This window comes from Pan troglodytes, chromosome 4 (assembly GCF_028858775.2).
Source record: "Pan troglodytes isolate AG18354 chromosome 4, NHGRI_mPanTro3-v2.0_pri, whole genome shotgun sequence".
In the NCBI taxonomy this organism is placed as follows: Eukaryota; Metazoa; Chordata; class Mammalia; order Primates; family Hominidae; genus Pan; species Pan troglodytes.
Genome location: NC_072402.2, coordinates 91863223 through 91935311, shown reverse-complemented (window position 1 = coordinate 91935311; position 72089 = coordinate 91863223). Strand labels below are relative to the sequence as shown.

Here is a 72089-nt window from a genome sequence, read left to right as displayed (position 1 = left end):
TATATGCCTCATATATGCCTCACATATATTTATATTCATTTCTCCCCTTCTCGTTCCTCTTTCTCTTCTTCCTTTTCCAGGGTGGCTCCTTCTTTTTTCTATTCTTCTTCATCCTCTTTTTTCAATTCTTTAGATATGTAAAAAATGTACTTAGCACATTGAGCATACAAAGAAAATTAGATACTGTTGAATTTGGCCCATTGATGATAGATTGCATAGTTTATTTACACCTGTATAAAGCAACAATCATTGTAATGCAGGATAGTTTTACAACATACATAACAATGTGTGGCACAGATAGAATAAAAGATGTATAGCAGTAATTGAATATATAATTTCCTAAGATTCTGACAGTATGAGTGAAGTAGTATAGTAAAAATGGAAGCTAGATTTATTAGCCAAAAATACATACATTGTAATCCCAAAAATATATGCTAATAATTTTTTAAAATAAGTTAAAAGAATGCAGAGAAGATAAATCAGAAAAATTACTTAGTTGACCCAACTGAAGAAAGAAAACAAAAAAAGTACAAGAAACAAAGTGAGAATAACAAAAAGAAAATAACTATCAAGATGGACTACTTAATCAAATCATATAAATAATGATATTAAATATAAATGACTTACAGGCAAATTTTTTTAAAGGAGCTTGTTACCTTGTCCTTTGCTGAAAGCTTTGAAGTATTGATTTCTTTCTTTAGTTAACAAAGGATTAGTCATGTTATATACTGTATATTGAATGAATTTTGGTCATTTATGTCTTTAACAAAAGGTATCCCTTTCAAATAGTTTCTATATTATACTTATGGGCATAAATGACATTCTTCATGACATTCTATTTTTCTCTCCTTCAAGGTCTGTAGGATATGTAGTAATGTGTCCCTTTATTACACATCCTTTTGGGGGCAGCATGATAGAAATTTGTCATTTTTATTGATATTTTCAAAGAAGCAGCATTGGTTGCATTGATTTTTTTTCTTGTTCTCTTTAATTTTTTAAATTAATTTAGTCTCTTAACTTTATTGTTTCTATCATTTTATTTGTTTTGGGCTTATTCTTTTTTTTTTTTTTACCTTTTCTATGGTGGTAACTTACATTTTTGAGACAGTTCTTTTTTTAATGCAAGCATTGAGTGATATTAAATTAGGTGGTTTAGCAACAAGATTATGTACACTGTGTTTTAATTGTCATTCAGTTCGTGATACATTCTAGTTATCCATTTAACATTCTTTTTGATGACTGAGACTCTTATAAGTATGTTGTCTGATTTTTATTTACTTGAGAAATTTTCATGAATTTTTCTGATATTAAGAACTAGTTACATGTGTTAATGGTAAGAGAATATACTTTGACCACCTGATACAAAATCAGAAAGACAAATGAAAACTGAAGATCATTATTTCTCCTTATTTAAATATTAAGTATTAAATATTATTAATATTAAACTTAATATTAATAAATTTCAATTAATAAATTAAATATTAAATAAATTTATTAGTTTAAATAAATTTAAATTATTAAAATTAAATATTAAAAATTATTGAATATTATTAAATATTAGTGATAAATAAATATTAAGTATTAATTGTTTCACAAAATATCAAATGGAATCTGGCAAATGTAAAAATACTTTTGATTATGGCCAAGTTTTTATTTTTTAAATCTTAGGAAGCTATTATTTTTGGTTTTTATAATCAAAACACATGAAGTATTTCAGTAGAAATCTTAAACATTTCTGCAAATATACATATTAAAGAGTAAAAAATATTGATGAAACAAATTAAGGTACACTTGAAATCAAGAGTTATACTGTGTTTATAACTCTAAAGATGTGTATTATTTCCAAATTTGACATAGATTCAATTTATTTTTATCAGATTTCTGTTCGGATTTTTTGTTCAAATATGCCAGCTAATTCTAAAATGCGTATGCAAAAGGAAAGCAACTAGACTTGTTGAAACAATTTTGAAAAAGAACAAAGTTGGATTACACACTTCACCTAATTTTAAGACTTATCATAAAGTGACAGTAGTCATAAGAGTGTGATGTTGGCAAAAGTTGTTTCAATATATGACTTGAATAGAATAGAGAATTCAGAAATAGCTCCAAACATATGTAGTCAAAAGAATTTTTACAAGGTGCAAAAGCAATTCATAAAATGAGGATAATTACTTTTAACAAATCATACTGAAACAAATAGTTATGCATATCTGCAAAAAAAAAAACCTTGACATATACCATTAATAATACATCAAAAATGTAAAGGAAAATGAATCAAAATAGATCTGTTAAATGTTAAACTTTAAAATTCTAGGAAATAAACATAGAAAACATGCACACGATGATGTATTGTGCCTTTAAAAATGAAAAACTTCTGCTCTTCAAAATATAGGGCTAAAAATATAAAGTATAACTCACAGAAAATATAAATTTTAATCCACAGATAGGGAGATAATATTCAAAAATAAATAGATATAAAAGGATTTGTATCTATAATGTATCGAGAACTCTCAAACTCATTAAAATTTTTAAAACACTATAAAAATGCCAAACATTTGAATAGGCACTTTGTCATATGCAAGATAATTAGACATTAGGGAAGTGGAAATTAAAACCACAATGAGATAGCATTAAACACCTATTAGAGTTACTTTAAAAATATAGCATCATGTGCTGGTGTATGTGGAGCAACTGAAAATCTCATATATTATTAATGGAAGTGCAAATGGTACAACTAGTTTGAAAAAAATACAGTTTAGCAGCTTCCTATATAAATAAAATCTTACCATATAATCCAATAATCCACATGACATATATGCACACAGAAACAAAAAGCTTTGTTCAAAAAAAACTTGCATATGATTGTTTGTGATGACTTTATTTATAAACACTCAAAACTGGAATCAATGAAAATTAATGGGTGTTTGAATAAACAGACAGTATAGTATCTACAACAAAATAGATCACTCTTCTGCAATAATATAGTATTTTGGAAAGAAAGAATTGATTCACACAACAGCATGGATGAATCTTATAAAATAAGAAGAGAGTAGATGTAAAGACTACATAATGTATGATCAATTAATATGATATTCTAGAAAAGGCAAATTTATCACTGCAGTAAATAGAATGTTCATTGGCAATCACTGGGCGAGATATATAAAATTGCCTAAAGGTTTGAGTTTGACGAAAGAACTATATAGCATGATTATGTTGGAGGCTTTATAAATGTATACATTTATCAAAATTTCTAGGATTGCAGATAAAACAATGAACTTTACTGTTTGTAAATAATACATCAATAAACCAAAAATAAATAGCTATACAAAATGATCTCAGGCAAGATATCAATGGGGGGGGAAGATAGATTATGAAAATAGTGAACAAAAACAAAAGTCAGAATGATTATATTAATATCAAATAAACTGCACTTTAAGCCAAAGTATTATTAATAAAAAATAAGTAGGGGTATATTATATTAAAAATGAAAAACACAGGGAAAATATGTGAAAGATTGTATAGCCTTAAAAGAGAGCTTGAAATATATGCAGAAAAACTTGACAGAATTGAATATAGAAATAGAAGTTTTTAATTTTTATTTGGAGAGCTTTATTCACTTCCATCAGGAAAAAATGAGAGAAGTTTGAAACAAAATCAGTAAAGATGTTTTATTAGCCATCCTACATGATTATGCCCAATGACCTCTGCCTCTTTGTATTTGAAACCTCTTTTAATCACTTTAACTATTTTACTAGAATTTGTCTGTCTGACAAGTAGCATATGTACAAATGATAGTATGTTACTTCAAACTGGAATCAACCCAAATGTTATTCAACTAGTGTATAATTATGAAAGACTGTAGTTTTGACATCTGTGTCTTTCCCTCTCCTCTGAAATCTTCCTCTGAGTGAAGCAAGCTGCCAAATGTTATTCAACTAGTGTATAATTATAAAAGACTGTAGTTTTGACATGTCTGTCTTTCTCTCTCTCCTCTTAAATCTCATGCTGTGGATGAAGCAAGTGGCTATACTGGATGCAACCTTACATAAAATCACAAAAAGCAATGACAATGACAATGTGTCAACAAGGATTTAAAAAGGAATAGAAAATTTGAATTAACCTAGATTAATTAAATAAATTGAGTTCATACTTAGATGTCCTTATATGATAAAATCTCTGAGTCCAGAGGTCTTCACTGGTGAATTTTATCAAACATTAAGATAGAAATGATACCATATCCGTACAAACTATATAAGCCAGTAGAGAAAAGAGAAGTACTCGCTAAAGGAATTATTACTATAAAGGAATTATTATTTTAGTAGCAAGACTAGACAAATATATTACAGGAAATGAAGACTGCTATGCAATACCACTTATAAACATATGTAACAAATACCTGCCTTGCCCCATTTCAGTGCTCAAGCACCCCTCCACATTGTCCCCCCACTGCCACCAGAGCATGTACACAGCATGAACCATGTTGCCCCTTCCCTGATTAAACACTTGTGTTAGAATGTCCACATTGGAGTGTTGTTGCCAACACGCTTGGAACACCTCAGCCCCTCCAGCAAACCAGGTGCTTAACCTGAAATGGTCAGAGAACAAAGTTGTAGGCCCGGTGCTATTCCCCCAGGGATTGAGCATGCAGCTCGGGAGCGCTGAGCTGAAACTGGGCCTTCTGAAATCATCCAGAAATAAAGGGGGTTGACTGAACTGTCAACTCTTTTGACTCAGCTGTGTTACATTACAGTGAAACCCTCAAGGACATCAAAGAATAAAAATATTAAAACTCAATCGAAAGCCCAGAAATTTCAAGATTAAGGAAACATCAGCCCACACAGATGAGAAAGAACCAGTGCAAGAACTATGGCAACTCAAAAAGCCAGAGTGCATTCTTAACTCCAAATGACTACACTAGATCCCCAGCCGTGGTTTTCAGCCAGGCTGAAATGGCTGAAATGATGGACATGGAATTCAGAATCTAGATAGCAATAAAGATCATCGAGATTCAGGAGAAAGTAAAAAACTAATCCAAGAAATCTAAGGAATCCAATACAATGATAGAAGAGCTCAAAAACGAAGTAACCATTTTAAGAAAGAACCAACTGATCCAATAGAGCTGAAAAACTCACTACAACTATTTTATAATGCAATCAAAAATATTAACAGCACAATAGATCAAGCTGGGGAAAGTATCTCTGAGCTCAAGGCTGATTCTTCAAATCTACTAAGTCAGACAAGAATAAGGAGAAAAGAATGAAAAACAATGAACAGAAACTCTGAAAAACATGGGATTGTGTAAAGAGACCAAACCTATGAATCATTGGTGTCTCTGAGAGGGAGAGCAAGCAAATGGGAAAACTTATTTGCAGATACTGTTCATGAAAATTTCCCCAACCTTGCTAGAGTGTTCATCATTCAAATTCAGAAAACTCTTGTGAAATACTGTACAAGACAACCATCCCCAAGATGTAGTCATCAGATTTTTCTTGATCATTTTGAAACAAAAAATACTAAAGGCAGCTTGAGAGAAGGGGCAGATCATGCACAGAGGAAACCCATAAGGCTACAGTGAACCTATCAGAAGAAATCTTACATGCCATAAGACATTGGGTGCCAATATTGAGCACTCTTAAAGAAGGAATTTCCAACAAGGAATTTCATATCCAGCCAAAGTAAGCTTCATAAGTGAAGGAGGAATACAATCCTTTTCAGACAAGCAAAATTCTAAGGGAATTTGTTACCACCAGACCTGCCTTACAAGAAACCCTTAAGTGAGTGCTAAACTGGAAACAAAAGACCATTACTGGCCACCACAAGAACACACTTAAGTACATAGACACTTAAAGCAACTACACAATCAAGGTTGCACAACAACCAGCTAAAAACATGCTGGCAGGATTAAATCCATGCATATCAATATTAAGTTTGAATGTAAACAGGCTACTTACCCCACCTAAAAGGCACAGAGTAGAAAATTGAATAAATAAGCAAGACCCAATTGTATGCTGTCTTCAAGAGAACGATCTCCCATTCAATGACACTGATAGGCTCAAAGTAAAGTGATGGAAAAAAATCTATCAAGCAAACAGAAAACGAAAAAGAGCAGAGGTTACTATTCTAATTTAAGACAAAATAGACTTTAAACCAACAATGATTAAAAAAGACAAAGAAGGGCATTACATAATGTTAAAGTGTTCAATTCAAAGGAAGGACTTAACTATCTTAAATATATATGCACCCAATACTGGAGCACCCAGATTCATAAAACGAGGTCTTAGAGACCTACAAAAACACTTAGATAATCACACAGTAAGAGTGGGAGACTTCAACATGCCACTGATAATATTAGATAGATCATTGAGGCGGAAAACTAGCAGATATATTTGGGACCTAAACTCAACACTTGACCCAATGGACCTAAAAGACATCTAGAGAATGCACCAAACAACAAAATATACATTTTTCTCATCTGCACATGGCACATACTCTAAAATTGACCACAAGTTGACCATAAAACAATTCTCAACAACTTTCAAAGAAGCAAAATCATACCAGCCACAATCTTGGATTAAAGAGCGATATAAATAGAAAGCATTGCTAACATGATCTCTCAAAACTATGCAATTACATAGAAATTAAACAACCTTCTTCTAAATGAGTTTTGGGTAAACAATGCAATTAAGGCAAAAATAATGAAATTTTTGAAACTAATGAAAATAAAGATACAACATACCAGAATCTCTGGGACATAGCTAAAGCAGATACAATTTCATTGTTTACCCAAAACTCATTTAGGTGAAGGTTTTTTAATTTCCATGTAATTGCATAGTTTTGAGAGGCCATGTTAGTAATGCTTTCTATGTATGTTGCTCTGTAGTCCAAGATTGTGGCTGGTATGATTTCTGTTTTTTGAAAGTTAAGAGAAAAGCTTATAGTGCTAAACACACACATTTTCTAACTATACATTTCTTTTTATATATTTCTATAATATATATTAAATATATATATTTCTAACATGTATATACATACATACATACAACAACCTCACATCACACCTAGAGAAACTAGAAATACAAGAGCAAGCCAACTCCAAAGCTAGCAAAACAGAAGAAAATAACCCAAAACATAGCTGAACTGAATGAAATTCAGTGAAACCAAAATTTGTTATTTGAAAGAATAAATAAGACTGATAGACTGCTAGCTAGAATAATAAGAAGAAGAAAAAAGAGGAAAGATCCAAATAATCACTATCAGAAATGACAAAGGAGACATTACCACCAACCCCACAGTAATATAAAACAACCCTCAGAGACTATTATGAACACTTCTATACACACAAACTAGAAAACTCAGAAGGGGATAAATTCCTTCAAACATATGATATCCCAAGTGTGAGCCAGGAAGAAATTGAAACCCCATGCTCATCAGTAATGAGTATGAAAATTGAATCAGTAATAAAAAGCCTACCAACCTGAAAAAAATTCCTGGACTAGACGATTCACAGCTAAATTCTACCCATTGTATAAAGAAGGGCTGGAACAATCCTACTGAAACAATTCCAAAAACAAATGAAGAGGAATAGGGACTTCTTTCTAACTTATTCTGAGGCCAGCATTATTCTTGTACCAAAATCTGGCAGAGACACAACAAAAAAGGAAAACTTCAGGCCAATATCTCTGATGAACACAGATGCAAAAAGCCTGAACAAAATACTTGCAAACCAAATGCAGCAGCACTACTAAAAACTAATCTATCATGATCAAATAGGCTTTATTCCTGGGATGCAAGTTTTGTTTAATATATGCAAATCAATAAATGTAATATATCACATAAAGAGAACTAAAAGCAAAAACCATAATATATCTTAATAGATGAGAAAAAGATTTTAGATAAATTCAAACATTTCTTCATGTTAAAACCCTCAGCAAACAAGACATTGAAGGGACATACCTCTAAAAAATAAGAATCACCTCTGACAAATCCACAACCAATATCATACTGAATAAGGAATCCAATAAAATGAACTGAAACCATTCCCCTTGAGAACTAAAACATGACAAGAATGCCCACTGTAACCACTCCTATGCAACATAGTACTGGAAGTTCTAGGCAGACCAATCAGACAAGAGAAAGAAATAGAAGATATCCAAATAGGAAGAAAGGAATTCAAACCATCTCTCTTCACAGATGATATGATGTTATGCCTAGAAAACCCCATAGTCTCTGCCCAAAAGCTCTTAGATCTGATAAACAACTTCAGAAAAAATTCAGGATACAAAATAATTACTCAAAAAACAGTATTATTACAATATACCAACAACATCCAAGCTGAAAACCTAATCAACAATACAATCCCATTTACAATAGCCATAGAAAAAAATTAAATACCTGGGAATGCAGCTAGTCAGGGAAGTTAAAGATCTCTACAAGAATTACAAAATATTGCTGAGAGAACTCAGACATGACACAATCAAATGAGAAAGCAGTCCATGATCGTGGACAAGAAGAATCAACATTGTTACAATGGTCATATTGCCCAAAGCAATTTGCAATTCAATGCTATTCCTATAAAACTACCAATGTCATTTTTCACAGAATTAGAAAAAACTACTCTAACGTTTACAAGGAACCAAAAAAAAATCTTGAATAGCCCAAGCAGTCCTAAGCAAAAAGAACAAAGCCAGAGGTAGCACACTGTCTGACTTCAAATTATACTGCAAGGTTACAGGAAAAAAAAAAAATATCATGGTACTGGTATAAAAACAGCTATGCAGATCAATGGAATAGGATAGAGAACACAGAGATAGAGCCTCACATCTACAACCATCTGAACTTTGACAAAGTTGAGAAAACAAGTAATGGAGAAAGGACTCCCTATTCAATAAACGGTTCTGGCTAGCCATATGCAGAAGACTGAAACGGGATCCCTACTTTTCAACATATATAAATACCAATTCATGATGGATTAAAAAAAATCTGACATGTAAAACCTCAAACTATAGGTATAGAGTTTATATAGTTTTATAGTTTATGTAAAACCATAAAAACCCCAGAAGGAAACCTAGGAGATACAATTCTGGACATAGGCTCTGATAAGGATTTCATAACAAAGACCCCAAAAGCAATTGCAACAAAATCAAAAAGTGACAAATGTGATCTAAATAAACTAAAGAGCTCTGCACAGCAAAAGAAACTATCAACAAAATACATAGAAAGCTTACAGAATGGTTGAAAATATTTGCGAACTATGGATCTGACAAAGGCCTAATATCCAGAGACTATAAAGGAATTTAAATGATTGAACAAGCAAAAAACAAATAACCCCATTAAAAAGTGGGCTGAGTATATGAGCAGAAAATTCTCAAAAGAAGACATGCATGTGGCCAAGAAGCATACAAAAAAGTGCTCAACATCACTGATTATTAGAGAAACACAAATCAAAATCACAATGAGCTACCATCTCACACCAAACAGAATGGCTATTATTAAAAAAACAAAACAAAACAAAACAAACAATAACAGATACTGGTGAGGTTGTGGAGAAAGGGAAATGCTTTTGCACTGCTAGTGGGATTGTAAGTTAGTTCAGCCACAGTGTGTGGGAAAGCAGTTTGGAGATTTCTCAAAGAACTTAACCCAGAACTACCATTCGACCCAGAAATTCCATTACTGGCTATATACCCAAGGGAATATGAATCATTTTACCATAAAGACACATACATGCACATGTTCATTGCAGCACTATTCACACTAGCAAAGACAAGGAATCTACCTAAATGCCCATTAATTGTAGACTGAATAAAGAAAATGTGGTACATATGCACCATGGAATACTATGCAGCCATAAAAAGATCAAGATCGTGTCCTTTGCAGCAACATGGATAGATCTGAAGGCTACTATCCTATGTGAACTAATGCAGGAACAGAAAACCAAACACCGCATGTTCTTACTTTTAAGTGGGAGCTAAACAGTGAGTACACATGGACATGAAGAAGGGAAACATAAACACAAAGGCCTACTTGAGGTTGGAGGGTGGGAGAAGAGTGAAGTTTGAGAAACGATCTAATGTGTACTACACTTGTTAACTGTGTGATGAAATAATCTGTACATCAAACCCCTGTTAACATGCAGTTTACCCATGTATCAAGGCTGCCATGTACCTCGATTCTATAATAAATGTTGGAAAGGAAAAAACAATTCTTATCATTATATAGACACATCAAGTCTAGCAGTATGTAAAAAGAATTATGCATCATAGCTAATTGAATTTTATCCCAGAAATGAAAGGCTGGTTACCAGTTGGAAATAACAAATCCAAAAATATTAAAAATAAAAAAGTAATGTAACAATGCTTTTAATTTGATTAAAAAAGAAAAAAACAATTAAAAATGTCAGATGCTTAACAAAACTGTCTTCACAGAGACAATATGTTAATATTCAAAAGCTTGTAAAACACTGCTCGATGTCACTAGTCTTCAATAAATAGAAGTTAGAACTTCAATGAACTACAACTTCACAGTATAGGAATGATAAAAATTAAAACAGCTGAAAGTATTAATGACTCAGGCATTGTTACTGAGAATGCAAAATGGGATAACCACACTGCAAATGAGTTGGGGAGTTTCTTAGAAAGCTAATATACACTTACAATATGGTTACAAACCATCACACTTTTTGACATCTCTTCATTATAAATGAAGGCATCTGACCACAAAATGACTTTTGATTAATGTATTTTAATAGCATTATTCATATAGTCTAAAACTAGAAACAATCCAAACATTAACAGGTGAATGGGCAATTAAAATGTAGTATATCTGTACAGTGGATTACTATTCAGCCACAGCAAGGGAAAACTACTAATACACATAGAAACATGGATGAACCTCAAAAATGTCATGTTAATTGAAAAAAAATACAAAAGATGACATACCTCTTGACTCTGTGAATATAAATTTCCAAACAAAATAAACCTACAGTGATAGAAAGCAGATTAGTGTTTGCCTGAACTGTAGATATTTGGATTGAGCTGACTGCAATGGAGAATGAGGAAACTCGACGGGGTGATACAATTGATATACCTTAAGTGTGATTTTGATTACATGATTTTATTAACTGACCAAGAGTTAAGATGTAAATTTTAAGTGATTTAATTTTATTTTATGTAAATTGTATCCAAATAAATCTGTTAAAATCACTAGATTTTAAAAAGGATATGTTGAACTACACAAAATTTAAGAATTAAGTAAAAGACAACATTAATAAAGTGAGTATGTAAGACAAGTCACAGACTGGTAGGTTTCCCAATAGCCATATATGAAATCAACATTGTATCCATAATAGGTAAATCATTCATACAAATCAATAAGAAAAAAACAGGCAGTCTAATAAATATTTTAGGGGGCATTTGTTAAAAAAGAATTTACAAATGTTCTGTCAGTGAAATATACTTGACATTATCTGTGATCAGAGATAGTCAAATTACAACCAAAATATTATTCTACTGTATTCCCCTCCCATCAAAATGCCTAATTTTTTTTTTTTTTTTTTTTTTTTTTTTGCAGGCAATCTGGGTGTTATGAAAGATGTAGACCAACAGAAACACTCATACCTTTCTGGTGACAATAAAACTTTGTACATTTATTTTGGAAAACCCTATTTTAGTGCCTTATAAAACTGAGCGTTAGATAATTATGGCCCAGATGCTCCAACGAGAAGTGTATACTTAAGAGATGAATGCCTGTGTGCACCAGAAGACATGCACAGACAGGCATGATTATAACAACTTTATTCATAACAGACCTGAATTGCATCAAATGTTCAACAAGTGAATAGATAAACAAATTGTGCTATATATTAATAGGAAGGAATACTACTCAGAAAAAAAATAGGCAAACTGCAGACAACATTTTAAAATATATTGAGTTAAATGAGATACAGAAAAGTACATACTGCATGATACAATTTATATGAAATTCAAAGACAAGCAAATGAATCTATGGTGATAGATCTGGAAGTCAGTAACTGAAAAAGAGCATGAAAGTATCTTGGGTCAGGGCAATGCTAGGTGTCTTGAGAAACATAGTAATTTCCTTGGTGTACAGAATTGTAATATATCATCAAGCCCAAGAATATGTCTTATTCAGTAACAATAACAAAACAAGTAAAAAAACTATGTGTTAAAAGACTATGTATAGGTTTAAGAAAATTACTCTATATGAGAAAATAGACCTTTTATCCAACTTAACACTTTCCCCCAAAAAGGATAAAGTGAGTAAGAAAGGAAATAGAAAGCCTTTTAAAAACTTTCATCCCTGAACCTAACATTCAAAATTGATAAGATTATATTTATATAGAATATGTTCTGAAAACAGATATATTTAAGTATCTGATTAATTTTTTATTTATGAGGTAGTCAGATTAAAATTTGACAAATGTAAAAATTTACTATAAAATAGAAAAGTATCATAAGTGTATTATAGATTTTATCAAAAATATTACTACCATTTTAGAGGAACTCTAACTGTTGAATCAGGAAGTAATTAAGCTTTTTTCTATATTGTCTGGTGTTCACTTGCTTTGATTGAAAGCTAACAATTCATATTCATTTCCTTTCATTAGTTTTAGATACATCTATTAATTTATAATTTTTTCTATGCAACCAATAGGTCCTATAAAAATTTATTTTTGTTAATGTTACATTAGAGAAAATTAAATATAAATTATTTTAAAAGCCTTCCCTTTTGAATGCTTTCTATAATTATCATTTACATAATGATCACTTTGTCATTCAAATAAATTGAGAGTCATAAAGATTGCCTTTAAAGAAGAATTGTAAAATTGGTTCCAATAGATATGATTCATATTATGAATCTTTGAGAAATGGTTAGAAATAAAAATAAGGTAAAAGACATACTTTCAACCTCATTGCCATATATTTCATGAACTGTAAGAGAACAAATTTATTGGGGCTATAGGCAACTTAAATAAATATATAACTAAAAATGACTCATTGAAGAAATGCGTAATAGACGTTTTGAATTGAACCACGACTAATACATTTATTCACAGAATAATTTGTTTGAAATGGCCTTTATATTGGGCAAGAGGAAAGTCTATTTATGAATGCAAAAACCTAAAACTGTTCAATAAATTATCAGCTTCATTTTGTAATTCCATAGTTGGCTTCTTTCTCTTCTATTCTTTTAATTCAATACAAATTTTGACTTTGGAAGAAATATTCACCTTAGTTTGATTGATAATTTGAAACACTATATTCAAGGAAACACAGAAATGTAATACTATAGTCTTTTTTTTTCTGGATTCTTTGTGACAGAAAGATAAAGGAAAATAAATTACTAGGGGAGGTGAATAATAACCTTGTCAAAATGAACATGGGAAATGAAGATACTTGTAAAGTTGTGCTTTTATTTGAATTATGTATATAAAAACGAAAGATGAATTTCTTACAAATGGTTTATTTTTAACACATGAAGTGAAAATTCTATAATTTACACTTTATACAGACAAGTAGAGCCCATTATTGCCTGCATTTGTGCACTATTTCCAGTATGAAAAGAGCAAGAACACACTTGCAATTTAGAAATCCTGTAAGGAAATGAAATTTGAGGGCAAAACTTAGGGAAATCTCATTGTGAGCTATGGTAATAGCATTTTTTTCTGACAAATCTAAAGTGTCTCAAAGGAATGATGAAATCACACACACTTGTTTCTACTAGATCACGGATTACAATTTTGGTCAGCATATGATGGGGACGAAGTGGTTCAATATAAGAGGGAGCACGATGATGTCGGGCTGAAAGAACCTAAGCAAGGAGGCTTAGTCTGCAGCACACTTGAGACAGTGTCATGGGAAGTACTCTGAAAGAGTTGTGTGAACTTGATAGGAGAACCAGTTTCACGCTCTGAGCTTGATAGAGGTTAAGACTTTCTGGATTCTGCAGTTACATTTTTGTAGGTATTTTAGATACTAGATATGTAAAATAGTTATACAGCAGTAAAATTTGTTTTTCTTATTTCTCTCTTTCTTCATACCTGTAATGAAAGGCATATGGAATTTGTATGTTAAATTTTTGGAATTAAAAGAAATTGGTGATTCACCAGCATGCTTAACTTTCATGGATAAATACTGTAATTTGTCTGTAAGGTGTATTCTGTTCACCCACACACTAATTAAAAAGATTTAGAGACTGTTTTTCATAATCCTAGCTTTCACATACCCTATGCATGAAAATTTATTTTTCATACTTCAGAAGTAAATTGAACTGTATGAGTAGGTCAATAGTTCTTCCATAAGCATTTCCTGTCAGGAAATTTAGACTAAAGTGTGGACTGAGGCTGAAGGATATACACGTCTCATGCTCTTTTGAAATCACACTGAAGAAATGCTATACATTTGTCTTGGAAAAGTACTACCGAGTCATTGCCGCTGCTTCAGTTAAATAAGTAATACACTGGGGATCGTACTTTCTAGATCAATTCAGAACGTAAAAATTTGCCTTCCAGGTTTATTGATATAATTAATATCTTGCTAAATAGAGAGACAATTTAGGCAAGATTCTTAGACATAATTCAGATCAGACTACTTTGAGTATCTGAACAGGCCATTGAGACTTCTTCCCAATAAACAGCATTCATTTACACATCTGAGCATATATATAAGCTCAGGTGTTTTGCAAACTCTGCATTAAATAGCCAGAGTTCTCCAGGAGTAACAGAATGAGTAGGATGTGCATAGACATAGACATTGATATACATAGACATTGATTTATTTTAAGTAATTGGTTTACGTGATTATAGAGGCTGGCAAGTCCAAAATCTGCAAGGTGGGCAGACACTGTCAGGCCACCCCAGTAGAAATGATGTTGCAGTAGAAGTCTGAAGTCCATCTGCTTGCAGAATTCCTTCTTGCTCATGGGACGTCAGTCTTTTTGTTCTATTCAGGCTTTCAGATGATTGCATGAGGCTTACCCACATTATGGAGCGCAATCTGCTTCACTTAAATCTACTGATTTAAATGTTAATCTCACTTAAAAATGCCCTTACAGAAGCCTACAGAATGTTTGTCCAAATATTTGAGCATTGTGGTCCAGATGCACTGACACATAAAATTAACCATCACAAGTCCACCCCTTGTCCTTCTGGCATCCATATGCATCTCCTTAAACCATATTTAATCTCTAAAAAAGGACAATAACAAGGTCATACTTCCACTTAACATGAGACAACCGGCCTGCATACAACTGAAAATGCACTAGCAATACCTAAATACTATTATTTAAATCAATACACATTGTGTTACATGATAAGGGAATAATAGCGGAAGTAAAGCAATGTTTGCTTAATATATGTACACAAACAATTGTAACTGGTTACTTGGTGTAGCTGATATTTCTAAATACATTCTTCCACTACTGTATTCCTTCTTCCATCTGTATTCCTTTTCCCCTCAGCAAACCCCTCAGCTGATTGTATAATGTAATGCTAGATAAGCTATTTCTCAGTTCTCTCAGAAAAATAAGTGATGTCTCCCTCTAATAATAGTATAAAATGATAATGAATATAGGCCACATAAGGACATGTTTCCTGCTCTCATTCAGCCTTCTGAGTAATTGTAAAATTAAACATTAAACACATAAACATATATATAACTACACAATTAAAGTGTTCTTAATAAAAATAAAATGAAGTGCCTAATTAAATTGAGAGTTAGGGAACACTCAGTCAATAACACTTAAGATGAAATAGGAGTTGAATGGGAATTAGGTAAAGAGTTAAGAAGGAAAACATTATTAGTAAAGTGAGCCACATAAAAGAAGATCTTATTACAGAAAACACTTTATCACATTCTAGAAACTGTTATATTTGTACGCATGTATATATATGGAAGCTAGCAAAGAAAGAGAGAAGAATACTTTGGGATGATGTTGGAGAAGTAGACAAGGGCCAAATATTGCTGGACCCTGAGATTCAGTTTGAATAATGGAGTTTTAATAATTAAATAATGCAAGAAAAGCCACTGAGGATTTTTAAGCTGAGGGAAGAAAGTGTAGGCCACATATCACTCTGGCTATCATGTGGGAAAATGGAATTTGTTAAGGAAGACAGTAAAACGATTCTATTAGTTAAGATAATGCTAGCTGGTTGTAATGACTATTTTGCATGCCGACTTGGCTAGGCCATATAGTATCCAGTTATTTAATAAAAAACAAATTTACAGCTGTGTGTGGTCACTCACACCTATAATCCCAGCACTTTGGGAGGCCAAGGCGGTGCGGATCACCTGAGGTCAGGAGTTTGAGACCAGACCGGCCAACTTGGTGAAACCCCGTATCTACTAATAATACAAAAATTATTCAGGCATGGTGGCAGGCGCCTGTAGTCCCAGCTACTTGGGAGGCTGAGGCAGGAGAATCACTTGAACCAGGGAGGTGGCAGTTGCAGTGAGCCAAGATCATGCTGTTGCGCTCCAGCCTGGGCGACGAGAGCAAGACTTTGTCTCAAACAAACAAATAAACAACAACAACAACAAAAACAAAGTTGTGTGTTGTTGAAATGGTATTACATAGATGTGGTTAACAGCTACAATTAGTTAACTTTAAGTAGAGGAGATTACTCTCATTACTGTGTTGGACCTCATCCAATTATTTGAAGGTCTTAAAAGCAACAGCTGAGGTTTCCTAGAAAGGAAGAAATTAGCCTCATGACTGCATTGTAAAATCTTTCCCAAGTTTCCAGCCTGCCTGCGTGCTGTACAGATTTTGAACTTGCCAGTTCCCATGATTATCTGAGACAATTCCTTAAAACAAATCACACATACACAAACACCCCTCCTATTGGTTCTGTTTTTGTGAGGAACTCTGATTGATACTCCAGGTATCAATTAAAACTATCTGTGAATAAACACAAAAACAAATTTGTTTCTAAAATAACCATTTAATGTGGTTGTTCCTGGTTCACAGTTTTCCTACTAGTGTTGATTCAGAATCCAGATTTTTTTTTATTGTGTGCAATATAATTCCCTAAAGTAGTTCACAAAGAAGTCACCGCTTCTGAAGCTTGAGGCCCCAACCACAGAGAGTTTTGTTTGCTGGTTTGTTTGTTTTGTTTTTATTTCTAGTAGATTTGATTGGCGATGATCTTTTTTTTTTTTTTGTCAGGTTTGTCGAAGATCAGATAATTGCAGGCGTGTCGTCATATTACTGCATTCTGTATTCTGTTTCATTGGTCTATGCATCTATTCTTGTACCAGCACCGTGCTATTTTGGTTACTGTAACCCTGTAGTATAGTTTGAAGTCGGATAGCGTGATGCCTCCAGCTTTGTTCTCTTCGCTTAGGATTGCGTTGGCAATTTGGACTCTTTTTTTGCTCCATATGAGTTTTAAAATCGTTTTTTCTAGTTCTGTGAAAAATATCAATGGTAGTTTAATTGGAATAGCATTGAATCTATAAATTGCTTTGAGCAGTATGATCATTTTAATTATGTTGACTTTTTCTATCCATGAGCATGGAATGTTTTTTCACTTGTTTGTGTCATCTCTGATTTCTTTGAGCAGTGGTTTGTACCTACATGCAGCCAACAAGCATTTGAAAAAAAAAGCTTAGTATCACTGATCATTAGAGAAATGCAAATCAAAACCACAATGAGACACCATCTCACACCAGTTGAAATGACTATTATTAAAATATCAAAAAATAACAGATGCCGGCAAGGTTGTGGAGAAAAATGAACGCTTATACACTGTTTTGTTTTGGTTTTTATTGTTGTTGTTTGTTTTTTGTTTTGTTTTGTTTTCCGAGATGAAACCTCACTCTGTTACCCAAGCTGGAGTGCAGTGGCACGATCTCGGATCCCTGCAAGTTCCGTCTCTGGGGATCAAGCAATTATCCTGCCTCAGCCTCCCAAGCAGCTGGGACTATAGGCCCATGCCACCATGCCCGGCTAATGTGTGTGTGTGTGCGTGTGTGTGTGTGTGTGTGTGTGTTTAGTAAAAATGGGGTTTCACCATGTTGGCCAGGCTGGTCTCGAACTCCTGACCTCATGTGATCTGCCTGCCTTGGCCTCCCAAAGTGCTGGGATTACAGGCATGAGCCACTGCACCTGGCCATACACTGTTGATGGGACTGTAAGTTAGTTCAGTCATTGTGGAAGACAGTGAGGTGGTTCCTCAAAGACCTAAAGACAGAAATACCATTTGTCTCAGCAATCCCATTACTAAGTATATACCCAGGGGATATAAATTATTTATTCTATTCATATTATAAAGACACATGCACGCATATGTTCATTGTAGTACTATTCACAATAACAAAGACATGGAACCAAACCAAATGCCCATCAGTGATAGACTGTATAAAGAAAATGTGACACATATACACCATGGAATACTATGCAGCCATAAAAAAGAAGGGAACCATGTTCTTTGCAGGGACAGGGATGGAGCTGCATGCCATTATCTTGAGCAAACTAACACAAGAACAGAAAACCAAGTACTGCATGTTCTCACTTATAAGTGGGAGCTAAATGATGAGAACACACGGACACACAGAGGGGACAACACACACTGGGGTCTATAAGAGGGTGAAGGATAGGAGGAAGGAGAGGATCAAGAAAAATAACTAATGGATACCAGGCTTAATAACTGGGTGATGAAATAATGTGTACAACAAACCCTTATGACACACATTTACCTATGTAACAAACCTGAAGAGTTTGCATATGTACCCCTGAACTTAAATGTTACAAAAACATCAAATGTACTGCAATTGTTTTCCCTAGAAGGATTCAAAGATTCATAGAGGGCATGCATCAGAACAATCTAGACTACACGAAAGAGGCAAAATTCCACAGCCCCAGTCTTGTTCTACTGAATTATAATGTCTGGTAGTACAGGCTAAGATATCGTATTTCTAACAATCTCCCCATATAATTGTGTGCCTTAAAATATTAGATGAAGTAGGCTAAGTCACAGGGAAGTGATACAGATTCAAATAAAAAGAATGCATACTTATTTTGAAACAAGCAATTATATCAAAATTTCAAAGAATAACTAATTTCTCACTTAGCACTGCTTCAAAGTAGACTCATGTTTATTATCTATTAGGCGAAAATATTTGAGGGCGGTATCAGTCTCATCAATAAACAGGTCATAGAGATTGTAAGCATTCTCACCTTTTGTACATTTTTTGAGATTATGGAAATTTACAGTTTATGTAACAAAAAATAGAAAAAAAAATAAAGCTCAGTAATATTTCCAATTGACCACTGTTGGACAGGTAGAGAAAATAAGGCACAAAAACCATAAGTAGATAAAAATAAACATACAACTGTATCTTTACAAGGAATAACTTGCCATAAGTTATTGTATCCTTTCTGAGGTACAAATGCATATTGACAGAAGACAGTAGTTTACTTCTTTAATACTGTACAGTCTATAAAACAAAACTTCACAGAATTGAAAAATGGTCTCATTCACTAATATTAAGAATTAGAATAAGTCCCCAGCTATCTTTATCTTTAACAATTATATTAATTCCAAACTACTTTATAGTACAAAAGTTGTATGCAGTTCCAGACTATCTAAGCAGTCTTGGAGTTTATTTTGTTGTTGTTGTCGTCTGTTTGTTTTTAATATGATCACCTTTACTTTTCCTAAATCTAGAAGAGAAATGCACAAAGTTGTAGTGGGCCTTGTATCTTATGCTTGTGGAAATTACTGTTGAATGTCTAGTGTCCTCACTCACCCTGCTTTAGTACCAGGCAATGCAATTCCATTGCATTCGGGAAATGCTGGAGAGACCTCGATCTCAGAGAGGTAAAACCCCACCAGGGTCCCAGGTGATGAATCATACTTTGTCAAAGCAGTAATAATCCGACTCCATTTCATCGGTGCTTAGTCTAAGGATGTTCTTATAATTCAGTGCTAGTCATGAGAAGAAATCAGCTGAAGAATCTAGTATCAGTCCATTCTCCCACTGCTATAAAGAAATACGTGAGACTGGGTTACTTATAAATAAAAGAGGTTTAATTGGCTCTGCAGGCTGTCCAGGAAGCATGATGCTGGCATCTGCTTAGCTTCTGGGGAGGCCTCAGGAAACTTACAATCATGGCAGAAGGCAAAGGCAGAGCTGGCACTTCACAGGGCTGGAGCAGCAAGGGCTGGGGGAGGTGCCATACAGTTTTAAACAACCAGATCTCATAAGAACTCACTCACTATTATGAGAACAGCACCAAGGGGGAATGGGGCTAAACTATTCATGAGAAATCGACTCCATGATCCAATCACCTCCCACCAGGACCAACCTCCAACACTGGGAATTACAATTCAACATGAAATTTGGGCTGGGACACAAATCCAAACCATATTAGACTTTTATCACCTACTAGGTAGACAAAACATAGGTTTTTCTTCTGTTCTCATGCCACAGTTATCAACACGAGAAGTTTCTGTGACTAAATGTGTGGAGATTTCTCTCTATTCACAAGCAAGCAAGCAATTTTACAGCAGTTATCAGCTGGCAGCTCCTGATCCAGTTCAATTCTGATGCTGCCTACCTGAAGATTATGTCAGATCTCCACAGCTTGAGAGCTCAGTCCCACAAGACTGCCCCCAGTTCCTTCACCAGTCACAAGTCCAGACCCTTGGAACTTCTGATCTATTGCTTCAAGTTGGAGTTCCCATGACCTTCTCTTTAGGCTCTATTAATTTGTTAAAGTGTCTCAGAAAACCCAGAAAAACATCTGTTTACATTTACCCTTTTATTATCAATAACATTTTAAAGGATACAAATAAACAGCCATATGGATAAATATATAGGGAGAGGTCTGGAAGGGTCCTGAGCACAGGAGCTTCTGTCTCACGGATTGGGGGCGTGCCACCCTCCTGGCACATATGTGAGCTCTTGTTCACCTTTCTGTAAGCCTTCACAAGTTCAGCTGTCCAGAAGCTCTCCATCCCCCATTCTCTTGGGCCTTTTAAGAAGACTTCCATGGAGAGGTATGACTAAATTATGGACCACCATGTCAAAATGTGGTTGGATGAAATGAGTGTGATCTAATACTGAGTGGAAAACCCAGGAAGGCCTGTCTGCCCAGATTCTTCTTGGACCCTCTGTGCAGCATTCTTTTCTATAGGACTTGGAGCAGGACCCCTCCTGAAATGGGGATCTTATGACCCAAAATAGGACAAAGTAGTTCAGTGTATTAGGGTTCTCCAGAGGGACAGAACTAATAGGATATATGTATGTATCCTATTAGTGAGATATGTATCTATATATCCTATATATATCCTATATATGAAAGGGAGTTTATAAAGGAGAATTTACTCACACAATCACAAGGTGAAGTCCCACGGTAGGCTGTCTGCAAGCTAAAGAGCTAAAAAGCCAGCACAAGTCCCAAAACTTCAGAAGTAGGGAGGCGGACAGTGCAGCCTTCAGTCTGTGGCTGCGGGCCTGAGAGCCCGCAGAAAACTGCTGGTGTGAGTCCAAGATTCCAAGGTCAAATAACCATCTGACATCCAAGGGCAGGAAGAATGGACAGAAGCATACAGCACAGGGCCTGGTGTGGTGGCTCATGCCTGCAATCCCAGCGCTTTGGGAGGCTGAGGCGAGCGGATCACCTGAGATCAGGAGTTTGAGACCAACCTGGCCAACATGGTGAAACCCCATTACTACTAAAGTACAAAAATTAGCCTGGTGTCGTGGTGCATGTCTATTGTCCCAGCTACTAGGGAGGCTGAAGCAGGAGGATCACTTCAACCTGGGAGGCAGAGGTTGCAGTGAGCCACGATTGCACCACTGCACTCCAGCCTGGGTGACAAACAAACAAACAAACAAACGAAAAACGCATACAGCATGGGAGAAAGGTGAAAGCCAGAAGACTCAGCAAGCCAACTTATCTCACCTTCTGCCTGCTTTGTTCTAGCCGTGCTGGTAGCCGATTGGATGCTGCCCACCCACATTAAGAGTGGGTCTTCCCCTCACAGTCCACTGACTCAAATGTTAATCTCCTCTGGCAACACCCTCACAGTCACAATACTTTACCAGCTATCTAGGCATCCTTCAATCCAATCAAGTTGACAACTAATATTAACCATCACACTAGAAGAATTTCTTTATGAGCAGCTCTAAGACACAAATTCAGGAGATTAGGGTGTATTTTTAGATTCTATGGCCTGCCTTGAGGAGAAAAAGGAACAGGTAAAAGAGGAGCAGGAGGAGGTCAGAGAGAGGTTCTGTTTTCTGAGATTGCTTCTGGGGCCTAACGCATCCTAAGGTTATAAGCAAAGATCATCTTTCACCTTTATTGTTCTGAAGCTGTCCCAAAGCTGCTTCAGGACTGAAAAACAAAAGGCCAAATAGTTTAGCAAAAGATCTTCTTATTGTTTTAGTCACTTAGGAAATAATAGAGGCTACGGGAGTTATGAGCCAGGAACTGTGGATGAAACAAATATTTCTTTATCATAATATTACACCTACTGAAAAAATACTTTGCACAGCAGCACTTCCGAGGTGCCCGTCTTTATGCCCTGCCCTTCCTTACTACCACAGGCACTAAAGTGAGGGTTTATAACCTATGCATTTTGAGTAACGGGTCAAAAAATGACAGAGATGTGATTGTCCCTTGCCATTGAAACCAAAAATGTCACCAACTTCCAGACTTTGTGTGAAGGGAATAATACATTTTCTTATGGTTTGTGACAGTGTTGGCTTTTTTGTGAAAAGGTTTATGAAATTTTATACTAGTGATAATATACTAACAATGTTAATTCAAAGATTATCTGATCTGTTGTTCAGAATCTTAAAACTCCATGACTATGTAAAGATAGTAGGGCTGGCCCGGCGCGGTGGCTCACGCCTGTAATCCCAGCACTTTGGGAGGCCGAGGTGGGTGGATCACGATGTCAGGAGATCGAGACCATTCTGGCTAACACGGTGAAACCCCGTCTCTACTAAAAACACAAAAAAAATAGCTGGGCGTGGTGGCGGGCGTCTGTAGTCCCAGCTACTCGGGAGGCTGAGGCAGGAGAATGGCGTGAACCTGGAAGGGGGAGCTTGCAGTGAGCCGAGATAGCGCCACTGCACTCCAGCCTGGGCGACAGAGCGAGACTCGTCTCAAAAAAAAAAAAAAAAAGAATAAGGCTGAGCACTTGGTCTCAAACTGGACATTTGGGGCTAAGGTCAGAAGAGAACCTGCCTAATGTAGTTAAGCTAGCCACATATCATCAGCAGTCAGAGTTTAGTTAGATGGGGTTGTTTTTGTGGAGCAAACGCATTTTAATGCCAGCAAAGTTATGAACATTTTTGGCTTCACTACATGAAGTCTATTAGGGAATTTTTCACTTGAAAATATTGGCTAGGTATTTAGCCTTTAATGTGGAAGTTAGCCATCAACAAAGTAAAATATAAAGCCCACTGCAGGCAGCATTCCTTGCCAAAAACATCTAATTTTTGTCATGGGACATGATGAACAATCTTTGGTTAGAGGGAATATTAATTATTTGGGCCCACATCATGCAGAGATAATTTAGTCCTTCACAAAGCAACTTCTGTTGTTGTATATAAAGCCCTTTGGCAGCAATAATAGGTCTATTTCACACAATAAATTTGTGAATTGGAACCATATCTGAGCTGTCACTATCGCACCACATCATTTCAAGTATTTTTTAAGGCTAACATGACAGCGAAGATTATCCAAGGGGAGTTTTTCATGAAAATTGGATAGTAGCATCCATTATATATCTTGATCACTCAACATATCTAGAATACAAGGACTTTGATGGCAAAGACCATTATCTCTTTTGTTTACTGTGGTGACCCTAGTGTTTAGCAAGAATATCTGATATGTGATAACTATTGTTGACAGAATCACTAAGTTAATATAGCATTCTCTATTCAAAAAAAATGTAGTTGGTATGTCCGTATAAATAAGGAAGCAGGTATTTATTTGAGATATAGACAATTAGTTATTAAACAAAGAACATATTAAAAGCACTACTCTCTATAGATCTGTTCTGATGTAGCTTTTACTCATTATGGAATTGTCCAGACAGGTTTTCTCCTTCTAACATAAAACAGAAGCCAAAATGTTTTATCTAAATAATACAGTTAAGTACATATGTAGTTAAAACACACACAAAAACATGTAAATGTTAAAAACACCTTAAGTAATAATATTTATGGAAATATGATAATATAAAAATTCCAAAAAAATAGTATGCATTACACTTTATTTGTATGATAAGAAAGTGTGGGGACATATAGAACAGACAAAAATAAAAGATGCCTCCTTGATTCCTTTGTTAGGAAGCTGACTGCACTGTGGCAAGTGGTGTGATCCTAGAAGTCATGGTTTACAAAGGATAATCAGAGGATACTTTGGGGCTGACATTGAGGATATTTACTACTTATCCAAATGTAGATGTACAAGAGTTACTTATATTCATTCACGCATTCAGAAACTACTTTTTTAATAGCATAGTTTGTTGGAAACTGTCCTAAGTGTTAGAGAAAGAATTAATCCAGAGAGAAACATTCTTGCTATCCAGATAGAAAAAATAATATTGAGATTGCCAAAGAAACAGGAAAGATAATTTTTTGAAATGGAAAGAGTTGTCAATATTGTTTATTCACAGACAATTTAGAAACTCAAAAATACCCTTGAACTTAGCTGCGCACAGGTCACTATTGGCTTTGGCCAGAGCAATATACATAAAGAGATGGAAGTGGAGGCTAGATTCTGATTTTCCAATTTGCAAGGGTTTCATACTGACTGCTGTAACTCATAGTTTGTTCTGGTAAATCACACCATTGAAAATTAGAATATTTATTTAGTCAAGGAGCAGAGATAGAAGGCATGCAGTGAGACATGGTGATGGTGTACTATTGTCTCCTTCAACTTCTTGTTAAGTATATTTGGATATATGGAATATTTAATTTTGGTGTGAAAATTAAGCAAAATAATACAACCATGTGCACAGTTTAAATATCAAAGATGCTGTTCACTAAAATGTAGATTAAAATGGCACTGGCCCAGTTTGAGACAAAGTGTTCTGAAATAGAGAATTCTTTAGTACACTCTGAAAATGCTTTTTAGCAATTGCTTTATTACTCTAGTGCTTCAGTTTCATCTCCTCTTCATAATAATTGATGAAAGAGTTTATAATATTACTAAATTAGCCACCATTTATTTTCTAGAGATAGAGCAAATGCAAGCTTTATTATATCAAACATCATATCAGTTCCTTAGTATTTTCTATTACTTTTCCTCGGAACAGTAAAAGAAATAGAAATTTATATTGGATTTCTGTGGGTCCTGGAGTTGTTTTGTTGAGCCATATTTTCTCAAAAAGTAGAGAATATAATGAATTGATTTTTATAGGTAAAATCAATATTATATATTGATTACACAAATTATATTACTATATAGCATGTAAACATATACTATATGACATGTAAACAAACTTTATTTTATATGAACATGTGCCTAATATATTAGCTATTTTGTAAACTATATACATACATATGTGATATGATTTGGCTATGTCCCCACTCAAATTTCATGTTGCATTGTAGTTCCCATAATCCCCATGTGTCGAGGGAGGGACCCAGTGAGAGGTAATTTAATCATACGGTAGTCACCCTCATGCTGTTCTTGCGATAGTGAGTGAGTTCTCATGAGAGGTGATTTTTTTTAAGGTGCTTTTCCCCCCTTGCTAGGCACTTCTCTTACCTGCTGCCATGTAAGAGGTGTCTTTGCTTCTCCTCAGCTTTCCACCATGATTGTGAGGCCTCCTCAGCCAGGTGAAGCTATGAGTCCATTAATCCTATTTTTCTATATAAATTACCCAGTCTCATATATGTCTTTATTAGCAGTGTGAGAACAGACTAATACAGTACCTTGATATCAGGAGTAGGGTGCTTCTATAAGGATATCTGAAAGTGTGGAAGCGACTTTGGAACTGGGTAACAGGCGGAGGTTGGAACAGTTTGGAAAGCTCAGAAGATAGGAAAATGTGGGAAAGTTTGGAACTTCCTAGAGACTTGTTGAATGGCTTTGCCCAAAACTGTGATAGTGATATGGACAATGAAGTCCAGGATGAGGTGCTCTTAGATGGAGATGAGAAATTTGTTGGGAACTAGAGAAAAGGTGACTCTTACTATGCTTTAGCAAAGAGACTAGTGGCATTTTGCCCCTGCCCTAGAGATCTTTGGAACTTTGAACTAGAGAGAGATGATTTGGATATCTGGCAGAAGAAATTTCTAAGTGGCAAAGTGTTCAAGAGGAAGCAGAGCATAAAAGTTTGGAATATTTCCAGCCAGATGATGCAATAGAAAAGAAAAATCCATCTTCTGGGGTGAAATTCAAGCCAGCTGCAGAAATCTGCATAAGAAACGGGGAGCCAAATGTTAATCACTAAGACAATGGGGAAAATATCTCCAGGGTATGTCAGAGACCTTCATGGCAGTCCCTCCTATCACAGGCACAGAAGCTGAGGAGGAAAAAATGGTATTGTGGGCTGGGCTCAGGGCCCCTCTGCTGTGTGCAGCCTAGGGACATGGTGCCCTGTGTCCAAGCTGTTTCAGCCATGACTAAAAGAGGGCAAGGTACAACTCATGCCATGGCTCCAGAGGGTGCAAGCCCCAAGCCTTGGAAGCTTCCATGTGGTGTTGAACCTGCAGGTTCACAGAAATCAAGAGTTGAGGTTTAGGAATCTCTGCCTAGATTTCAGAGTATGTATGAAAATGCTTAGATGTCTAGGCAGAGGTATGCTGCAGGGGAGAGGCCCTCATGGAGAACCTCTGCTAGGGCAGTTAGGAAGGAAAATGTGGGGTTGGGACCCCCACGCTGAGTCCCTAATGGGCCTCTGCCTCGTGAAGCTGTGAGAAGAGGGCCACTGTCCACCAGACCCAAAAATGTTAGATCCACTGACAGCCTGCAGTGTGCCTGGAAAAACCACAAACACTCAACACCAGCCTGTGAAAGAAGCCAGGAGAGAGGCAGTTGTACCCTACAAAGTCACAGGGGCCAGCCTGCCCAAGGTCGTGGCAGTCCAGCTCTTGCATCAGAGTGACCTGGATGTGAGACATGGAGTCAAAGGAGATCATTTTGGAACTTTAAGTTTTAATGAGTGCGCTATTGGATTTCAGACGTTCATGGGGCCTGTAACCACTTTGGTTTGACCAATTTCTCACATTTGGAATGGATGTACTTACACAATGCCTGTACCCTCATTGTATCTAGGAAGTAACTAACTTACTTTTGGTTTTGCAGGCACATAGGCAGAAGAAACTTGTCTTGTCTCAGATAAGACTTTGGACTTGGACTTCTGAGTCAATGCTGGAATGAGTTAAGACTTTGAGGGACTGTTGGAAGGGCATGGTTGTGTTTTCAAATGGGAGGACATGAGATTTTGGAGGGGCCAGGTGTGGAATGATGTGCTCTGTGTCCCCACCAAAATCTCATCTTAAATTGTAGATCCCATAATTGCCACATGTCAAGGGAGGGACATGGTGGGAGGTAATTTAATCATGGGGGCAGTTACCCTCATGCTGTTCTTGTGATAGTCAATGAGTTCTCACAGGATCTTATAACCCTTTTCCCCCTTGTGCTCCACAGTTCTCTTGCCTGCCACCATGTAAGATATGCTTTTACTCTTCCGCCTTCCACCATGATTGTGAGGCCTCCCCAGCCATGTGAAACTGTGAGTCTATTAAACCTTCTTTTCTTTATAAATTACCCTGTCTTGGGTATGACTTTATCAGGAGCATGAGAACAGACTAATACAATATGTTAAAAAGTATAGAATATAATCACCTAATTTTGATTATGTAATACTTAACTAATTAAGAGGGGAACTCCGTTATTCCTTAAACAGTTTAAAATGGATTTTAAAAAAATCTTTTTTGTATTGTCTGGTTATTTGATTAGCTTACTGTAGAAAAGCAGATACAGCCCAAATTTGTATTTATTTGAATCATGTAATGCATAAGCTTATGTACAAATTAATAGAATGAACATTTCTCATGCTTATATAGTTCATGCTGACTATATTTCATAAGTTATGAGTTTTATAACTTATAAGTCTTTTTATATCCCATTCCTTCAGTTGGCTTGGAAGTTGCATACCTTTTTATAATTATCTTATTTTTATGATTATATTTATTAAACATGCATTTCAAGTTTGTCAAGTCTAATGTTAGTGTATTCACTTTTTTCTTGGTCAATGCAAGAACCTTCAAAATATTTATGTGTAGTCTGTACTATTCAACTTAATGTGATTGTCATTCTGTATTTCAATAGTAAATATTTGATTTAATTTCCAAAGAATATATTAAATAGTCATAATTTTTAGTTTACTGGCATAGTTAGCATCTCCATGGCTCATTATTTCTCTCTGGTCCCCGCCATCCCTGTGTCTATGACTTAACTTTGCTTATATTATTTCTGCCTTTAGTATTTCCATTGATGCTGATTTGCTTTCAATCTTTCTCTCATGTTTTCTTTCTATAAAATATTTTTATTTCAAGATAAGCATTTTTATTTTATTAGTAAAATAAAAGAATACTTCTTTTAAAATATTGTTATGTTGTTTTATGTCTGTTTTATTGATCTAACAAAATCTTCACCTCATATTTTATCTCCTTAGTAGCTGCAGTATTTGAAACTCCCATGGGTCTGTTTCTAGTGTCGGTTGATCTTGCTACATGTCATTTAACATTGTCTTTCCTCCTCGTAGGTCTGGTCATTTTTGATTGAGTGTAAAAAGTGCATTTAAACAATATTTTAAAATAGTGTATACTAAGATGATGTTTTTCCTTATGCTATAACTTGATTACTTGTTTCAGACATCTTAGGCCATTAACAAACTAAAGTCATGATATTTTAATTTGAGGATTAAAATGATTCAAGCTAGTTTTTGGTTAAGTGCCAGAATATTACACCTGACTCTTTCAGGGTGACAAAATAAAATTTGGTGAGGGTAGGTTAGCAGGGCTGCCTTGCAGGCCAAGTCTGGTCTCCAAATTTTGTCTACATAACCCCACTGGGCTCTCAAAACTCATCTCAGGTTTTCTGCTACATCTTTCATGAGAGACAAATACATACTGAGGAAAAGTAGTTCCAGATGCTAGCTTCAGATCTCAGAATGTGTTTTACCTTCTTCCCTGAAAAGGTGGCCCAGAAATTCTTGGCAATTTTATGAGCCTTTTGATACCTAGGAGCAGATTTTAAAAGCTCCATTATTACCTTCAATAGGAGAGTTGGCCTCTGTTACTTGATCCACCATTTCTAGACATAAATGTCTTACGTATTCTTTTTCTTAAAATGTTATTTGACTACATTTAATCATTGATAGGGCAAAGAAAATAAAATAATTTTGATAAAAATAACTTGACAGGAACACTTTGTTTTTCTAACTGTTCCTCTCAAGAGCTTGGCTACAATTTATTTTTAGGGTCATTATAATTTCCTGCACAATGGCCAATACAATGTTTTATATACAGTAGACACATTACATAGACAAATGCAAAGTTGAAATTTTATGCCTAACTAGTTTTTTAATTTTTTTATAATGTTAATTTACACTCACAATTAGAGTCCATTCTCTTTCATAAAGTATGTTATTTGTGTAAATAAAAGACTTGAAAAAAATGTCTTGAAAAAAAATAAGAGCTTTAGTAATTAAATCTGTCCATCTGAATTTTCCATACATTTTAAAGAGAAAAAATACATAATGGCAATCTTTTTTTTGAAAGTGTTTTGTACCTAATAGTAACACATGCTTCAGAAATACTGTTATATGATTAGCATTTCTAAAACACACATATAACAATAACAGCGAAGAAAAGCAAAAGATAACTCAAGATAAATTAGTTGTCATTATCTATTTATTTCATTTTGTGGCTTAGAGTGAAGATGATAGAAGTAAAAAAAAGATAATTTACTATAAAATGAATTTGAGGAATATACCCAAGTGAATTTAAAACAGAAATATTTATTTTAAAACAGTATAGATAGTTCTACAATAATGTTCATAGAACATTGTACATCCATGTTCACAGCACCATTCATCGCAATAGGCAAAAGGCAGAAAGAACCCAAATGTCTTTGAATGGATGAATAAACAAAATGTGATATATGCGTACAATTGAAAATCATTCAGCCTTAAAAAGGAGTGAAATTCACATACATGCTACAACATGGATGAACCATGAAGACATTATGTTAAGTGAAATTACCAGACACAAAAACTCAAATATTGTAGGATTCCACTTGTGTGTAGTACCTAGAATAGTTTAATTCATAGAGAAAGAAAGTAGAATATTGGTTACCAGGGGTGGCAGGAAGCAGAAATGGGAAGTTATTGTTTACAGAACTCTGGCTACAGAGTTCCAGCTTGGGATGACAAAAAAAGTTCTGAAGACACACAGTGGTGAGGATTACACAAAATAATGTGAACGTACTAATGTTACTGAACTGCAACTTAAAATGGTTAAGATGATACTTTTCATATTATGTACATTCTATCACGACAAAAACTTAAAAATAAATCCTTTTCTACCTCACTCGGCCTAAGAAGTGCAGAAATTGAATTAATTGTCCTAACATGTCTGCATGTAGTAAAGGATAATTTGATTCCAAAGGAAAAAAGCAAATGCTGGTCCCATAAGAGTCAATGCATTTTTTTCCCCAAAAAGGGCAGAACTGGACACTTGAAATATTATAGAATAATAAGATTCAATATTTCTGGCTGGACACGGTGGCTCACGCCTGTAATCCCAGCACTTTGGGAGCCCGAGTCGGGCAGATCATTTAAGGTCAGGAGTTGGAGACCAGCCTGGCCAATATGGCGAAACCCTGTCTCTACTAAAAATACAAAAATTAGCCGGGCAAAGTGATGGGCACCTGTACTCCCAGCAACTCGGGAGGCTGAGGCAGGAGAATCACTTCAACACAGGAGGCAGAGAAAAAAAAAGATGCAATGTTTCTGATACCAGGAAGCTCACCATCAGGCTGATACATAGAAGTTGTTTTCTGGGTTTTTTTTTCTTTCCTTAATTGCAATAAATCTGTATTACTCAAGGCCGTGATTGTGTGCTGTTTAGATCACTGAGACATCTAAGCTATTTGTAGCTCTTTGGAAACTCCTATGCTTGGATCCAACATGTGCACATCTGCTTGAGACAAATGTGGCATTGAAAAAAGGGTAGGGAAGTAATACACTTTCTGCAAATGAAGACTGCATCTCAAAGGGAAAAGGAGGAAGCCTGTCTCTTGGGACTATAGGGAACGTTTGGACAGTGGGGATATATTCATTTGGCCTCTGTAATCCAACAGCGAACATTCTAACATTTCTCTATACTGTCCCCATCCCAAAAGCTACATTCAAGTCCCCAGGATCAGAAATAAGTTTGTCATTTTGGAAACTAAAACTATGTTGACTTTAGTTTGGTTCGCGCAGGTGGCTCACGCCTGTAATTACAGCACTTTGGGAGGCCAAGGCGAGGGGATCACGAGGTCAGCAGATCAAGATCATCCTGGCCAACATGGCGAAACCCTGTCTCTACTAAAATACAAAAAAATTAGACAGGAGTGGTGGCGGGTGCCTGTAGTCCCAGCTAATCGAGAGGCTGAGGCAGTGGAATCGCTTGAACCCACGAGGCGGAGGTTGCAGTGAGCCAAGATCGTGCCACTGCACTCCAGCCTGGCGTCAGAGCAAGACTCCGTCTCAAAAAATAAATAAATAAAATAAAATAAAATAAAATAAATTTAAAAAAAGCAAAAGAAACATGTATACCTTATTTCTATTCAGCATTAGTTTATTGATGTCAAGTTACAAAGTATGTTATATTGACTGAGATCAGTGAGCTTAATTTCAGAGGTTTGGGCACTGAGATTGCACTCTTAGATTATTAATTACTGTGGGTTATCAATGTATATTTTATAAAGTGAGATTTTTAAGACCTTATTGATAAATTATATCTAATCCTGTTTTTCAAGTATTTTAAGTATCCAAAGACTACAATGGTCAGGAATTATTATAAGCAATGGTGACAGAAACATAATAACATGATTCAGTATAATACATACCTCACATTAATAAAGAAAATAAACAATGCTTCAGTTAGCAAGTGTATGCTACAAATAATATAAAATTATGTTATAACCGTGTTAAAAAATAAATCTATATCTTTACATGGTTGAGAAGTCCAGAAGTAGTTTTGGCTTCAAAGAAGGCCCAATATATTGACCCAAACAGAATGACAACCTCAGTATTCTTAATTTCTCACTTCAGAATCTGAGATTTTTTCGGGGAGGGGAGGAGAGAGGAGAGAGAGGCTCAGAAGGCAACACAGTGAGCAGTTATGTAGTTAACATATATTCCATATGTAGTTGTGGACAATAAATAAATACTCATAAGATGCATTAATTCTCCTTAGGAGTTAGGAGGATCAAGGGTAGCAAAAGGGAAAATTGCTTGTATTGAGTAATTACATCAACCAAAGAGCTGTGGAATCACAAAATATGTGTGCCATACACTTACGTATATACTTATTCAATTCTATATATGCTGTGTGTGTATGTGTAGAGCTGTTAAAGAGCAGAAAGCCTTAAAATTATTTTAAAACGTATACATATGTGACAATTCTATATTGACAATACTTAAGAGTAAGACTCCATCCTACCACTCTCTAGCTGTGAATCTTGAAAGAGTTTCTTAAACTTTGTGTGCCTCAATTTCTGGAAGAACTCACTCACAGAGTTGTGAGGACAAAAATAATTCATATTTCTAACGTGCTACTCACTGGCAAAATAAAAAGTCATGGGACTGCGTAGTATCAACAAATCAGTGACTTTTTAATGACATATTGTCAAACTTTTTTTTGCGTCCGAGGAATATGATTGTATGTTGAAAAGTAAACCAGGAATTGCAATTTCAATATCGAGGTACAAATTGAATCATCTCTTTTATTTTCATTTTGTCCTTTCAATATCATTATTTAATCCTCCATGAATTGAAAAGTAATATAATATTTCAAAGAAAAATAAGTCATGTCTCAATATGTATAGATTTATTTTAAATGTTGATTTGACCATTTGGAAGGTCAAAATTGTATTTTTCACTTATTGATATTGCATACTAACATCTTAGAAAAAACCAGTTCAATTAAGCAAAAGCGTTTGACATTTTAAAATGTTAAATTTGTGCTTTATTGTCCAATATAATGAATAGATTGCCAAAATACTCTGTCAATTTTGAATTATTTTAGGAGAAAGAGCACAGCATGAATGACAATATTTTTCTTGAAATTTATAAAGCTCGAGGCAATTAAACAAAGCCATTTTATCACAGCTAAGAATGAGATAACCCCATACTTCTGAGAAGTAGAGATATATTGGTCCTGAAGGAAAGTTTAGTTGTTTATAGATGGTAGGAGTTGAATATAAATGGAGTCTGGTGATTAATTATAATTCACATTTCCTGTTTTCAAATGTATCATATATTTGCAAAGAAAAAAAACCACAGCATTTTATAGAGATTAAATGTATTATATTCTAGACTGTGACCAGCCCTTTTATCTACACCTGAACTATCAAAAACTAACATAAACAACATATCTTTAGATTATATGTTTAGAGAGAAAAACATGAAGTGAAATTCACTATGTTGGTATTTCAGAGTAGGTTTTGGTCTCACATTCACAATCTAGAATCTGTTCCAAACCCAGCAAGCTTTCCTTGTTCAAGTACTCTCTGTGTGCAAACATCATATGTCTGAAAAAGGAGGACAAAAGAGAAATATTTAATAGGTTACACAAAGGAAAAAAATGAACAGACAAAAGATATACCTAACAAACACCATCAGTTATTTCCTTCTGGCCTCAAAATAGCATATTATGTGCTACTCTCTTCCCCACGTGTTCACCTTGATGATGCTTGATGCACAATATAAATGCTTACATTTACAATGCTTTTCATTCCTACTTTTCTGTTGGCGAGCACTAAAAGAAATCCTCCAGGAACACCATTTTCTCATTAAGTACAAGTCAGTGGCAACTATTGGCTGGGGAAGCAAGGGGAGCTCAGAGTGACACTCTATGAAGGAAAGGTGGTGGGTGGGTCCTGCTTCCTTCTGAAGAGGGAGGAAACACTGAAAGACAGTCTTTAGGCACCGTAGGCCTAAGAAGTGGCGGTCTACTCTGAGGGAGGGAGGGAAGACAAAGGGCCAGGGAGGACCACTGAAACAAACCCTCCAAGTTCTGCTCATGGTAAGCTTTGATTACCCAAGTGTATTATTATGAAGTTACTGAAGCAAGCAGAAAAGTTGCAGTATTTGTACAGTGAACACCAGTACACTCACCACTTAGATTCTACCAATAACATACAACTTATCATGTATCACTCTATCTATCCATCTTATATTTTTGTAAGGCAGTTAGAGACATGAATACACTTCTCTCCAATAATTCAGCATACATAGTACTAATTAGGATTCAACTTTTTTTTTAGTAATTGTTTAATCTGAACATAGAATGAAATGTGAAAATGGTAGGTATACCATTTGCTGTTTGGTAGTCATTTGAATATTTTGAGAGGAACCTGCCATGTCTGTTTACCCCTTTTTAACATATACACAAACACAGATATAGACACAAATGTATCTGAGGTATGATTTACTATATAAAACATACTATCTTAAGTGTATGACTTGATCATTTTGACAAATGAATATCCATTATAATCCAAAACAACTATTAGACAATTCACCATTTCCATCACCCCAGAAAATTATTTTTCTTTTTCACTCAATCCCTTGAATGTCCTCCCCCAGACCAGTAAACTAGTTTTCTCTTTTTTCCAAAAAAAAGTTTCACCTATAATAAAACTTCATATAAATAGAATACATACATTTTTGTGTACAATGCCTTTCATTACATATTTTTTGAGATCTACTCACATTTGTGCATGTACCAGAAATTTGTTTTGTTTTGTTGCTGAATAACATTCCCTTTTATGGAAATATCACCATCATTATGTGGTATTTGATGGACATCTGGAATATTTCAGATATTTGAATTTTTAGTAAGAATTATTTGAACATTCTTATATAAATTTTTGTGTATGTATGGCATAGTTTTTCATATTTTTATGTAAATAAGAGTGAAATTATCATAAATAATAAAGTAGGTGTATTAGTTCATTTGTGCTGCTATACAAATACATGAAGCTGTGTAATTTATAAAGAAAATGGGTTTATTTGGTGCATAGTTATATAAGGTGTACAAGAAACATATGTTGCTATCATATGCTTTTGGTGAGGGCCTCACACTGCTTTCACTTACAAAGAAAGTGAAAAGAACCTGGTGTATGCAGAGATCCCAAGATGAAAGAAGCTACAAAGAGTGAGAGGTTACATGCCAGTTTATTTTTAACAACCAGTTCTTGTAGGAACTAATAGAACAAGAACTCACCCGACACCCTCCCCTCAAGGGAGGACATTAATCTGTCCTTCAGGGATCCACTTCTAAGACTTCTCATTAGGTCCTATCTCCAACATTGGGGATAAAATTTCAACATGAGATTTGAAGGGAACAAACATCCAAATTATGGCAGCAGGTATAATTTTAACTTTCTAATTAATAGCTAACTATTGTGCAAAGTTACTAAACAATTTCACACTCCCATAGTCTATATTATAGTATAGATTTCCTCCACATTCTTGCTAACATTTAGGATTGTCTTACTTTTGCATTTTTGCCATGTCATTGGGTAAGTAATCTTGCTCTATTGTGGCTTTAATACACATTTACTGTGATAATTATGTTATTATCTTTTATATACTTGTTGGCAATATGTATAGATTCTTTTGAAAAATATCTTTCAAGTTTTTGTCCATTTTTAATTGGGTGGTTTATCTTTAAAAATTATACATGCATGCACACACACAGGCAAGTATGTGTGTGTATATATGGGTGTTTTTGTGTCTGTGTGTGTGTGCATACAATATTCATTTTCAACCTTATAAAATGTTATATGCATGTATTAGGCCATTCTTGCATTGCTGTAAATAAATACCTGAGACTTGGCAATTTATAAGGAAAGAGGTTTAATGGGTTCATGGTTCTGCAGACTTTATAGAAAGCATGGTGCTGACGTCTGTTCAGGTTATAGGGAGGCCTCAGTTTGCTTATAATCATGGCAGAAGGCAAAGGGGGAACAGGCACATCACTTGGTAAAAGCAAAAACAAGTGAGAGAGAGAAGGGCGGGGGAGGAGCCACACACTTTTAAATGACCAGATCTTTGAGAACTCACTATCACAAAGACACCATCAAGCAATGAGGGATCTGCTCCCATGACCCAAACACCTCCCACCAGGTCCCACCTGCAGTAATGGGGATTACAATTCAACATGAGATTTGGGCAAAGACAAACATTCAAACTCTATCATTCTGGCCAATGATATCTCCCAGATCTCCTGCCCTTGTCAAACTGCAAAACACCATCATGCTTTCCCAACAGTCTCTCAAGATCTCTACTCATTCCAGCATTAACTCAAAATTCCAAAGTCTCATCTGAGACAAGGCAAGTCCCTTCTACCTATGAGCCTGTAACATCAAAAATACGTTATTTATTTCCAAGATACAATGGGGGTACAGATATTGGGTAAACATTCCCATTATAAAATGGAGAAATCACCCAAAAGAAAGGGGCTATGGGTTCCATGCAAGTTCAAAACCCAGAAGGGCAGTCATTAAATCTTAAAGCTCCAAAATAATCTCTTTTGACTCCATGCTCATATTCAGGGCACTCTGGTGCTAGGGGTGGGCTCCCAAGGCCTTGGGCAATTCTATCCTTGTGACTTCACAGGGTATAGCCCCTGTAGCTTCTCTCACAGGTGGCTGAGTGCCTTCAACTTTTCCAGATGCAAGATGCTGGCTGCCAGTGGCTCTATATTTTTCAGATCCAGATGACAGTGGCCCCCTTCTCACAGCTCCACTAGGAAGTGCCCTGATAGGGATCGTGTGTGGGAGCTTCAACCCCACATTTCCCCTTGTCACTACCCTAGTAGAGCTTCTCTCTGGGGTCTCTGTCCCTGTAGCTAGCTTGTGCATGGACACCCAGGTCTTCTTATATATCCTCTGAAATCTAGGTGCAGGCTGCCCAGAATCCACCACTCTTGCACTCTCTGCACCTGCAGGCTTAATGCCACGTTGAAGCCACCAAGGCATAAGGCTTGCATTCTCCAAAGTGGCAGCTTGACTTGTACCTGGGCCCCTTTGAAGCCTGGCTGGAGTTGGAGCTACAGCAGCTGGGATGGCGGAGCAGTGTTGCAAGGTTGCCAGGGCAGCATAGCACTGAACCTGACTTACAAACCCATTCTTTCCACCTTGGCTTCTGAGCTTGTGATAGGAAGGGCTGTTGTGAAGGTCTCTGCAATGCTTTTGAGGCCTTTTCCCCATTGTCTTGTATATTAGCACTTGGCTCTCTTTTAGTTGTACAAATAGTCTCTAGCAAGTGGTTGCTCCATAGCCTGCTTGAATTCTTCTTGCAAAAAAGATTTTTTTTTCTTCTGCTACATGGCTAGGCTACGAATATTCCAAACTTTTATACTCTTTATATGTTAAGTATAAATTTTAATTTTAAGTTGTTTCTTTGCTCCGGCATCTGGATTTAGGTTGTTAGAAGCAGCCATGACACATCTTGAACACTAACACTTTGCTGCTTAGAAGTTTCTGGCCAGGCGCAGTGGCTCATGCCTGTAATCCCAGTACTTTGGGAGGCTGAGATGGGCAGATCACAAGATCAGGAGATTGAGACCATCCTGGCTAACACAGTGAAACCCTGTCTCTACTAAAAATACAAAAAAATTAGCTGGGCATGGTGGCAGGCCCTGTAGTCCCACTTACTTGGGAGGCTGAGGCAGGAGAATGGCATGAACTCGGGAGGCGGAGCTTGCAGTGAGCCGAGATCGCACCATTGCACTCTAGCCTGGGCAACAGAGCGAGACTCCATCTCAAAAAAAAAATTTAAATTTAAATTTAAAATAATAAAAGAAATTTATTTCACCAGATACCCTAGGCCAGCACTCCCAAGTTCAAACTGTCACAGATCTCTAGGGCATTGACACAATACAGCCACATTTTTTACTAAGGCATAATACGTGTGATGTTGGCTCCAGTTCCCAATAAGTTCCTCATTTCAATGTGAGACCTCATCAACTGGGACTTTACTGTCCATATCATAATTAACATTTTGGTTACAACCATTTAACTTTCCCTCATCTTCCTATCTTCTTCTGAGTTCTCAAAACTCTTTCAACCCGTTCCAAAGTTGCTTCCACATTGTCAAATACCATTATTGCAATGCCCCAATCCTTGATAAGATTTTCTGTATTAGGGCATTCCTGCATTGCTATAAAGAAATATCCAAGATTGGACAATTTAAAAAGAAAAAAAGTTTTAACTGGTTGACAGTTCCGCAGACTTTACAGAAAGCATAGTGCTGGCATCTGCTCCTCCTCTAGAGAGGCCTCGGGAAGCTTATAATCATGGCAAAAGGTGAAGAGGGTGCAGGCATGCCATATGGTGAAAACAGGGACAAGTGAGAGAGAGAATGGGAGGGGGTGCCACACACTGTTAAACGACCAGATTTCACAAGAACACTCTATTGCAAAGACAGCACTGAGCCATTAGAGATCCACCCTGATGTGGTTTGGCTCTGTGTTGCCACTCACATCAAATCTTGTAGCTCCAGTAATTCTCATGTGCTGTGGGAGGGACCCAGTGAGAGATAATTGAATCGTGGGAGCTGGTCTTTCCTGGGCTTTCTCATGATAGTGAGTAAGTCTCACAAGATCTGATAGTTTTAAAAAGAGGAGTTCTGCTGCACAAGCTCTCTCTTTGCCTGCTGCCATTGATGTAACATGTGACTTTCATCTTCTGCCGTGATTTTGAGGCCACCCCAGCTGTATGGAATGATAGCCCATTAAACCTTTTTTCCTGTATAAATTACCCAGTCTCAGGTATGTCTTTATTAGCAGTGTGAAAACAAACTAATACATGAAATTGGTACCAGTAGAATGGAGCATTGCTGAAAAGATACCCCAAAATGTGGAAGCAACTTTGGAATTGGATAACAGGCAGAGGTTTGAACAGTTCGGAGGGCTCAGAAGAAGACAGGAAAATGTGGGAAAGTTTGGAACTCCCTAGAGTTCCAATTTTGGAACAATTGAGAAACTGCTGTTGAAGGGTTTTGGCCAAAATGTTGACAATGATATGAACAATGAAATCCAGGCTGAGGTGGTCTCAGATGGAGATAAGGGACTTGTTGGAAACTGGAGCAAAGGTGACTCTTGTTATGTTTTAGCAAAAAGACTGATGGCATTTTGCCCCTGCCCTAGAGATCTGTGGAACTTTGAACTTGAGAGAGATGATGTAGGGTATTTGGTGAAAGGAATTTCTAAGCAGCAAAGCATTCAAACAGTGACTTGGGTGCTGTTAAAGGCATTGAGTTTTATAAGGGAAGCAGAGTGTAAAAGTTTGGAAAATTTGCAGCCTGACAATATGGTAGAAAAAAAAATTCCCATTTTCTGAGGAGAAATTCAAGTCAACTGCAGAAATTTGCATAAGTAAGGAGGAGCTGAATTTTGATTCCCAAGACAATGGGGGAAATATCTCCAGGGAATGTCAGAGGACTTCACAGCAGCCCCTACCCAGAACCATAGGCCCAGGGCCTAGGAGGTAAAAGTGGTTTTGTGGGCAGAATTGAGGTTTGGGAATCTCCACCTAGGCTTCAGAGCATGTATGGAAATGCCTGGATGTCCAGGCAGAAGTTTGCTGCAGGAGTCAGGTGCTCATGAGGAACCTCTGCTAGGGCAGTGCAGAAGGGAAATGTGAGGTTGGAGCCCCCACACAGAGTCCCCACTGGGGCACTGCCTAGTGGAGCTGTGAGAAGAGGGCCATGGTCCTTCAGACACCAGAATGGTAGATCCACTGACAACTTGCACCGTGCACCTGGAAAAGCTGCAGATACTCAACCCTAGCTTGTGAAAGCAGCCAGTGTGGGGGAAGGCTGTATTTTGCAAAGCCACAGGGGCAAAGATGCTCAAGACCATGGAACCCACCTCTTGCATCAGTGTAACCTGGATGCCAGACATGGAGTCAAAGGAGATCATTTTGGAGCTTTAAGATTTTACTGTACCTCTGGGTATTGGATTTTTATGGAGCCTGTAGCCCCTTTGTTTTGGCCAATTTCTCCCATTTGGAATGGCTGTGTTTACCCAATGCTTATGCCTCCATTGTATCTAGGAAGTAACTAACTTGCTTTTGATTTTACAGGCTCATAGGTGTAAGAAACTTGCCTTGTCTCAGATGAGACATTGGATTGCAGACTTTTGAGTTAATGCTGAAATGAGTTAAGACTTTGGGGAACTGTTGGGAAGGCACGATTGGTTTTGATGTGTGAAGACCTGAGATTTAGAAGGGGCTAGGGGTGGAATGATATAGTTTGGCTCTGTTTCTCTCCACAAATCTCATCTTGTAGCTCCCATAATTCCCAAGTGTTGTGGGAAGGATCCAGGGGGAGATAATTGAATCATGGGGGCGGGTCTTTCCTGTGCTGTTTTCATGGTAGTGAATAAACCTCATGAGAGCTGATGTTTTTAAAAAGAGGAATTCCCCCTCACAAGCTTTCTCTTTGCCTGACATCCATGTAAGATGTGACTTTCTCCTCCTTGCCTTCTGTCTTGATTGTGAGGCCTCCCCAGCCATGTGGAACTGTAAGTCCATTAAACCTCTTTCTTTGGTAAATTGCCCAGTCTGGGGTTTGTCTTTATCAGCAGTATGAAAACAAACTAGACCCGGTGGTGCGGTGGCTCGCGCCTGTAATCCCAGCACTTTGGGAGGCTGAGGTGAGCAGATCACAAGATCAGGAGATCGAGACCACAGTGAAACCCTGTCTCTACTAAAAATACAAAAAATTAGCCGGGCGTGGTGGCAGGCGCCTGTAGTCCCAGCTGCTCGGGAGGCTGAGGCAGGAGAATGGCGTGAACCTGGGAGGCGGAGCTTGCAGTGAGCCAAGATCACACCACTGCACTCCAGCCTGGGCAACAAAGCAAGACTCCGTCTCAAAAAAAAAAAAAAAAGAAAACAAACTAATACACACACCCTGTTACCCAAACACCTCCCACCAGACCCCACCTCCAGGACTGGGGATTACAATTCAACATGAGATTTGGTAAGGGACAAATATCCAATCTATATCAATACATATGCCAGATAGATAGATAGATAGATAGATAGATAGAGAGATAGATAGAGAGATAGATACACACACATACACACACCCACATATATATAAATGTGATTTTTGTTAAGCTTTATAAATTAATTTTTTACTTAAAACATATATTATAGAGTGTTTCATACCAGGGTACATTTTTTTTAAACTGGCAATGGAGAATAGTCTCTTTATTAACTCATCATTAACCTAACCACTCTTCTTTTAATGAAGATTTTGGTTTCCAAGATTTTGCTGTTACCAAAAAAGCAATGAATATCTCTGAAAAACATACTTAGTCTATTCCCTTTATTTCATAGGCTTTGTATCCACTTATTTTTGGCAGATATTAGCATATTATTTTGTGTTCTTGCTAATAAGTCCATAATTTACAAGGACTGGTGATTACTCATTCTTTCCATGTTTACCCACAAGACATTTTCACAGCGACATGACCATTGGTTTTCTAATGTTTTCCACCAGCCGTCTCTGCTCATTCAGATCACACCCAGAACACATCTGAAGTGGGCTGTTGTTTCATCGTATTTCCAAGCATTAAAAACTTCGAGGTGCCCAAAAGAGCAGATCTCCTTGTAGTCTTTAGTTGCACTGGTGTCATAACATGGTTCAAATAACTGTAGGAATAATTTTCTACTCAGGCTTCTTAACTAGCTTTATGGTTCTTTTCTCAGAAGCACATTTTTGCTTAACTCTACATTCCCTGATTGATCTTATCTCTGACCTCATGCAAAAATATCTTCCAAGGTCTATACACCTTGACATCAACTATGTAAATTTGATACCTAGGGTTCATTGTTTTCAGTGTAGTGTTTTGAAACATTTCTAGATCTTCATTTTCTATTTTAGAAATGCCTCATAAGCTGTGGAGCTTTAAAAGTTATTTTTCTGCTGTATAGAATTGGTTTACAATAGAAAATGTATGGAAATATTGTAAGGAGTTTATTGTATATCAAAGTCAGACATCCACATATAAGCAGTGGGCAAGGCTGTCTGATTTCAAATTTATTTTCATGCATAAATCTGTGATGGGTGATTTTTAACATTCACATCTGGCTTCTAAGACCTGTGTGTGAGTGGGTGAGATCAAACGTAGGTAAGGAGCAGTTTCTATTTTACTTGGAAATGTCTTCTTTATTGACACATGTACTTTGAAGTTTGAGCGGTTACTCCATTTCTTAGGACAAAAGGACGATGAATATCACAAGTGGTTTAATATAGAAACAGTCCTGTAGTATTTTCATTAACCTAGTTTTCTTTGCTTTTTCCATACCTATGAAAGCTAGTTATTCCAAAGTCAGGAAAAAGAATTTAAATGATATTAAAACTCTTACACTTTAGCTTAAAAGTTTAGAGAATTAAAGGTGATGTAGTTCATCAGTAGGTTTTAAATTATTATAACTATTCTCGTTAAAAGATGTAATATAATCTATAAAATGAAAAAAACAAATAAGGTTTTAAAAATATATTGGATATGCAAAGCCCTGAATATTTTGAAAGTATTGCATTAAGGCTAGTAATAAACAAATATGTGAGATTTTAAAATGCATATGGGATAATAAAAAATATTGACTATTTTTAAAATCAGAGATATCAAATATAGTTCTATAGATGTAGTTTTTCAAGATAAGATGGGAAATATATACTTACATGAATAGCTAACCAACAAAAATATACATGAAATTAAAATGTGAAATCAGTTCAAGCAGGTGAGATCATAGTTTACCCTGTTACTTATGACTTCAGTTAAATTATATGGGGTTTTACCACTTTGCATAGAGACAGGTGATATAAATGTAAACAGATGTGCAGAAGTGAAGGCATTACATTTTTGACATATTAAGATGCAAGTGTCTAAGAGTCATGAGTGTGGGTATTAATAGTAGTTGGGATCTCAGAAGAAATCAAACCTCCAAATTTTAAATATCGAGAACCAGAAGTGTCTCAGTAGGGAACCTGGGATACGTAATGCTTAGATGTTGGAGGCTGAACCAAAATCCAAATGACAAGAAGTTGGGAATTCAAAAGTGAAAGTGATCATTATTTTCACTTGCATCAGAGAAGTCTAGAAGATCAGTGTATTCATGGAGACATTATGTTTCCATTCAAAAGTGATACATTCTTTTAGAAAGAGCAGTTTCAATGGAACAGAGAGCTCAGAGCTACATGTATTGCAATTGGTTATAAAATATGAGTTGAGGAAATGACTGCTAGGCATAAAATCTACTCTCAATTTTTCTTCCTTTGATCTCCTATCAGATCAGTTATTTTGTAATAAATAACTATATAGATAAAGTTGATTGATGAAAATTAAAACTAATAATAATAAATAATTATGCTAACTTTTATAATGAGGACACAATGAGCTCAAAGAGAGACAGTTCTTTACTATAAGTACTTATGGGCATGTAGGAGAAGGCAGTGAGTAGTCAATGAATTGTACATGTGTGACAGAATTACATTGTTTGACTCCTTTTTATGGCAGTGTAACAGGGGCTTGCAAATTGACATACCGTGGATTAAATTCTATCTACACAGTCTTGATAGAAACAATAAATTTGAATGTCATTTAAAAAGTATCATTTCTCTGGTTCACCACAGGCCATACAGCTCTCTATTATGTTACAGCTAGTTCATTCATATATTTATTTTTACTGCTTGATCCCTGTAGGTACCAGTAGGTATTTGAGTCTGAGATGGTGGAATAAGGCAGAAACACACATGATACATTCACCTTCATCTAACACCAAATATTGCTATGGCTATCCTGGGATTTTCCCTGTAGAACCCTGCTTTATTATATGTGACTCAACTTTCTCAAGTTCTCTGTAACTGAGATCACTAATCAATCCACCTGAAAACTCATACTCACTGAGCTACCAAATCAATATGAACATTATGTATACTACATCATGAAATAACCAGAGACCTTATTATGATGCCATCACCTTAGACTCAGAAACCAGAGTCTCATCAATGACACATTAAGAGTAATCTGTGCCTAAAAAGAAACCTCCTCCGCTGCTCACATTGAAAGGATCCAAAAGTAGTTCACATTCCTAACTGTGATCAGCCATTATATATTATTTTTCTGTAACTATAAAATTAATATGTTCATGTTAACTCTTGGAAGTAGTAAAACTAGAAAGATTCCAATTATCACTCATATTATCTCATCATCTAGAGCTGATTCCAATAGGATCTGATAAAATTAAGTTGAAATCCATTATACCAGAATGCTAGGAATATTTCTGAAGTGAATGTGTATACATAAAAGTGTCACCTGTTTAGCAAAATTATAGGAAGAAAGGAGCAGTATGCCTCCATTTCAGGGCAATGAGAACAGCTTACTCGGACTCTTGCATGTGTGGCATATAAAGCACGTGCAATACCTATTCAACAGAAACGAGGATCCTTCCTAATAGTAATGGCTCATTATAATTTCAAAAGTCACATTAAATTAGGTATACAGTAGAGAATTGAGCTTCACATGTTGTAGCTAGTTATCCAGTCAAGATACAGAACATTTTCAACACCTCCCAAAATTCCTGATGTCCTCTGTAGCGCATCCCTCCCTCTCTCCAATTCTTGACCTAGGAACCACTGATGTCACAATAAATTGGCTTCCACTTATATTACTTTATATTTTTTGAAACAGAAAGTACTTTATTTTTCTGACTATTTCATTAAGTGTAATAATTTTGAGATTCATTCATGTTGCCATATGCATGAGTAGTTCATTCTTTTTTATTGGCAATCTTTCATTAGATGTTTATACCTTATTGTGTTTAATCTTTTGATTCTTGAGCATACCTGCAATAGTTAATTTTATGCATCAATCTGAGTGGGTTAAGGGATGCTCAGATGCCTGGTAAAGCATTATTTTTAGGTGTGTCCATCAGGGTGTTTCCAGAAGAGATTAGCATGTGTATCAATAGAACGAGTAAAGGAGATCTGTTGTCACCAATATGGGTGGTCATCCTCTAGACTTTTGGGGCCTCTAATAGAACAAAAAGGTGAAGGAAAGGCAAGTTCTCTCACTCTTCTTGAGCTGGGAAATCCACCTTCTCCTACACAAAGACATAGGAGCTCCTAGGTCTCAGGTGTTTGGACTTTGGGACTTATACCAGTGCCCACTAGTGAATTCAGGGAATAAAAAAGAGCATAACTAGAAAATACTTGTAAAAAACTAGTTATTTGAAAAATCAAACATAATGACATATACTAGATAATTAATCCAGAACAAAGAACACAAAATTGCACAAAATAGGAATGAATTTTACACACCTCTTTGTAAATACATTTGTAAAGCTCAAGTAAGAGAATTTTATGTTTTAACAAATTTTAAAAATTCAAAACACTAAGCTAACTTTAGAAGAGAAATAATTTAAGCCAACTATACATAATACATTAAATAGAGAACACAATGAAAAATCTCCCACAAATATTACTTTCATCAAGGTTGTCTCACATGGAAATTCTATTAAATCTTTTAAAATATGATAATCCCAGTGCTATTAACTATTTCCAGGCATAGAAAAAGAATGATAACTTATAAAATCATTTTATAAAGGACATGAAATATCGATCCCCAAAAACTGTTTTGTCACAAACAACACAATATTATATAACTTGGACTATTGTTTGTAATATCATTTAATTGACGTATTAGTCCATTCTCACACTGCTATAAAGATTATAAACAAAGGAGGTTTAATTATCTTATAGTTCTGCATGGCTGAGGAGACCTCAGGAAACTTACAATCATGGCCGAAGGCTAAAGAGGCACATCTTACATGGTGGCAGACGAAAGACAGCAAGCAAGAGCAGGGAAAACTGCCTTAAATAACCATCAAATCTTATAAGAACTCACTATCATAAGAACAACATGGGGGAATCTGCCCCCATGATCCAACCACTTGTCACCTAGTCCGTCCCTTCACATGTGGGGATCATGGGGATTACAATTTGAGATAAGATTTGGGTGGGGACATAGAGCTAAACCATATCAATTGGCTATATAACTTATAAATAAATGCACTAAAGTCTCTCTAGAATGTTACATTCGGTTTTCTGATTCCAGAGCTGAAGAAATTCCCAGGCTTCAAGTGGTTTAAACAAATTTGTTTCATATTTTACTAAAAATGTGTGTTCTCAAATGGGGCAATCATAAACAAAAGTCTACACTATAAATAATATCATTTACTTGAATATGCAATACAAAATGCAAACATCTAGGATATGCCACTAAGAAAAAATAAGTAAGTGGTTCCTGTTAATGAATGACATGATAGAGAATAAAAAGCCAATGCCTGCATACTTTCTATTAAATATTATAAGGTTATTATCTTTGTTGTTACCTATGATCTTAATTACTGAAGATAACTTATGACTCATTATGATTGTCCCCTAACACATTAAATGAGCCTTTCCCCAGTCAAGGGAAATTAATGTGCCTTGTTAAATTTTAAATTGATTAGTATCTATTTCTTAAATGTTAGGCATTTAAACATATTAAACATATTAATTTTAATTTAAACATAAAATAATAATCCTAATTTCTTTTCCTGCTAACATTCATTGACACTAATAGTAAACTCTATGATTAACAAAACAAAACAAACAGTACTAAAGAAGCACTGATTATTTTGATCAATTAAAAAAACAAGATATACACAAACAACTTTAAAATATATTGAATTACTCTTACTAGAAGCTGCCATCGTAAAATACCACTCACTGGATAGCTTAAAAAACAAATTTTTTTTTCACAGTTTTCATTATCAGACAATTTCATGAAAACAAAAAATAAACAATAAAATAAAATTTAAAAAAATATGCTTTTTCTAATTAAAACTCTAAAAAATACATAGTTAAGAAAATAAGGCAAACCACAGAATTAGCAAATATGTAGCACCACTTACATCTGAATAAGTTATTGCATTCAGAATACATTTAAAAATCTTATATATAATACTCTACTACCCCAACAAATTCACAAAATAGTATTTTATAAAATAAGACTAATGGATAACTAAGCCTATGTGAAAACATCATTAATTATTAAAATTTAAGAGAAAACAATAGGATGCCATTTTTATGCCCTTCAAAAGTGCCAGAAAGAACAACAAAAACATGACAATATCAAGTGTTAACAACAATGAAGAACAACCGTAATTCCTACACAGCTGAGGTGAGATTGTAAAATGGAATTACACCACTCTGGAAAAGTATGCAGCAGTTCATTAAAGATTCAAACATAAATATACACTCTAACTTTGACATTCCATGCCTAAGTATTCCACCAAGACAGAGGAAATCATATATTCCCACGTAGATTTGGAGCCGGTTATTCATCAGAACTTGATTTACAGTAGACGGGAATTTGAATCAAATCCAACCAACGGGTGAATAGAAGTGTACTCAGTAATACAAGTAATACACCAATGACACATACAAAAGCATGAAAGATTTTAAAAATTATTATGCTAAGTTAGAAAAATCAGACACAAAGGAATATATACTATAATATTCCATTTTTATAAAATTCTAGAAACTGCAATATTAGCCTGCTTTGGCTCTGTAACAAAATATCATAAACTAGGTAGATTATAAACAACATAAATTTATTTCTCATAGTTTTGGAGGCTGGGAAGTCCAAAATCAAGGTGCCGACAGACTGTAGGTCTGGTGAAGTCCTGCTTTCTGGTTCCTTAATGGTGCCTTTTCACTGTGTCATTACCTAGAGGAAAGGGCAAGGCAGCTGTATTAGTCATGAGCCTCTAGAAGGACAGAACTAATATGATAGATGTACATAGAAGGGGAGTTTATTAGGAGAATTGACTCACAAAGTGAGGTCCCACGATAAGCCATCTTCAAGCCGAGTAGCAAGCAAGCCAGTCTGAGTCCCAAAACCTCAAAGGCAGGGAAGCTCACAGTGCAGCCTTCAGTCTGTGGCCAAAGGCCCAAGAGCCCCTGGCATACCATGGGTGTAAGTCCAAGGGTCCAAAAGCTGGAGAACATGGAGTCTGATGTTCAAGGGCAGGAAGTATCCAGCATGGGAGAAAGGGAGAAAAATGAAGGCTGGAATACTCAGCAAGTCAACAGCTCTTTCCACCTTCTTCTGCCTGTTTTTTCTAGCTGTGCTGGTAGCCAATTTTATGATGCCTCACACATTGTGAATAAGTCTTCCTAAAGATTCTTCCTCTCACAGTCCACTGACTCAAAAGTTAATCTCTTCTGGCAACACCCAGAAACACCCAGATATATCCAGAAAGAATACTTTGCATCCTTCAATCCAAGCAAGTTGACACTTAATATTAACTGTCACAGCAGCTCTCTGGGAGCTCTTTTTTAAAGGCCCTAATCTCATTTGTGAGCATTTCACTCCAATGACCTAATTACCTCCCAGAGGCTCTACCTCCAAATAACCTCACAATGGGGAATGGGTTTCAACATACACATTTTAGAAATACATAAACATGCAGACTATAGCAAACACACTTTATAATGAAATAACATTTTGGTGACTCCTTGACCTTGGGGACAGGGGAGAATATAAACTGCATGGGGGACAAAGAGAACTTTGTGGGTGATAGCAAAATTTTGTATCTTTATTGTGGCAATGTGTTCATAGGCATATAAACAGTCAAAACTAACCCATCATTCTTTAAACTGATACAGCTTCTTGCATATAAAATATAAACAAATAAATGTGATTTATATAAAACTTGCTTCATATGTTCCAGACAAAAGGATAGTTTTGGGAAAATGTGGTAAAGTACAATCATTGAAGTAGAATTTTAATTAACATAGTTGCTTAAAACTTTGAACAGAAGTATTTAAGAAAAAAATTAAGACACTTAAAAAGAATGGTTTGCAGTGTAGAATTGAATAATCTCTATTATAATATTAATATTATTTTGCCTATAATTTATTGTAACTTGTCTTTTATACTAAGATTAAACAGCATTATGAGATCTAAACACCATTTGCCCTATGCTGCTTCTAGATTCAAACACAAGATATTTATTTATTTATTTATTTATTTATTTTGAGATGGAGTCTTGCTCTGTTGCCCAGCCTGGAGTGCAGTGGTGTGATCTCGGCTCACTGCAGCCTCTGTCTCCCAGGTTCAAGTGATTTTCCTTCCTCAGCCTCCTGAGTAGCTGGGACTACAGGCGTGTGCTACCACGTTTGGCTTATTTTTGTATTTTCAGTAGAGACAGGTTTCACCATGTTGGCCAGGATGGTCTCAATCTCCTGACCTTGTGATCCATCTGCCTCGACCTCCCAAAGTATTGAGATTACAGGCGTGAGCCACTGTGCCCAGCCACAAACACAAGTTATTTTAATGAGTTGCAGATGTAATATTGCTTCATAAAGTGCCTATGCCAGTCACAGGTTTCTGAGCCCAAAATAAATTCTCAGTTATATGGAGACTGTGTAAAGTTCTTTCTAATTTCCTATTTATCAAAACACTTATCTGTCTTACCTATTCTGACTTTATTTTGGTTGACATCATTTCTATTTTGTAAAGTGTCCAATTTATTGGCTATTTTTATTGTTCAGAAGAAAAATATTAAAATGCTAAAGTGAAGGAATAGGATAATCAATGTTATCATTAAATTTGTTGGTTATATATTTGGATAGTATATTGATGACTTTCCATTTTGGGATAGAGGATTAACTCTAACATCATAGGAATTATTTCTAAGTAGACAAAGGCTTAGTAGAGTTAGAAAGGAAAGTGTCTTTAGTGTTCATGAAACCCAAACCCTGTATTCCAAAGTTAACAAATATTAAATGAAGCAACCCGACAATCAAATTTCATGTTTATATATATTAACAACTAAACTATCAAAATATTATGTTTGCAATAACAAAATGAAATAATGTAGATATATACAATTCTTTAGGGATATACAATTCTCCATCTTTTGCTACAACTTTCATTACTTTTTCTTTTGTTTAGAAAAAGAGCATGAGAACAAGTAGATATTTTTAAAAGTAAAAACAAAACAAAAAACTAAGGGAAAAGTCTCTATCTGTCAAATTTGCTTTACTCACATAACATAAATGGGAGAATAAAAGAGGAGTTCACAGGTAACCCATAGTCAGCATAAGAACAAGATAATGCACATTTTACCTGAAGAAGATTCTTAATCTTAATGTGACAGATTTTCATAATGTTTCTTATTTTTTTCAATCTTTTTACTCTCAATGACTATAAGCCAGTTTTAAGACGGGGGAGAAAATTGCTGACCAGTACTTCTCAAGTGTCATCATGAAAGATAAAGAGAAACTGAACATTTTTTCACATGACAAAAAATTGTTCCCCATGGGAGCAGATTAAGAACACATAACAATTGAATGCAATGTGAAATCTTGCATGAAAATGTTAGTAAAAGTAAGAAAAGTAGACTAGCAAACAACTAGTACAGTATGGCTGAAATGTGTTGATTAGTTAATAGTTAATAATATCTGTTACTAATCAATTACTTTAACTTGATACAATTTTTTTTTTATTGGCTAATAATTCTATGCTTATGCAGGATGTTAAAACAATTGGGGAAGGTGAATGAAGGTATATAAAAACGTGTTCTGTTATTTCTGAAAATGTTTGATAGTCTCTATTTCAAAATGAAAAGTTATAAAATAAAATAAAAACAAGCTGCAGATCATTTTTTACATGTGTTCTTTTTAAAGAAATTACAAATAGTGGAAAACTTTTCCAACAACCGTATTTACAAAATCTTTTAAAATACATTTTACCTTTGAACAGTGTAGGGGTTGGGAACACTGACCCCAGCACAGTCAAAAATCCATGTATAACATTTGATTCCCCAAAGATTAAATTACTAATAGCTTACAGTTAATCATAAGCCTTATCAATGACATACATAGTTAATTAGCATATATTTTGTATGATATATAAAAATTCTACTGTATTCTCACAATAAAGTAGGCCAGAGAAAAGAAAATGTTATGAAAAAATAATAAGGAAGAGAAAATACATGTAGTATTCATTAAATAGAAGTGGATCATCATAAAGGTCTTTATCCTTCAGTCTTCATAATGAGTAGGCTGAGGAGGAAGAAGAGGAAGGATTGGTTTTGCTGACTCAGGGATGGCAGAGGCAGAAGAAAATTTGCATTTAAGTGAACACTTGCAGTTCAAACTCATGTTGTACAGAGTTTAAATGTACTGTTTTACTGATGATAATTTTTAAAAAGACATAGATTGGCCGGGTGGTGGCTCACACCTGTAATCCCAGCACTTTGGGAGGTGGAGGTGGGCGGCTCATGAGGTCAGGAGATCGAGACCATCCTGGGTAACAGGGTGAAACCCCGTCTGTACTAAAAATACAAAAACAAAATTAGCCGGGTGTGGTGGTGGGCACCTGTAGTCCCAGCTACTTGGGAGGCTGAGGCGGGAGAATGGCGTGAACCCAGGAGGCAGAGGTTGCAGTGAGCCGAGGTCACGCCACTGTACTCCAGCCTGGGCGACAGAGTGAGACTCCATCTCAAACAAACAAACAAACCACGTAGATCATCAGTTAAGTCAAACTTTTGTAAAGCAAAATCTGAGAAAGTTAAAGATGATTCAGTGAATTTTACAGAGACAGACATTCACAAATTTTGGAGAAGCTTTTTGGTCTAGTTATTAGTCAGGTTTTTGCAACAATGGTATTTGAAGGTCATTTGAAGGTTTTATGGTACACAGGGCCCCTTACTTCACAGATGCATACAATGAAACCTAGAGGACATCATGAAGGCAGGTCCATAAATACAACACCTTTCCAAATACTTGATTTCTTGTCTCATATTCTCACTTTTTAATTTCAGTAATTAATTAGAACATAACTTTAACATAGGTGCACCAACTGAAGGCTGAAAGCACAAAGAGCTATTTTCAGGAAAGACTCAGAATATTTATTGCCTTCTGCACTGTTCCGCTTTCTCTTGCTGTTGCTTTGTGAATAGAAAAAAATTTGTTTTAATGTTGCAAACATTTTAATAATATTTTCTTTAGAGGAGGAATTCTGGGACATAGAATAGATGGAATATAAAGAAAAGATTCTTTATAGCTTTTGACAGCATGGGAATGAGAAATTAGAAGGAAAACAATGATGACCAAAAAAATGCTGCTTATTATTTAGTAAACCTGGGCAGAGTGCTGCATAATTGATGCCTATGATTTAAATGTGGAAGAGGAAAATAATTCTGCGAATCCAATCTTTGCTAATTTCATCTTTTTGCTTGGCTATACTTTTAATGAATAGTTAACCTAAATTATAATCTTAGAAAAGCAGATAAATGCAAAGACCAAATGCTCTTTTTTGTGCTAAATCCATGAACCTTAGCTAAAATCCCATATCATGTAGAAAAGTGTCCATGGTAAAAAAATGTCCCTCTGCCACTTATTTGTCCAGATAACCTGTTTACGTATTTTTGGGTGGTATTTACACAATTTTACAGGTTTTAACTTTATCTTCCCATTTTTATAATTGAAATAATTTTAATAAGAATATATATAAAGCAGATAAGATAATCATTTTTTCTCACTGTCCATTGATTCAGTTATGTATTTTACTATTTGTATTTATTCACTTTTTACTGCTTATTTTATTTTTTCAGTTTAGAAACAGGAAAACAACACTCTTTGGATGATGTATTCAGATAATGTAACATCAGAAGCCATGATGATCTGCATAAACTTCATTATTTTATATAAATCATTTTATAATCTATAATAAAACTTTCATTTTCAGATTATTACATAAAATTATTACACTTGCTAAATCAAGGAAACTTCTAGGTGATTTATTCTTAAAGTTACCAATAAATTCAGTCATCAAATTAGTTCAAGATAACTTCCTAAAACTTTTCTGTGATTATTATGTCCTTATATAAGAATACCCTTGAAGTTAAATTAATAATCTCAAACATTCATAAACATTTGACAAAGATATAGGTTTTTAATTTTTTGGATAATGTGGAATGAGATGTAGTTTGTCCAGGTTTTATATCCCAGAACAATCCATATTTAAGTCAAGCTTTAGAAGAAAATTAGGGAAAACTTCTTCAAGATAACATTTTGTGCCTATGGAGTCCTATGAGAATTTAGGGAAGAGATGCCTGTTTAATTTTCTTGATCAGGTTGGAATCAGGAGCACTTATTGAGGGTGAAGTTGTAGAGATGTGGAGGAATCTTGAAGTCAGGGGTGACATTTTGCATTTGTTTTTCTTCAGATATTTGAACAAAATGGTAAGCAAAGTCTAAAAGGGGAATGTCAATGGTTCAAGTTATTTTGGAGATCATGACTTTGTAGTTTCCCATGTTATAGACCTGGAGTGGCCTTTTCTATCCAATTCTTCCAGTTTCTAGGTGTATAAACAGGGATTCTGAATTTAAATATCAATCTGAAGAGGCTTTCTGTGAGGGTAGATTAGAGTATAAGAGATTAGACAAAAACTGGTGACAGAGAAGTTCAAATTAGAACCTGTGGTTCTGAACCTAAAGGGGCAGGAAATGTTGTTATAGAAAATGTGAGACACTTTGAAAGATAATAACTGAGATGACAGAGAGAGAGGGTTTTAAATTTAACATACTGAAGTAGAAAACCCTTGGGTGGTTATAAGATTTATAGTGAGAAACATTTTAAAAATAACTAAAAGGGAATGGAGGTGAAAATCACTTGAGTGAAAAATAATTAAGATTAGTCACCTAATTGTAGGGTTATCTCATTTTTTTTTTGACATTGAAAACTTATGGTACAGTTGAAGTATTTATAGTGAAAAAGAAGGAAGAGAGTTGGGGATGAAATAACAAGGAGATTGTATTAGTTGTTTTCACACTGCTATAAAGAACTTCCTTGAGACTGGGTAATTTATAAAGGAAACAGGTTTAATTGACTCACAGTTCTGCATGGCTGGGGAGGCCTCAGGAAACTTACAATCATGGTGGAAGGGGAAGCAGGCACCTTCTTCACAAGGTAGCAGGAGAGAGAGAAGGACAAAAGAGGAATTTCCACAGAGTTATAAAAGAACCGGATCTAGTGATAACTCATTCACTATCACGAGAACAGCTCGGGGGTAAGCAGCCCCATGATCTAATCACCTCTCTCCCTTGACACGTGAAGATTACAAGTCCCTCCCACAATAGGAACACGTTGGAATTACAATTCGAGATGAGATTTGCAGAGCCAAAATTTATCAGAAATCAAAAGCGTTTTAACCTGGGAAAAAAATATGTTATTTTATCCTTAAAAGGACATAAGACATTTCTAGAGAAGGCTGAAATAGTATCATCTTGAAAACGCAAGTGATAAACCGTGGGAAGTTATAGGCCTTCTTCGATGAAATCAAGATGACACAGGGTAGAATGTGTAGTTTAAAATTAGATAAACTGCATGAAAATAAGATGAACCTTCAGAAAATTCTAGGATTCAGCTAAGTAGCTGGCACTTACGATACTCTAGGTAAAAATAATACTTTGGTTGTATTTACAATTGAATAAAGTTAACAGTGGGGATAGCATGATAAGTTATAGGTGGAACCTATTTATATTATAAACCAATTACACTTAATCTTCCAAAGGAATAATATATTTCTTATACAACTAAGTGATTTTGTACATCCAAATAAAAAAATTATGCTAGAAAGGTAGAAAGAGAATATTGGGAGCCTTCATTTGATAGAAAAGTAATGTTTCCAATCAAGTTGTAGAGTGGACACAGATTATTACAGGTAGTTAGATGGCATGAGCATGGCAGGAAAGGGCTCTGACCCCACCCACTAGGTACATCAGGTGATGGTTTGACAATTATCACACTACTTTTTCAAAGCCAGGGAGAGACAATCTCCTGATGCTCCACAGCTGTTAACACTAAATTATTGATTGAATGCAGATTCCAGGGAGAAGAAACTTCCTGGGTATGTGCACTAGGAGACAAGATGGTGACACATGACCTTCCAGGGACACTCCACTAGAAAAAAAAAATGAAGAAAGCCTCAGATAGGCATGCACACAAATTTCTAAACATACTGTGTGTGTTCAATTCCCAAAGGTAGGAAGGACACTGCGCATGAGGGAAGCCCACCTTAAGGGAAGAATCATGGTAAAGAGGCAAGCCTATAAAAGCCCTAGGATCAAGGTTAAATGCCCCTTTTCTTTCTTTGACCTTCAGGTGCCCTCTTGAATCTCTTCCAAGTAAATCTTCCTTTCTTTCCTATTCTAAAGCTTTTTACATAACCTTCCACTTCTGCTCTGAAACTTGCTTTGGTCTCTCTGCTTTATGCCCCTCAGTCGAATTCTTTCTTCTGAGGAGACGAGAACTGAAATTGCTGCAGACCCATAGGAATTTGGAGTCAGTAACTCAGGGTAACTCAGATCTCCTACACCGGTAACAAGATGACATTAATTCCTTCAAATATGCTTTGCTTAACTCTTCCACACATTTTTTTCCCAAGTAAATTTATGTTATAACAGCTTCAAATACTTCTCTGGAATAACTTTCCACATTTGCCCATAGCTCTCTTTAGTATTTTGCTTACATGAGGCAGCACAAAAGTAACCACAAGGCAATCCAGTAATCTCACCTTAAATGATCTCTCACCTTTGAGGTGGTTTAAAACCACGTAGATTTATGGACTCCATCCCCATTTCCCAGTTCATTGGGACAGAGAATAAATATCACAGTGAGCATTCCACATTGCACATCAAAGCTTAAGCCCACTGTATCAGTGGCTTATTCCTTTTTTCTTTCATGTTTTTCCTATTCCTCTTGAGATTACTGTGATGAAACAACTAATAAATAAACCCTAACATTTTTATGCGCTCAATATCAAGTCTTCCTGAGTGGTTCTATGGTATGAGGTTCATTGTTTTATGAAGTTCATTCAGTAAGAAACAGGGAGTTTCCACAGTTGTGTGAGAAATCTTGAGAAATAAGCAGGTCAAAGAAGATAGCTCAGTGGTTACATCAATAGAAACAGATTGAAGAGAGAAAAGAACAGCAAAGACAGCAGTTAAATTTGACATCTGTAGCTCAATAACATGAAGAGAAGAAACCACTCTAAGAACTTTTTGTGAATTAAAGAATAAATTGATTCTAATTTATCCCAACATGTTGAAAGAAGTAAATGGGAGAAAATATAGGAAGATGACCTGGAAACAGTCAAAATAACTACAATGGTTTGTTGCTGAGATGGATGATATCCCTTAATTCCTTTCACAGTTTAAATGTGAGTCTCTGATGGAGGTTCTTACTTTATCTAATGCACAGTGGTAGCCAGAGAAGCTTCTAGGGAGAGTAAAAGAAACAGAAAGACATGGGAGCATGAGCACAAAATATGTCTGTATTAATACAGAAGTTATTATAGGTCACTTTTTTTTTTTTTTTTTTGAGACAGAGTCTCACGCTGTCACCCAGGCTGGAGTGCAGTGGCGCAATCTCTGCTGACTGCAAGCTCTGCCTCCTAGGTTCAACATTTCGCCTGCCTCAGCCTCCCAAGTAGCTGGGACTACCGGCACATGCCACCACGCCTGGCTAATTTTTTGTATTTTAGTAGAGACGGGGTTTCACCATGTTGCTCAGGCTGGTCTCGAACTCCTGAGCTCGTGATCTGCCTCGGCCTCCCAAAGTGCCAGGATTACAGGCGTGAGCCACCACGCCCGGCCTTAAAGGTAACTTTTTATTGGAAAGTTTGCATTACGTTGACTACTTCTAATGAATAAATGAATTTTAAAAATACAACTCTAGTTAGGTGAGTGTTAGGGTATTGATATTATAAATATGATAAGCAATATAGAATGTTAGTGCAATTTTGGAAGTGGGTTCTATGACAATTAGTTCACATATATTAAAATTTTATTTGAAGTATTAAGAGAATCACAAAGGTCTGCAGATAATGGAATAAAGAACTGGAGTTTGGGGGTGGTCAGGAATATTTAGGATTGGGGAATAAGGAAGAATTTATTGGGAGTGACATCTGAACTGTGTTTTGACTTTAGATATGTGTAATGGAAAATTGAAACCAATCATGGGGCATAAGGAGGAACATTACATAGGTCAGATTTAAAGAATGTCTCTGAGGGAAAATAGTGGAAAGCTCTAAAGGAAGGTAGGTTAGATTCAGAATTGTTTACTTAAATGACACAGTAATGAATTTTAACTTCATTCCCTACACTATGATATAAAACTACAAATAGATTAGCCTGTACACCACCTACCCTCCCACTTATGAATGGTTATACTTTAATATAAAGTCTTTATTTCTAGCAGAGATATAATGAAAGACATTCAAACTTGAAATCTGTATTAGAAAATGTGTCTGTTATGTTCTTCAATATTTGTATCAGATAACGAACTACATTACATTTTTTTTGAATTTAGTGAAATGAAAAATGTCTCTGGAAGATCATTTATAAATTATTTTTCTTAAAATAAAGACAAGCATTTGGCTTTTCAGCCATGGCTGAATTCCTCTTCCATCTGATTCTTTAAAAAAAAGGTTTTTAATAAAAAAGGATTGTTTGGTTTTTTTTTCCATTTTATTGATTTCAGAGAGTTGTTCCCCAAAGCAATTATTGTGTATGTAAATTTTTTCAGATAGTTGTTTTCTCTCACCCTATACACTGTGCTTTTAATTTATGCATTTTTCCTCCTAATGCATGTAGATAATATATACCAAATTCATAGACTTAGGAATGAAGAAGTCTGATATAACACAGAAAATTCCACAGAAATAATTCTGGCTTTGTGGTTTTTATAATTCTAAATTTTGTCTTGAGGTAAAAGATGTAGAAGAGTCATGGTTATTTTAGTTGATTTCTGCTCATGTGTGGATACAAATAGAAAAAAAAATGTACTAGGGAAGAGGTTAGAACCATTACTATTGGTGGATCAATTAGATGTACCTTACAATACAACCTAGATAGGTGGGGATCTGAGAGCAGACTGTGAGTTGCTCAAAATTAGAATTGAAAAAGCAAATTCACTCATACCACCATGTAAAAAATTGGTGACAATTTATTTATTTTTTATATTGAGCTGACATGCAATAATTGTACATAATTGTGGGTTACAGAGTGATATTTTGAAACAAATATACAATATGTAATGATCAAATCAGGGTAATTAGCATATCTGTCAACCCAAGTACTTATCATTTCTTCATGTTGTTAACATTCAAATTTCTCTCTTCTAGCTTTTGGAAAATATACACTAAATGATTGTTAACAATGTTTACCTTACACTGCTACAAAACACTGGAAGTTTTTTCTTCCATCTAGCTGTAACTTTGTGTTCATTAACCAAATTCGTCTTATAATCCCCTCCCACTAACTTGCCCAACTTCTAATGACCACAATTCTATTCTCTATTTCTATGAGCTCTTTAAAAAAAAAAAACAACAACAACAACAAAAAAAACTCCCATATACAAGTGAAAACATGCAGTGTATTAGTCCTTTTAACTGGGGTGTGATGATTTCTCATTGTGGTTTTTATTGCATTTCTCTGATGATTAGTGATGTTGAGCATTTTTTAATTTACTTCTTGGTCATTTATATACCTTTTATTTTTTTGAAACGAGGTCTTGCTCTGTCCCCTAGGCTGGAGTGCAGTGGCGCGATCTCGGCTCACTGCAAGCCCCGCCTCCCGGGTTCACACTATTTTCCCTCCTCAGCCTCCCGAGTAGCTGGGACGGCAGGCACCCGCCACCACGCCCGGCTACTTTTTGTATTTTTAGTAGAGACGGGCTTTCACCGTGTTAGCCAGTATGGTCTCGATCTCCTGACATCATGATCTGCCCGCCTTGGCCTCCCAAAGTGCTGGGATTACAGGCGTGAGCCACCGCGCCCAGCCTATATGCCTTCTTTTGATAAATGTTTATTAGATCCTTAGCCAATTAAAAAAATCTATTTTTCTCTCTCTCTTTTTGGCTGCTAAGTTGTTTGACTTACATGTATATTCTGGATATTAGTCCCTTGTCAATGAATAGATTGCTTGTATTTTCTCCCATTTTACAGGTTGTCTCTTCACTCTGTTGTTTTCTTTGCTGTTCAGAGCTTTTTAGTTTGATGTGGTCTCATTTATCTATTTTAAGTTTTGTTGCCTGAGCTTTTGAAGTCTTACCCATAAAATCTTTGCTTAGACCAATTTTCTGAAGCATTTCCTCTTTGTTTTCTGATAGCAGATAATTTCAGGTCTTATGCTTAACTCTTTAATCCATTTTGAGTTGATTTTTGTGTCGAGATGGAGATCTATAATAGTTTCACTCTTCAGCATAGGAATATTTAGTTTCTGTACCACCATTTATTGAAAACAATGTTCCTTCCCCAAATCATGTTCTTGGTACCTTTGTCAAAAATCAGTTGGTTAAAAAGCATAGATTTATTTCTGGGTGCTCCTTACGTTTTATTGGCCCGTGTGTTTGTTTTTCTACAAAAACCATGCTTCTTTGGTAACAATAAATTTGTAGCATATTTTGAAGTCAAGTAGTATGATGCCTCCATCTTTCTTCTTTTTGCTCAGTATTGCTTTGGCTATTCAGAATCTTTTATATTCTCATAGGAATTTAGTATTGTTTATTTCTGTGGAAAAAATAGATATTTCATAGGTCTTTCATGTAATCTGTAGCTGCTTTGGATAGTGTGTTCAATTTATCAATATTAATTCTTCCAGTGCATGAGTATGGGATGTTTTTCCATTTTTTGTGCGTATGCGCTTCAGTTCCTTTTCATCAGTGTTTTGTAGTTTCTGTTGTAGAGATCTTTCATCTCCTTGGTTAAATTTATTTCCAGTATTTTATTTTGTTTTGTAGATATGTAAATGTGATTGCTTTCTTGATGATTTTCATTATTGGTTTACAAAAATGCAAATAAATTTTGTGTGTGATTCTGTTTCAGGCAAATTTACTGAATTTGTTTATCAGTTCTAAGAGTTTTTTGGTGGTCTTTAGGTTCTTCTATGTAAAAGATTATGATGTATGAAGAGGGAAAATTTGAGTTCTTCTTTTCTAATTTGGATGCTTTTTTATTTCTTACTTTTGCCTAGTTGCTCTGGCTGGCACTTCCAGTACTATTTTGAATAACAGTGGTAAAATTGAACATCTTTGTTTTGTTGCAGCTCTTGAAGAAAAGGCTTTCAGTTTTTCCCCATTCAGTATGATGTTAGCTTAAGTTGGTTATATGTAGCCTTTATTATGTTGAGGTATATTCCTTCTATACCAAATATATTGAGAGTTTTTATCATGAAGTGGTATTGAATTTAATCAAATGATTTTTTGCATCTATGGAGATGATCATATGCTTTGTGTCCTTTATTGTATTGTGATGAATTACATCTGATATTTATATGTTAAACCATTCTTCCATTCTTGAAATAAATCCTACTTGATCATGGTGTATTATCTTTTTGATGTGTTATTGGACTTAGTTTGTTAATATTTTGTTGAGGATTTTGCAGTTATGTTCTTCAGGGATATTAGCCTTCAGTTTTTGTTGTTGTTCTGTCTTTGTCTGATCTTAGCAATGGCAGCCTCATAAAATGAGATATGGATAATTTTTTTAAAATAGTTTCAGAAGAATTGGTGTAAGTTCTACTTGAAAAGTTGGGTTTAATTTAGCAGTAAACCCCTGTGGTCCTGGCATTTTCCTTTTGAGGAAACTTTTTATTATGAATTCAATCTAGTTACTGGTTATTGTTCTGTTCATGTTTTCTATTTCTTTCTGATTTAATCATGATAGGTTTCACGTGTACAGAAAATAATTTTCTCTTGGGTTTTTAATTTTTTGGCATATAGTTGTTCTCACTAGTGTCTAATGATCCTTTGAATTTCTGAAGTATCAATTGTAATGCCCCTTTTTTCACTTCTGATTTTATTTATTTGGGTCTTCTTTTTTCTTACTTAGGCAAAATAGCGGTTGGTCTATTTTTTTTATATATTTCAAAAACCAACTTTTTGTTACATTGATTTGTTCATATTATATGTTAGTCTACATTTTGTTTAGTTCTGCTCTAATCTTTATTGTTTCTTTCCTTGTACTAATTTTGAGTTTGGTTTATTCTTCCTTTTCTAGCTTCTTAAGGTGCATTGTTCATTTATTTGAATTATTTCTGCTTTTTTGATGTACATTTTTATTGCTATAAACTTCCCCCTTAGCATTGCTTTTGCTGTATCCCATAAGTTTTGAAATGTTTTGTTTCTGCTTTCATTGATTTCAATCAATTTTTTAATCCTTTTTTGATTTCATCATTGAAACACTGAACATTTAGGGACATATTATTGAAACTTTCATGTGTTTATACAGTTTCCAGAGTTGTTCTTGTTATATTATTAATTTCTAGTTTTTTAAAGTTGTGGTTTGAGAATATACATTTTATTAATTTAAGTTTTTAATGTAATTGAGATTTCTTTTGTTGTCTAACATATGGTCTATGTGTGTTTATGAGAAGAATGTGTGTTCTGCAGCTATTGGATGAAATGTTCTGTACTTGTTAGGTTAATTTGGCCTGTAGTGCAGTTGAAATCCAATGTTTCTTCATTGATTTTCTGTAAACATGATCTGTCCAATGCTGAAAACGGGGTGTTGCAGTTCCCTACTATTTTGTAGTTTGGTCTATCTCTCTCGTTTGCTCTAAAAATATTTACTTCATATATCTAGATGCTCCAGTCTTGGGTGCATAAATTACAGTTGTTATATCTTCTTCCTGAGTCATGCCCTTTATCATTGCATAATAACCTTCTTTGTCTCTTTATTGTGGTTTTTGCCTTAAAGTCTATTTTGTCCAATATAAGTAGAGCTCCTACTTCATGCTGCTGTTTTCTGTTTGTGTGGAGTATCTTTTTCCATTCTTTACTGTTGCTCTGTCTGTCCTTACATAGAGAGAAATAAGTTTCCTGTAAGCAGCTTATAGTTGGTTTGGTGTTTTTCATCCACTGAGCTGATCTATATATTTTAATTGGGAATGTCAATCATTTAAATTTTTAATTGTTATTTGTAGGTGAAGACTTACTTTCATCATTGTGTTAGTTGGTTTCTGATTTTCTTTTATATCCTTTATTTTTTCTTCCTCTCTTATTGTTTAGTGTTGTAATTTGGTGGTATTTATAGTGATAACATACGATTCCTTCCTGTTTTTTATTTGTGTATCTGCTCTAAGTTTTATACTGTCATGTTTACATAGTGATAGATATTGTCCTTTTGCTTTGAGATGTAGGATTCCCATAAGCATTGTTTTGTAGGTCATGATAATGGTGATGAATTCTTTGTTCTTGTTAGTCTGAGAAAAACTTTATTTCTTCTTTATTTCTGAAGTTAATCTTTGCTGTGTATAGTATTTTTAGTTGACAGAGGGTTTTTTTTTTTTTTTTTTTTTTTTTTTCTTTTTTCCACAAATACATTATGCCATTCTTGCCTGGCCTGCAAGGAGTTTGCTGATAAAGGCTGTTAGTCTAATGGAGATTCCCTTATATGTGATTTGATACTTTGTTCTTTGCTGTCTTTAGAATTCTCTTTGACTTTGAAAGATTGATTATAATGTGCCTCACAGAGGAACTTTTTGAGTTAAATCCATTTGTAAATCTTTCATCCGTATTAGTCAAAAGCTGCATTAGCCCCTAACAAGAGAGTTAGCTTATCCTTTGAAGTTTGAAGTTAGGTATTCACTTCTCTAGCTATGAAAGTTCTAGATGGCATCTTCTTCCAATAAAAGGCTGTTTTGTCTACATTGAAAATCTGTTGCTAGTGTAACTACTTTCATCACTTATCTTAGCCAGATAGACTTTCAGGATAACTTGTTGTAGCTTCTACATCAGCATCTGCTACTTTACCTTGAACTTTTATATTATGAAATGTTTTTTTCCTTGAATTTTATTTACCAATCTTTGCTAGCTTCAACTTTGTGTTTGCAGATTCATCACCTCCCTCAGCATTCGGAGAATCCAAGAGAATCTGTTTTAGCCTTCTACATGCCTTCCTCACTGAGCTTAATTATTTCTACCTTTTGATTTAAAAATGAGAGATGTTTTAATTTAAAAATGAGAGATGTTCTTTGTTTCACTTGAACACTTCGAGGCCATCGCAGGGTTATTATTCAGCATAATTTTAATTTTTTTGTGTCTCAGCAAATAGGAAGTTTTGAAGAGAGGAAGATATAGGGGAATTGCTAGTCAGTGGAGCAGTCAGAATACACACACTCTTTTTTCAATTAAGTTCACCACCTTATATGAGTATGATTCATACTGCCCCCAAACAATAACAATAGTAACATCAAAGACACTAATCATAGATTCCCACAAAATATATAATAATAATACAGAAGTTTGAAATAATGTGAGAATTACTAAACTGTGGCACTGGGACACCAAGTGAGCACATACAGTTGGAAAAGTGGCAATGATAAACTCACTCAATGTGGGGTTGCCATAAACATTCACTTTGGAAAAAATTAAATAACTCCATGGTGCAATAAATGAAGCACAATAAAACAAGGTATGGCTGTACCAGCTAACTGTGGTCTATAGTTTAGTAAGTTGGGTGATAAAATCTTTGAGAAGCCATGCTTTTCATTGGAACTACAACCTACTCCAGATAGAGAAAGAAGATAATAAACTTCTACAAAATACAGATACAGCCAACCACTTATGCTGAAGAGGATGACATAGAAAAAAAGGCAGATGGGGAATTAAAAGTTTTTGTTTATTTTAATCTTTCCTTGTTCATCAGTAAATCAAATGTAGAAGATACTGGTAGAATGTGCATATGTCAAGAAATGAAATAAAAACAGTTGAGATAGTTGCAGCATCCCCACTGCTCTTGTAGTTAGCTCATTGGATCTGATATTGCATGATACAAATGAATGATAAAATCCTTGGTAATAATTCTAATTTAAATTTTCTTTACTTACAATTATATTAAATAGCTAAAAAAAATTACCATTATAAGGTTAAGAAAGAGAGACCAGGATATACATTTAAAGGTTTTATATTTTAGTATATTTAATGTACTTTTTCTGCTTTTCTGGCTTTTTAAAGAGATCTCAATTTTTAGTTAGCTTTGGTCCCTCCAAATTGTATAATGAACTTAGTGTCACATGAATGTGTATTTTAAAAGATGAGAAAAATATTTGTCTTTTTGATCTTTAATTTTATGTGCCAATTGGATTGAATCAAGTAACTTCAGAGTAAACATTATTTCCAGATGTGTCCATAAGGCAGTTTCCCAGTGAGAGCAGCATTTGAATCAGTGGACTAAATAAAGGTGGCCTCCCTGTTGTTGGTGGGTTTTTTTTTTTGTTTTTTTTTTTTTGAGACGGAGTTTAGCTTTTGTTGCCCAGGCTGGAGTGCAATGGCGCAGTCTTGGCTCACTGCAACTTCTGCCTCCCAGGTTCAAGCAATTCTCCTGCCTCAGCCTCCCAAGTAGCCATGATTACAGGCACTCGCCACCATGCCTGGCTAATTTTTGTATTTTTAATAGAGACAGGGTTTCACCATGTTGGCCAGGCTTGTCTTGACCTCCTGACCTCAAGTGATCCTCCCGCCTCGACCTCCCAAAGTGCTGGGATTACAGGCATGAGCCACCATGCCCAGTCAGTGGTTATTTTTAAGGATCTGAATATAACAAAAGACAGAGGAAGGAAAACTTTGCACTTTTCTCCTGCGTAATTGCTTGAACTGAGTTATCTCATCTAAGATTTACATCATTTGTTCCTTTGTTTCTCAGGCCTTTGAGCTTATACTGAATTATACCACCAGCTTTCCTAGGTCTTGAAGCTTACAGACAGCAGATCTTGGGACTTCTCAGGCACCATAATCAATCATGTGAGTCAATTCTTCATAATACAGTTGACCTTTGAACCATTCAGGAGTTAGGAGCACTGACCCCCAGCACAGTAAAAAATCTGCATAATAATTTTGACTCCCCCAAAACTTAACTGCTAATATCCTACTGATTACCAGAAGACTTATTGATAACATAAACAACTAACTCATATTTTGCATGTTATATATCTATTATATACCATATTCTTACAATGAAGCGAGCTAGAAAAAAGGAAATGTTATTAAAAATTATGAAAAAGAGAAAACATATTTACTATTTATTAAGTGGAAGTGGATCATCATAAAGGCCTTCATCCTCATATTTTTCACATTGAGTAGGCCGAGGACGAGGATAAAGAGCAAGGATTTCTCTTGCTGTACTAGGGGTGGCAGAGGTAGAAAAAAAATTGCATATAAGTGGACCCATGCTGTTAAACTCATGTTATTCAAGGGCCAACTGTACATCAATAATGTATATGTATAGGTATTATATATAATGTTATATATGATAAACTATTTGTGTGTGTCTGTGTGTGTTCTGTTTTTCTAATGGACAGTGACAATACAGATTTTTGGTTTGGTTTCTCTGGAAAACCCTAACTAATATAGTCCAAATATGAAATATATATTTCTAATTAACAAAAACTTTATTTCAGCAAACAGAGAAACCATATTTCAGCAAAACCAAGGGAATTGATTTTCCTATGAAATTATAATATAATGGCTTAGGATAGAACTTTTGTAAGAATTACCTAGAAAACACAGAGGTAATAAAATTGCAGTGGTATATTTACCTGTACTTTTAAAAATTGCCATTCTTTCAAGCAGCAATCCCCACTTTACATTATATTTCATTAATCTCTTTCTAAAAAGAACTTGAAATACATCAATTGCTTTAGCAGAGTGTTATACATGGAATCTAGAGGATTATTTGAATATTATTCATATAAATTTGTTCATATATTTATGTTTTTGTCAACAATTGGTAATAAAATGAATAAGCAATCTTATATTAGTATCCCAGTTGTAACAATCAAATCAAATTAATAGATGTGGTTCATATCACTTCAATTAAGATAGTAACATAGAGTATTGTTCGCATACTAAGACTTCATTGCCAAGGTAAGGAAATAAGATACCTTGATATTGTTTTTGAATTTTACCCAAAAGATATACAATTTTCTCATGTCCTAGATAAAGAAAAATCAAAGTAAGAGACCTATTCGAGATTTACAGAGGAAGACAATCTTTTCTTCTCACCTTGGTACCAAATAGACAGTAAAAGTCTGCATAAAGATGTTTCCATTAAGTCTATTGAAATCAACTTTGTTTTAAAGTTTAATGTGTTTTCTTATGTGATAAGGTTGTTGACCAGTGATAAGATTTTCTGGCAGAGTAAAGTTTTAAGAAAAACAGTTATTGACTTTCAAAGACTCTTCCTGGCTGTCTTCTATTGTATGAGTATCTTCACATAGAATCTCAAAGATAAGAAGAAAAGAAGCAATTATTGAAGATATAGTAGATTTTTTTAACTAGCTAACAAGCTGTGCAAGTAGTGGAATATCTTGAAACTAACAATGAGAAGAGGAAGTCATTATCTCAGATAGCTAATCAAAGTGACCACACTTCTAAACTGACCACGCTTAATTAGTTATGGAAAGCATATTTTTCAACCCGCTATGTTAATTTTACAGAAAAAATATCATTGAGTTAGGACCCTATGGCACATAAGAATATTTTTTACAACAGTTAAACAAAGCATCTAGTAAAAGTAAAATTGCATAAATTTTGTAGGTTTTATTACTGAGGGATAGCAGGATAATGCAGTTATAATGTGAATTTGTTACAAGAGGGCAAATGTAAAATTGTTGAATATATACAGAAATAAACGATTTAATTATCATCTTCACTTTTTGTTTTAATTTGTATTTCATATGTCTTTTCTAACAGAGATAAATGATCCAATGATTCAGAACTTGAAAAGTGGTAGCTTTATGAATTCTCCTTAAGAAGAAACCTGTGCCCTGATCTTGCCTACTCACCCAAAGGCACTGTGAGGTAAAGAACAGGAGTGTGGATGGAAAATAAATGGAAAGTGAAAAGTATGGAAATTATAAAACCTCAAACACATTTAGGAAAAATACTAAGTAAAGGGATATGGGTATTTGGTCTAGGGACACAGACATGTAATTTATTTCAATATTTAAAAATTCACTTTCCCATGCATGATGTATAGTGACCACCATATGAGTTTTTAAAAATGTGCAGGATTTTTTTTTCTTGGCTTGATATACAGAAGAAAAGAAAACAAAAATTATGATAACCTCCTGATGCTAATTGACTGTTAATAATAAGCTTGTATATCAGGAAATTCATTCAACTCTTTTTGTGCTTAGAAACACAGGAAAACCACATTCCCAACACTTCTTTGAAGTCAGTTTGCAGGCCATGCAACCAAGTTCTGGACAATGGAATATAAAGAAAAGTGAAGCAAGTCATTTCCAGTTGGGCCTTTAGAAAATTCTGTGTGCTACCTCCGTTCCCTTTCCCCCTTCAAATCTTCCTTGGAAGCACTGAGTTAGATGGTAAAGTTACAAGAAGGAAGAAGTCACAGAATCATCATTTAATGGAGAAAGCTGTGGAAAGCTGTGAAGTGATCAACAAATAAAACATTAATGAGCAAAGACACAGGGATTTAGCAGTTTATTGCCACAGGATAGTTTAGAATATTCTGATCATGAAATAACTTTATATAGGAGTGAGGTGCTACATCATTAAAAATCTAACTTACATCGCAAAACATTATTTTCATGTCTCATATAGGAAGGCAGCAATTATAAAAGGGACTGCAAGTCAAGACATATAAGAGACTGACAAATATAAAGACAACCTACTGTAAATTGGGAGGCAGATGACATACTTACAAAACAGAGAATTAAGAAAAATGATAGTATGTATTTGTAGCCATTGGTGAATTTTTAAATATATGAGAAGAAATATTAGAGAGACTCCAGAAATTCAAGGCCTTCCAAGAGTAAGAGAGAATATGTCTGACATAAGATTTTATACAAAATAGGCCAGTAAAAGAATCTTGGTCTAGTAAAGTGACCCCCAGTGAAAGATCAAGTTAATGATGGGCCTCCTATCTTTTTTTTTTTTTTTTCAGATAGCATCAAAGGAACAGCTAGTAAGAGACACAGAGCCAGAAATCAGGGAAGTAAAATACACTTGACATCTACGTTTGGAAAGAAATTTTAGGAGGCAGAAGCAAATGGATCAGAAGCTGCTTATATTTTTGCAAGATTACCAAAGAAACCATTGGTGGAGAAAGTTCTGTGACCAACTTGTCTGAGTCTAGTAAGATTGAACGCTCACACACAAGTTTCATGAAGTGGGTTTGATACTTACAGATAAGCAGCAAGGACCAACAGGAGCTGATGATCTATGGTGAACTTTTTCCCAAGGCTCCGGAAAGCTGCCTAAAGTAGATGGAGTCTTCTCTGTGTGTGCCCCACTGGTCCTGCAGTTGAAGGATCCGGTAAAGCAGCCTGCCCTGGGTTTTATACTCCAGAGGAACGTGATTCGCTGGACTATAGCATTGAAGTGCATCCTGTTTCCGGGGGGCACTGGAACAGAGCCTGGTCTGTTCTAGCCAGTCCCTTTCTATCTCAGGATGTTGCATTCCCAGTACATTCTACAGTTATTCTTGAGAACTATAATCAAATAAGGAGGGAGAACTGGGTAAGTCCAAGGCTTATCTATACAAGCCTTTAAATATGCAAGACCAAAAAAAAAAAAAAAAAAAAAAAAAAGCCTTGGTTCTTATCTTTCTTTCAGGAAAGCAGAGACTCACTGTGGAACCCTCAAGGAGCATGTGGTCATCTTCATCCTTCAGTTTATAAATGGCCAAGGAGAGTAATGCAACAAAAACTTCTCAGAGTTAAGAGCCAGAGTTCCTAAAGAACCGTGGACAAAGGGTTCTGTCTAGTGGGCAGAATTCATCCAGCGAAGGTGCTTACTGCATTCCCAGCATGTGCTTGGGAACTTTATTAAAATTCCTTCCTATTGAGATTTAAATTGCTGTCCAGAATTATACAATATAATGAATGGGGGCATTCATTATGTGTATTCTATGCCTTCTCCATCATTGCATATTCAGTCCTCGTGCTAGAGAGAGGCAGATAATCTACCTTTTAAATTTATAGGTCTCCTAACTACAGAGGGTCACATCTGGATCTGATGGCACCTACAGAACTTGGACTCTGAGCGACAATCAGTGACCAGGTGTGACTTTATATTATCTCTGTCAGGGAAGGGTGAGAGTGTTCAATGTTTGAACGTAGAATAAAATGGTCTGGTGACCAAAAGGCTCTATTAAAGATAATATGAGATGTTCAAAACACTGGCTATTTTCTTGGGAACAAAAGTTGAACTTCTAAATCTTTCTCACAGATTGTAGACCAAAGGAATGAATTCTGATTGGCAGAATATAAGCCTACGTAATATAAAAAAGACTTCCAGGTTTGGCCCTCTGAGTCTTGACTCATTACACACCATCTCACAGCCTTATTTTGCCTTTCAACAGGAAATTTGGAACCCAGGTTTTCCCAACCTACATCTACAAAATGGAATGGGTCTGATTCGCAAGTTTTCAGAGAAAGAAGCCAACCTTAATCAGACTGTGATATGATGAGGAAATAAAACTTGCTGTGCTAATCAACTGATACTGGGAAGCATGTTTATTATAATAACATAGTCTATGCTTAACTTTTCTAAGAAACTAATGATCTGGAATATCGATAAAAAGAAAAAAGAAAGAAAGCAAAAGGACAGAAAGTTTTAGTGAGAATATGTCACTAAAAGAAAAATGCAAAAATCTCCAGGTAATTGTTCTTGTCTGTCACTATAATCAAAGTGGTATTTCACCCCCCATCTGTTGTCCCTGCTTTGATGAGTGAGAATAGAAGAGCAGTTCCTGGTTACATGTTGGCAACAGGAGGATATAAATATCAAATTGCCTTAAGCACTGGCAAAGGCTTAAGAGTCCATCCTAAATTGAGGGATTATCCAGTACCCTGTTTAGAATGGAAATAAATCCTTGCACAGTACTTTCAACTCAATAACTGAAAAAATGCAGAGAGCAAATTCAACAATTTGTATTACCAACAGCCAGCTGAGTCCAACTTTCTAAATCCATTGGAAAACAGAAAAGCAGAAAAGCAGAAAAACAGGCATCAGTAACTGTCCTAAAAAGTGAAGGACTCAGGAGGCTGAGGCAGCAGAATCACTGGAACCCAGGAGGCGGAGGTTGCAGTGAGCCGAGATGGTGCCACTGCACTCCAGCCTGGGCGACAGAGCGAGACTGTCTCAAAAAAAAAAAAAAAAAAATGTGAAGGACTGAGGGAAAGAAACAGAATAGACCATAATGAGTCAGATGCGAGATAAGAGAAACAGGGCCCGGAACATATGCCCTCAGATAGAATAAGAACAATATCAAAGATGAAAATCCAAGAAAACACCTTGAGGAAAATAAGATGATAGTAATACTAAATATATATGTTAAAGGACTAATTTTAATGAGATACATTCACATAGGTACTAAGAAAAATAAATTCAATGTGCAGATATTCCTTATGTATATACCAATGAAAGTAAAGAGACAGATAAAATAAGTCAGGCAAATGCTAACATAAGAAAATAGAGTCACATTATTTATTTTGTAATTTGATATCTGAATATTAAAAACTTACACTTTCTAATGTTCTATAATAAATTCTAAAGTGCAGATATAACTCCCATGAATGTTGACACACTAAGTAACAGTAAAATACATTAAGCAAATTAGAACTGTAAGAAAAAGGAAAGCAACACAGAATAAAAACAAGACTCAGTAGGTGATCTTTATCTAGAATCAGAACAATTAAAATAAAATAATGACTGGAGAAAAACTGAGGTAAGTACTATGTTTAATGCCTGTAAGCAAATATACGTATTTTGAATTGTGACATGATTAAAAGAGAACGTATGATTTTCAGGTGTTCATATAACACATTGAAAAATTAAGCATAAACTTCCCGAAATTCTTGTACCTAAATGTCATAAAATAAGTACCAATCATACCAACTACTTTTCTGAACATAATGCAATGAAATCTATAAAACAACTGATATTTTGTGGCTGTTTTTTACTGCATCAAAAGAAGACTAATAAAGCAATGTATTTACCCTGTGAATGTGTATGTTCAAATAATTTATATAGACTGTACACATAATATTCTTTTAATTTTCTTTATATTTCTTCTTATATATCCATTTTCTAAAATAGTGAGTTATGCCTTTATTCACTAGATTTTTTCTGTTTAAATTTGTTTAGGTATTATATTTGATATTTTATTAATTTCCATATTGATGTTTATCATTTACTTCTTCCAGTTTTCAAATATTTTATGATTAAAATTATAGATCATTGTTTTAAGACCATCTTATGTAAATAGCAAAGGTTTGATTTGTAATGATTTTATAAATATACATATTTTAATATAATCAAATTGTTAATACGCTGGTCTACACATTTGCCTTTAGTTTCCATTTTTACCCAAGATATGCTAGACAAATATTTTCATGTTATTCTAAAGATTAGAATTTTTATTTTGCTATCAATAGCTCTTTAATCTCTTTCATATGTTTTATCTACCTATATCTCTGTGTGATCTTTGTTAAACCCATATTCTGAGGTTTAGATTTCCCAGCCACCCAATACTGGTGGAAATTCTGATAGTTTTTGAAACCATGTCTCAAGACTTGTCCCATGGAAAATAAAGGGAATCTCTATGCTGTCATTGGCTGGGAACTGCTCTAGGGTGTTTACATCCCTGGCAATTTTTATTTTTCTCATGTTGAGCCCGAAAGAAAGTCACCGATCATGAAATGTGAG

The 72089-nt window shown here is 35.2% G+C and overlaps 1 long non-coding RNA gene across 1 annotated transcript; it reads left to right on the top strand.

Annotated features, from left to right (window-relative positions):
• The first annotated feature begins 26585 nt into the window (after positions 1-26585).
• On the top strand, positions 26586-69880 carry LOC107971464 (uncharacterized). Its single transcript, XR_008548247.2, has 8 exons — positions 26586-27375; positions 27646-27730; positions 65059-65156; positions 67107-67214; positions 68323-68897; positions 68994-69167; positions 69362-69440; positions 69742-69880. It is a non-coding gene; the product is annotated as an uncharacterized LOC107971464 (long non-coding RNA).
• Positions 69881-72089: the final 2209 nt, after the last annotated feature.